The following is a 72089-nucleotide window of genomic DNA, read 5'->3' on the forward strand; positions in this document are numbered from 1 at the left end:
CCTTTAACCAGAATTATAGCTCTTTTTGAAGGTAACAATAGTTCTTCCATGAAATGGCCAAAAGATGACACCTAAATGGCTGTCCTGGGAGAACTAATTCCCACATCTGAATGCACATTGAGACTAATGGCCAGTTCCATCTTCCTGCTTAGTTCTGAATAGGCACACGACCTCAGAGGCTCTTCATGCCAAGAGAACAAATGTTTGCAAGTGTCCTTTCTGTTTCTGGGAAGTCTAAAACCTGCCCATAATTTGGCTAATTTGTCGTTGATCATGGGGAAGATAATGAGTAAGGAAAATTGAGGAAGCAGAGGACAGGGTTGCTAGGAGACAGACTTACTTCTCACATCCAGACAAATGAACCAGAGATGTGATGTTAATGAGTCCAGTTATCACCAATCTCCGTTCCCAGGAAGTACTGGTCCAGAAGTGGCATCATCATGAGGAGCAGCAGTTGACAGGGAGAGGGACGAGAGGGGAGGGGAGCTGCCTGGGGCTCTGGAGTGGCTCAGAACACAGTGAGCGCACAATGGCTTCACCTTCTGAGAACAGGTTGTTGATTAAATGAAGTTGCTGATAGAAACGCCATGACACAGTGTTGGCACAGAGAAGGCGGTGGGGAAGCGTTTGTCTCATTATTTTCTTTTCCTCTCTCTTTTCGTTTTGGAAATGAAGTTGGAATTTATTAAGACAAGGTCTTAAATGGACCATAAGTGGAAAGAGCAAAAGGACGGGAGAAGGGAAGGGAGAGGAGAGGAGAAACAGAAGTTCAAAAAGCACGGGCTGTCTACACACAAAAACACAAACACAACTGCCTTGGGGAGCAAAGGGGGCTGACAGACCCAGGAAGTCTAAGAAGTGGAGGGCAGATGGTGGGGGGCAAATACGTTCCACGTACAATGTATGCTTGTGAGAAAATGTCCTTATGTAACACAGTGCCATATGCAATCTAGAAACAATGAGAGAATGCATATGGTATTTATCCTTCCAAAAATGCCTTAATTCACTTTGTATGATTATATTTAGTTGCATCCATTTTACTAGAAGTGACATAACTTTATTCTTCTTTATGGCTAAAAATTTGACACAGAGGTTCCCGAGAGCCCATCACTGAGGGTAGACCCAAAATGAACTCAACATGGCTCAGCAAAATTCACAGAAGAGGGAGTGGAAAGATTATTAGAGCCACAAGTTGGGACTTTATGCATAGAGACATTGCCCCTTCCCCATAACTGATGGCCACCCCCACAATGCATGACCCACAATCCCCATAGGGATAACTGGCATCCCCAACAAGGAGGGTCCCTTCAGAGGGAGGGCAGGGATGAGGGTAAGGATGGTACCAACATGTGCTGTTTACACACTGAGTATATCCATAACTAATAAAAATTTTCATATCTATCTATCTATCTATCTATCTATCTATCTATCTATCTATTATCTATCTATCTATCTATCTATCTATCTATCTATCTATCTCACATTTTCATTATCTATTCCTCTGTGGGTGGATTTCTTGATTGGTTTCTTAGCTTGGCTATTGTGAATTGTGTGCTCCAGTAAACATTGATATGGCCAGTTGTGGTGGTTCACAACTTTAATCCTGGCATTCAAGAGGCTGAGGTAGGAGGGTTGCTGAATTTCAGCTCAGCCTGAGCTAGATCACGACCCTACCTCAAAACAACAAAATAATTAAAAATGATTAAAAATGATTAAACAAAATAAAATCTAATCAAAGAATAAATGTTGATATGTGAATCTAGCAGACAACTTGTGCCGTAGGGACATGTAGCCTCTACAGTGACCAACTGTTCTCCATTTGGAAACAAGCCTGCTTAGTGGGCAGGAACTCATATTTGGTCCTGGGAACCTACATACCTCCTGCCACAGACACTCACGTATACATTTATGCACATGCATTCAGAACAAGATTGGTTATGTGTTTCTCACATGAAAGGGGTGGGAAGCTGAGGGTGGAATGATAGGCAGAAGAGCGTTAGAGCTATGAAGAAACTCGGCATATTTGGAAAGTATTAGAGGTTCTGTGTGACTAGAGAGTAGTGGGAAGCAATTCTGCAGAGTCAGAAATTAAAAAAATAAAGCAGGATCATGCTGTGCTAAGGATGTGCTACATCCAAATATTTTGGTTCTGAGGTTCTGAGGTTCTGAGGCAAAAGCTTTCAAGTCGCAATTGAGTCACCATGAGCGACTCTTTCCAGTCCCTGACAGGATGGAAATAGTTGAAATCCCAGCTACCAGACCCTAGTCAAAGCAGAGCATTGCACGTAGGTCTTTCTAAGGTTCGCAGCCTCTGGTGCTACATTAGCTCACCGGTGCATGATATGAATGAAATCACACTATGTATTTTCTTTTAAGACTGTGTTCTCTTACTTTTCAGTGTGTATTTAAGGTTCATCTACCTATTGATGAGGTTTGATAATTTATTCCTTTTTAAAGCTAATTGTTTGAACATACCACAATTGGATTATACATTCTATTGAAGGACATCTTGAATTCTTTTGTGTTTTGGAGATTGTTAGAAAGTCTAATAAAAAAAATATGTACAAGTTTTACTGTGGACGTGACAGTTTAAAACAGGAGTATGACTGTGTTCTGGCTATCTTTAGCATTGTAAGAAACTGCCAAACTGTTTTCCAAAGCACCCATGCCTTTTCCACATTCACCATCAATGAACAGAGTCTTTATTACTTCTTACCCTTGCTAGCAATTTGTATTGAGGGGTGTTTTTAAATTTCCATTATTTTTAATTTGATTTAAAAAATTATCCATTCTAATAGGTGCACGGTGGTATCTGAGTGTTGTTTGACTTCTATTTCTTTAATGACACCTGATAGCAAACTCTTTTTTTTTTCCTTACCATTTTATATCTTCTTTGGTGAGGTATCTATTCACATGGTCTGTTATCTTTAAGTAGGCAGTTTAATGCTATGGCAGAGTTTTAACATTTCTCTCTCTATTTTGGATACCGGTCCATTATTTGTGCCTGTGTTCTCCTAGTTTGGAACTTGTCTTTTAATTGTTTCACGGTGTGTTTCATGGGGGCGATTTTAGTTTTGCCTTGCTTGCCAGCTGTCTTCTTTTGTGTACTGTGTTCATGGTGTTGAATCTACAGTCTGCTACAAAACCCAAGAAGACTTCCTGTGTTTTCTCCCATATTTTGTTCTGAAGTTTTATCATTTTTTTAAAAAATTTATTTATTTAAGAGCGACAGACACAGAGAGAAAGACAGATAGAGGGAGAGAGAGAGAATGGGCGCGCCAGGGCTTCCAGCCTCTGCAAACGAACTCCAGACGCGTGCGCCCCCTTGTGCATCTGGCTAATGTGGGACCTGGGGAACCGAGCCTTGAACTGGGGTCCTTAGGCTTCACAGGCAAGCGCTTAACCACGAAGCCATCTCTCCAGCCCTCATTTTGTTTTTTATCGAGCTAATTCCTACATAAGATGTAAGAGCTCCCTGTAGGTTGATGATGTAGATGCATGTTCAATTGCTCTAGGACAATTTGGTGAAAAGACTATGATTTCTCCATTGAATTGACTCTTGGTCTTTGCACACAATAGATTAGTGACAGTTTATCGCGCTGGTCAGGTTCTGGGTGCTCTGTTCCAATAGCCTGCGTTTCTTTTCTTTCATCGACATGACCTTATCTTCATTATTATAGTTTTGTGATTTCTTATAGTTGAGTAAAGTGAATCTTCAAACATCTTCCTTCTACTCCTCATCCTCTTCATCCTTCATTAATTTTTCTTTTGTATGTGTGGTATGGAAATTCAAATCCAGGGCCTTATAGACGTTAGGAAATTAATCAACTCTGAGCTATATTCCTGGTCTCTCTGTCCTTCTTTAATATCATGTCACCTGCTCAAGATCTGTTGCTTTTACACATAAGCCTTGCCATAAGTTTGTTAGTTCATCAAAAGAGGTTTCACCGAATTGTTTTCATTGCAGGGCTTCTCAGAACTGTCAGTATACTAATGTGACTTATGATTGTCTAAGAAGGAAGTATATCATACTACACGTTCCAAACTTATTTGACTGTAATATACTGTTTTGTTGCTTGAACCTATATTTGATGACCTCAGAAGTGTGGCCCTTTGTTTGTCTGAAGTAGACACAAATGGAGATCACAGGAACAGGTATCTTGCTATAGTAGCTAATTTGATTAGAAACAAGGTATAGATTAAAAACCTATTTCCTCCTTTTGTGACTGATTGCATTTTGGTCACATCTCCACATATATCTCAGATAATCTCACAATTAGTATGAAAGCTTATAGAAGTATAATATAGACATTATCTGGTTTAAAAGATTTTAGTATTTCATAATAGATGAATGGCTTTTTATCCAGCTTATTATTACTCATAATAGGCTGTGATTAATGGTGATTATATATACTATACACATAATATAATTTTCTTCACATTCTGATTATATAACATGACACAATTCAGTAGAAGGTTAATATCATAATTCTTGTGATCCCATGCCTCTTATGTCCATCAGCCCTCACTTGATAAACAGAAGAGTTGGGGCATACTTGTTGGAAACTCTTAAGACACAGTGAAATAAAAACTGATGCTCATCAACCTCACTGAGATTTTGTTACCTTTAGGATTCATGGTCCTGCCTCTTCATCCTCGTAAGGACAATGGGGCTGTGTTTCCCTTCCCCTATTCACTTGGCTAGAGTGCTGCTAATGAGTGATTATGAAATGCTGTTTCTAAGTAGGTTAAATTGATTCACCAACCTAATTGAATACTGCTTTCCTTTTGAAGCCCCGTCAACTAACTCAAACATTTCTAAAAGGTCATCACTACCCTTCCTCAGGTCCCCAAGCTTAGTAGTTCACAGAGATGCCCTTTAACACTCAGCTATCTGCTTGGTTTATGCCTGTTTGAAAAATGTTTCACTTATTTACATATGAGAGAGTGATAAAAAAAATAAGAGAGAGAACGGGACCCATAGCTGGAGCTGGGAAACAAGTCAGAACCATATCCAAACATAAGCCCGCACACCATTATCAAGCTACCAACAACTGTGGGGTATAAGAGGGCCTACACCTATTAAATTCTCTGTAAAAAAAGAAAAAAAATAAGCATTATCCCATTTGTCTGGTGCTAACTTTACTCTCCATTGGAGAATCGCCTTCTCTTTTTCAGATAGATGCAGATCCTAAGGAGAGAACCACCCCCATCATACCTCAAAAGGGCCCCAGCTGAAACTAAGAATAATTGGCGAAAGAAGCAAGGGTGCTGTTTCCTTGGTGAACTGGGTACCAGCACAAGGGTGAAGGAGATTGACACAGAGAACAATCAACTCCTCCTACCAAGTCAAATATCCAGAGACCCAAGGCCCCCAACATCCCATCACTGAACCAGACCAAAAATGAACCCAACAAGGCTCAGGGAAATTTTGCGGAAGAGGGGTGGAAAGAATGTCAGAGCCACACGTTGGGTCATGATACACAGAGACATTTTTCCTACCCATAACTGTGGGCTAACTCCACAATGCATGACCCATATACCTCAACAAGGATGGGCCGGGGGAGGGGATAGGACATGGATGAGCCTAACAATAATACCAACTTGACTGTATTCACTGAGTACAAAACTAATTAAGAAAAAAATGAATAAATTTAAAAAGAGAGAGAGAGAGAGAATGGGTGTACCAGGGCCTCCAGCCACTGCAAATGAACTCCAGATGTGTGTACCACCTTGTGTAACTGGCTTTGTATGGGTACTGGGGAATCGACCCCAGGTCCTCAGGCTTTTCGGGAAAGTGCCTTAACCTCTGAGCCATCTCTTCAGCCCTGGTTTATGCATTTTTAACTGAGTGGGGGAAAGGTGGTCATTCTACCAATGGTTGGTTCTGTGGATGGACTTCTCCCTTTATTTATATGACCAAACATATAGGCATCATACATACATTAATTTTTGCTTGCAATCAGTTAGATGTTTTCAGCACTTTGGAAAGAGACTTAAGATAACTTTGCTGGTACTGCTTCTCAGAGTCTGAATCTCAGATTTCAAATTCACAAGAAAATCTTGTGATTATTTCTGCATGTGTCTGTAGTATGGGTGGTAGTGGTAGTGGTGGTGTGGGTGTGTGTGTGGTGTGAGGAGCAAAGCCAGTACTTACCAATAAATCTTAGAAACAAACACCTATCAAGGCATTGAGCTTCCAGGACAGGTCTTAGGACATGATGCATAACTGGCCTCCCAGGTATTGGATACTCAAAGCAGAGCTCCCATTGTAAACATTTTAGCAAACTGTGTAGTATCTGAGAGAAAACAGGCAATACCTTGACGCATTTCTCAGAACCCAAGAAAGCTCAACAATCAGACTCATAGCTTATAAGAGAACTACCATGTAACCAACAAAGAAGGAGTGGACTCATTCTTCCTTTTTAATTACCTTAATTTTATGTATTAGGTAATTGATAGTATTATTTAGTGATTACAGATGGTTCTCTGTTTTCATCCAGGAATGAAAACAAGTTGACCCAGAAACACAGTGAGGTGGAAGGGGGAAATTTAGGGAGTGGTCCACTGGTAGGACTCAGCAGGAGCCCCAAGTTGTGACAGAAGGTCCCTGCAGTATTAATTTCTGAGGAGTGTATGTGCCTAGAATGCCCCTAACAAATGTTTAAGACATGACCAGAGCTTCTCTATGTTGATACTGCTACCATTTTTATAAAGATAATGCCTTTGGAGTCGGGGGCAGTGCTGGGATTGATCCCAAGGCTTTGTGCATGACAGGCAAGCTCTCTACCACTACAGTGGATTGTGTCTTCTCACACTACAAGCCAAAACAAACATTTCTTTTCTTAAGAGGCACTTGTCATGTATTTGTTCACAGCAATGAGAAAAGTAACAAATACAGAAAATTGGTCCTGAGAACTAGGCAATAAACTTGAGCATGTGATTCAGAGACCTTTAAAATTGTCTGGGGGAAGAATGTGGGAAAGTAGGGATAGGAAAGCTCCAGCATTCTGAAAACAGAGAATTCTGAAACTTTGTGGTGGGAGTTTGGAAGACGAGGATGCCATGAGAAATGCAGATGGTGTAGGTCTAACTTATGAGGTTTCAGAGGGGAACAAAGAATCTATTGGGAATTGAGTTAGGGGCCATTCATATTCTATTCTGGCCAGGAACCTGGCTGCATTCTCTTCATATCCTGATGTGGTTTGAGTATAAAATGTCCCACATAGCCTCAAGTGTTGTGATTAGGTTTCTTACTTAGTCCTCAGCTGGTGGAGTATCTGAGAAGTGGAAGCTTCCTGTAGGAGTTGTGTTGCTGAGGGTACATCTTGGGGTTGTTTAGTCCAGTCTTTGGGGTGTGGAGAGTCAGCTCAGTCTTTATGCTCTCTCTCTCTCTCTCTCTCTCTGTCTCTCTTCCTTCTTCTCTCTCCTGCAGATAAATGAGGTTGTGAGCAGACTTCCAAAACTTTACTCCACCATGATGAAGCTTCCCCTTGAAAGTGTAAGCCAAATATAAATCCTTGTCTCCCATAATATACCACCTGACCACAGTCAGGTGTTTTGTTCCAGCAAAGAAAATGTAACTGATGCTCCCAAGAACTGGAGTGAGGCTGAAATAAAAAGTAATTGGCTAATTTGTTTGGTAGAGGAAATCTCAAAACAGGATAGAATTCAGGGCTTGTCAAGGTTACTGCTCACTTCTCTTATTCCTGTCTGCAGTGAAAGAGAGTAACATGCAGAGCAAAATGATGCGAAGGATGTATAATTTTGTGAGGAAAAGAGGGAGCCTAATGTTACAGACAGGGCTGGTATTGAGAGAGCAGCTGCAACTGTGAAAGAGATAAGAACCCTTAAGGAAAAACCTTGGACAATAGGAAAATACCCTGAGACAAGACCCTCCTCCTGGTATCAAAGTCTGTTATTAGAGTTCTGTAGAGGAGCAGAACCTGGTAGAAGGAACATATATTAGAAACAGTTTTCACTTGATTGGCTTTATCGGATATAGGTTTGGTAATCCAACCATGGCTGTCTTCAAGCTGGAGAGTCTGAGAATGAGGCAGCTGCTCGGGACATGAAGCTGACTGCCTAGGAAGTCCCAGCCTGGTGCTGGAGGCCTTGAAGGTTTCTGAGAGCCACTGGCCTTCAGTCCATTTGGCAAGACCAAAGAAGCTGTTTCTAATGCCAGTATAGGATGGTGGCAGCTACAGACAGATGCTGTCATTCACCCATGAGGAGCAAAGGTGAAAAAGATGTACATCACTGCATTCCTTCAGCATCTTTTATTTTTATGTATTCATTTATTTGACAGAAAATGAGGAAGAGAGAGAGAAAGAGAGAGAATGGGCAGGTCAGGGCCTCTAGCCTCTGCAAATGAACTCCAGATGCATGGACCCCCTTGTGCATCTGGCTAATGTGGGTTCTGGGGGACTCAAACCTGGGTCCTTTGGTTTGCAGGCAAATGCCTTAACCACTAATCCATCCCTACAGCTTGTCAGCCTATTTGAGATGTGGACAGCCAGGGTGAATTCCTGCTGGGAATGCCCTCTCAGACCTGCCCAGAGGTGAGTCTCTTTGTTGGCTCTTGATTCAATCAAGTTGGCAATTGAAATTAGCTATCACAAATCACAATGCTCAGATAGAGAAAACTGTCTCCAGGTGAAAATAATAGGTGAGACTTGGTCAGGCTCAGTGTGTCCTCAGGGCCGCTGTGTGCAGATACATGTGAGTTGTGTACTGCAACATTGATATTTTTTTTCCATAAATTTGAAAGGTATTTGTGGAAACTTGTTTCAGAATTTGACAATACCTACAACCTAAGCCTTGGGCCTTCAGTGATGAACGTCTATTTAAGGAAATGTGAACAGCTTCTTTTGAAATGCTATCAAAATATCTGGTAATTTACATTTCAAAGAAAGAATTTTCCTGGGGTGCCCATGGTGTGTACTGATCTTCTAGACATAGAGTTATGCACCATTATGCCTGGCTCATCTGGATCTTTGAAAGAACCTCTCCAGTGGAATCCTTGAAGCAATTCTTCCCAGTTTACATATGACCATGTTCTTATTTGTCACTGGGGGAAGTGAAAGTTCAAACCATGTCATAGCACTTCAGATGGGCTGGCATGGCTGTTATAAAAAGCCAAGAAAATGTTGCTGAGAATGTGGGGATGTAAAATGGTATAATCAGTTAGTAAAACAGCCTGGAGGTTTCCTGAAATGTTAACCATGGAGTTAGTATATGATCCAGCATTCCTTGGTATCTACCACACCAGTATACATTGCCCAAGTGTTAGTGCTTATCCTCCATAGACCACTGAGGCTCTCCTTGTCCTGCTCACTGAGAAACATGGATCACGAAGCAGACGCATGTCTTACTAATGATCATTAGTTGTTTTTCTAGAGTGAAAGAAAAACTCGGGTTTATCTTGCATCAGCAATTAAGTGATTCACATCGCTGCAGTTAGAGGCTAGAATTAATCACAAGGTTCCCTCCAGTATAAAAACAATGGCATGTGATCCTGTGTGCACCTTGTAGATGGAGAATGGGAAAGGCTCAGCAAGTCATGGACAGCCTCCTCATGTAAGGTGGGCCCCCTTGCGGTTCCCTCACTTTGGTAGGGATGTCCTTCATGTATGTGCAGAACTGATCGCCTGTCATCCTTTTAGATTCTAGGACTCCCCTGAGAGAACATCTGCACCATGCGTGTCCCAGGCAGGGGTCCTACCCCTCCCCAGCCGCATGCTCCAGCATGACCTTATAACCTTGATTTCATGATCTGAGCTTGGTACGTTTCTTTGCCTATTCTCTTACTACATAAATTCCAACTTGAAGGTAGACTTTGAGAGAGTATAATTTGTGTTCTTTGTCTTAATTGTATCTGAATTTAGCATTTAACACGAGGCCTACCGGGCTCATTGTGGAAAATCCAATAAGTATTCATGAAATGAATGAATGAGCATGTTTCCTTACCTCACTCACATTTTTCATGCTGCTCCTTCTTTTACACAAAATACTTTACATCCTCTGGTGTCATATGCTCTGTAAATCCTTCCCCTCATTGAAGGTAATTTCTCATCCGATCATGCTTTCATAACATTTTACTTGGTCCCTTTTCATAGCAGATAATTTGTCTCACATATACCTTGGTCATTACATGTGTCCTCTTTACTGTTTCCTTTCTCACACTTTGGGTTAAATTTGTGGAGCCTTAATGCCTTGTAAACGTACTCAACTTATTCAATAGGATTGAGCAAACATCTAAAGTCCAGAAACTATTTTAGGAAACATGGACACAAAAGTGAATATCTCCCGTGGAGTTTATTTTCCACTGGGGAAGATAGAACAATAAACACAGGAACACATAATCCTGAGGAGGTGATGAACTCCACAGAGAGTTAGAGCAGGGTCAAGGAGGACAGGCAACCAAGGGTCAGCTGGAGTAAACATAACTGAGATATTCGCATGGATGGCTGTGTGGTCTGAAGATATAAGCTGTCCAGGCAGCTGGCTGGCATCTTGAATAAACAAGCACACAGGCCACAAGTGGGAATGGGTTGGGCAAGGATCTGGTGCAGCCTGTGCCAGGTGGGAGGAGGGAAGAGGCCAAAGTGAGGTGGGTAGAAGTGGAGGTGGGAAAATTATGGGGGTTCTGCTTTATAGTGAGCCATGGCAGACCAATTAGAGGGTTTTTAAACATGTTTTATTATTTATTTGAGAGAGAGAAAGAGGCAGATAGAGACAATGGGAGCTACCATTCCTCCAACCAATGCAAATGAACTCAAGATGCATGCACCATCATGTGCATCTGTCTTATGTGGGTCCTGGGGAATCAAAACTGGGTCCTTAGGTTTCACAGGTTAAGTGTCTTAACCACTAAGACACCTCTCCAGCCTTGAACCCAGCTTCTGGTTCATGCTAGGCAAGTATTCTACCACTGAGTTAAATTCCTAGGAGGCTTTTATTACTGATAAAAATTATTATTTGTTAAGTTTTTAGTTGTTTTTTATATTCTCTTGGTTCATTTTGACACATTGTGTATATCTACAAATTTAGCCTTTATCCTATAGTTTCCATTTTATTGGACTCTAAATTTTCCAAACAGTTCTAAACAACCTTGTGTGTTTCAGAGTTATTTTTGTAATGTTCCCTCTGTCTCATTCATTTCAGACCTGACCTCTATCATTTGTTTTCAGTAGCTTTGGAGTTTGACTTAGTATTGCTTCTCTTAGACCTTAAATTGCATCATTAGGTTATTTGTTTGTGTTCTCTATGATGTCTAATAGACTCCGCACAATTGTAAACTCACTCTTTAGACCTACTTATCTTGAATCCCACAGATTCTGATATATGGTGTTTCCATTTTTCATTTGCTTCTAGGAATTTATTTTAATTTCCCACATGACCTCTTTAATCACTACATAACCATTCAAACGTTCATCTTCGACATTTAGACATTTGCATACTTTCTGTGGATTCTCTTCTTGTTGAATTCTATGCTCATTCTGATCAGATAATATATAAGAGATACTTCAGAATCTTGTATTTGTTAGCAACTCTGTCTTTTTTCAGAGCTTTTCACACAGGTACTACAAGCCCAACCTTCATTCACTCTGTGTTACTTTTATAGAATTCCATGATATCTGTGAAGTTATCATTTTGAGTTCTTTACCTGGCATTTCATTCACTTCAGTGTCTTTTGAATCAGTTGTTACAGAACTATGTGCTATTAGAGGCATCACGATGCCTTTTTCATTTTACTTTTATTTCTATGTTGAGACTTTCATATCTGTGGCAATGGATATCTCTCATACTTTTAAGGGAACAAACTTTTCTTAATGATACATTCTGGGGTATTGGATTGCTTTGGAAATATGTAATTTATCTCCAAATGGCTTTGTAGCACGGTTTCTATGTTATTTCTTGGGTGGTGTTTATTGTGTTCTGACACAGTATATAATTTGTCAGAGCCTGAAGTCTTTTTTTTTTTTTTTTGCATGTATATAGAATGTGGCACTTCTTGTAGATCAAGCAGATGATTTACAGAGAGCAGAGAATATGGGGCACACCCTCTGTAATTATCACTACAGTTTTATTAACAAGGTATGATTTGATAGTATGGAAATGCCTGTGCTATGTCTCTTCATAGGTACAGCGTCCACAGAGGCTTAGGCTCGGTGTTGCCTCTTCCTCATGTTGCTGTAGGTATGGATGTCCAGGAACAGGTATTCAAGTCTGCCCAGCTATAACTATTCAAATCTTGGTCCTTGATTGGGGTGCCTTCTCTCATGTTTGTGCAGCAAACACTTTATCCACTGAACCATCTCCCCAGCATCTCCATATTTAAAATTCACTAACAAAATTTAAAGTAGTGGGTATGAGAACTGGATGTGGCAGATTGTACTGGTAACCTGGCACTTGTGAGACTGAGAAAGACAGTGAACTCAAAGCTCGTCCTGGATACAGAGTGAAATGCTACCGAGAAAGAATGTCTGGAGCACCTTTAAGTGGTGTCACCTAGTTCGTGTAGCGTTGTATAAGGCAGATGAAGACTGGGAGAATGGCTTCAATGGCTTAAATGTCTGAAGAAGCAGCTGTCCTTCATAACCACTGTGTAAGCAAGAGACAGCTCATGAGGGGTCTTCGCATGCCACCAGTTCTAGGGGCTGTAACTTTTTAAGGTCCTACATTTTAAAGTCCCAGGCAGCTCCCAGATCCCAAGTGTAATGTATTATTATTACATACGATTTATTTTCGGATGACGATAGCAGTTTTACATTTTCTTTCCATAAAAATAACTTGTGTGTCCACTTGGGGGTAGCAAAGTGTTTTTTTTTTTTTTCAGTACCTCTAGGGAGTCATTATTTCTTCTCCATGCACATTAGATGTGAGTAAAAGTAATGCCAGCCAGGTTGCTGTTTCCTCATGTTGTGACAGGCTTTTCAAGTGCATGGCTAACCATGGTAGAAATCATGCGTATCCAGAGTTCATTTCCTCCTTCCTCTCACTGCTATGCCAGGAGAGTTAAAATCATATGAAATGGTTTCATCAGCAGAAAATACCCCCAGATAAGGGCCAGGCTGAATGACAGCTAAGTTAATTCTACAAAGATGGTCCAATTATATAAAATTAAATTTAATCAGATGGTCTAGAAGTTTCTACATGATAAAGATATGCTAATGCCTATGTTATTCTACTTTCCCAAACTATTTCAAAATTATGACACTTTTATACTAACAGTAGTTATTTAATGAGTTATATCAATACATAGAGGCTGAAAACACCTCTGTATTATTTCAATTTCTCTTTTTCAATATTGTGTGTGTACAGATTATAATTAATCAAACACACAAAGGATGATTACTTTTTCTATGAAGTATTGGTTTTTCTACCAAGGGAAAAATTCATAAATCAATACACACATGTTAATAACTTACAAGTATAGATGGTCTCAATTTTTCAACTTTCCAGTGGTCCAAAGCTGGTACCTATTTAGTAGGCACAATGCTATGATGTGGATAGTTTCTCAGGCTAGCCAGCCTGTGGTGTAGTGCTCCTTCAGCAGTGAACTCAACTCCCTGTCAGCCACAGGACCACAGGACCAGCTCCCCGTACAGCGCAGGGTCCTGTGTTGCTAGACTGTGATGCAGAGTAGTGTAGCTTAGTAAGTGCACATTCTACTTACAATGTGTTTCATGGGATGGAGCCCCAGTATAAGATAAGGAGTGCCTATAGCTTTAATTTTTCAGAGTTATCTTTTGAGACAGAAGGTCAAGGCTTAGATATCGAAAGGTAATCCCATGACTTTTCCGGGACCCCTTTCATACTAAGAATGAATTATGCTGATTACATAGAAAAAAAGAACACGAAAATTTTAGAGAAGACAATTCCAACAGCCACAGATGTAATCATGTTAGAGTATACACACATCTTGTGATGCTATTTTTTTTTTTTTTTGTGTGTGTTAGTTTGACTGGGTCAGAGAGTACCCAGGCATTTCACCAAGTGACATTTTGGGTGTCTGAGTGGGTGTCCTAACTCTGATTAGTGATTAGAGTCAGTTCAATCTGAAGACTGAATGGCACAGACCACCTTGACTGTGTGAATGCACTGCTTCTAACCCGAAGATGGCTAGTGAGAGGGAGCCACACCTCCTGGCCACATGAGGGAGGGTGATGGTCTTGCTGTTTCCTATAATGAAAACTCATGCCATCAGCTTGGCTGGTCCTTGGACCTTCAGGGTCAGATTAGAACTATGCATCAACATTCCCAGGTCTCCATGTAATGGACTACAGATTCTGCGGTGTCTCAGCCTCTATGAGCATGTATGACAATGCCTAATGAAAGGTTTCTATCTGCTATCTATGTAACATTTATCGTCTATTTATATATCTACCTTTATTTATCTACCCATCTATCTTCTGTTAATGTATCATCTATTAATCTATAAATGTCATCTGTCTTCTGCCTGTCATTCTATGATCTACTCCTTAGCCATCCATTCATCTGTCCATCTGCTGGTTCTGTTTCTCCAGAGAGCTCTGCCTAGTACTAATCCTTAGGGAATTTATATGAAGGATTATGGTCAACTTTCAGGAGAAATGAGGAGAGTGGAGAGAATCATCTCAGATAAGCCACAACTTTTCCCAGGACCTTATTTTAGGACCTGTTACTTTTTATATTGGGAAGTTTCTGTCTGTCACAGGTCCAACCTGGATCCTTTTTAACTCCTGCATTGGCCACTGGCAGGGAATTCATTCTGTTACAAACCTCAGTCAATCATCTTGGAGCCTTAGCTTCCACTTGGCTATTAACCTCATCTTTGGCCCACCGAGCCTGGTTTCAGTAAGGAATCCTGCTGAGGCAGTTTACAGAGACTCCATCCAATCCCTGGCATCCATACTCCTTTCTCACAAGTCTTTGTCTAATCAAGTCCCTCCCTTCTGAAGTACCACATTCCACTTAGTAGAGTTTGGACTTCTCCCTTCCACTGCCCCCTGGTGAGGAACCCTCTCCTGACTGAGGCATAGTTGGAGTTCTGTGAAGTTTCCTTTCTCTACTGTAGTCAAATCTCCCCGTTACCACAATCACAGCGATTAAAACCATGCTTGATGCCATTCTTTTTTTTTTTTTCTTTTAGTTTTTGAAGCATGGTCTCACTCATGCCCAGGCTGTCCTGGAATTCACTCTGTTGTCTCAGGCTGGCATTGAACTCATGATGATTTTGAGGCAGGGTCTCACTCTAATCCCAACTTGCGTGGACCTCATGATGATCTTCCTACCTCTGCCTGAATACTGGGACTAAAGGCTTCCACCACCAAACCCAGTTTGTTTGATGCTATTTCTAACATGTGTCCCCAGTGAAATTTATTTGTTATACCATTATGAAACAATAGCTCCAGCAGGCAAAAATTACAGGGAACAGATTAAGACTAAATCCTAAGACTTTCATTCAGTTCGAGTCAAAGCCTGTTTTTAGGGTGTGTCCTTCTTTCTGTTGTCAAGACCTGGTGTGTGTGCAGGGGATACAAATGAGTTTTGAAGGTAATTGAATTAGAATGGAGACATTAAAAAAATTCTCTTTAATCGTAGGGCTTATGCTATTTGATTATGCTTAATTTTCTGAATTATTCAGCCTACTGGTGCCCTTCATTCACTTAAAGGCAATAAGCTGTGAGAGGAGCCATGGCCTCATGCCGAAGAAATCAACCCTGGTATCCACCTGCAACTCCCTGTCAATGCTGGACAAGCCGCTGTGCTTCTCTGTACTGTGGGCAGGATAGAGCCGGGCTAAAATTCGGAGCTCTTGGTCTGAATCCCTTATTCCATATGTACTAGGTGTTGACCTTGAGAGAAAAATCACTTAACCCGTCTATTTCTACGTATTTTCTCCTAAGTGATGGAAGCAGAAATAAACCTATGTCTTACGGTTGTTGTGAAGGTCGAGTTATGTTATGTGTGCCAAACTTGCAGCACAGGCATTGGAAAGCGCGCGTAAACATGACTGACAGACGACCATGAAAGAGATCTGGGGAAGCAGATAAGTCTGAAAGCGCCTACGTGCACTAAATTGGCACACATATACATTTCATACTTTTTACAGGAGTTTAAGAAAAGCAGGGTGCCTTGATTGACTCAGGACCAGAGTTGAGTAGAAAAGCCAAAGTAAGCTCCAGAGCGCCTCTGAGAATCCAGCCCAGTGGCTCTCGTCTCCAGCTCCTGTTTATGGTGAGCAAAGAACTAGAAAACGCGGGCAAGGAGAAAGGGGTACTGTGAAAGGTTCATTTATTTTTATATCTTTATGAGAGAGAGAGAGACATAGAGAGAGAGAAATGGGTGCACAGCACCTCTTGCCACCGCAAATGAACTTCAGAGGCATGTGTCATTTTGTGCATCTGGCTTTATGTGAGTACTGGGTTATCAAACCCAGGCCAGTAGACTTTGCAAGCAAGTGCCTTGAACTGTTGAACCATCTCACCAGCCTGTGAAAGGTTTATTTTAAGAGAGGGTTACACAGAGGGATGAAAGGCCACTAATCCCCTAAACTGAGTAGCTTGGAGGGAGGGCTGAGTGGTAGCCTGGACTGGGTTTGTTCATATCCTTAGAGATGTAAGTCAGGCGCCTCATTGGGATGAAACTTATTGCCAAGTTAAAATATATATGCAGGACCCTGACTGATGGTTGGGCCCAGAAAAAGAGCACAGGCTTAGAAAGGGTCCCCCAAGGTGGGGGGTGGGAATGGAAACACAGATTTGGAGAGTGACCACCAAACTTTTCAGGAGGAAGGACAAGAAGGTAGCTCCAGATTGGAGTTTTCTTCTAGTCCGGTCAGGACAAGTTGACATTAGGTTCTTATTGTGCCTGCATCCCCAGCTGACTACTTAAAAAAGCTGTCTTTGGGCTGGACAGATGACTTAGCAGTTAAGACATTTGCCTGCAAAAACAAAAGACCTAGATTCGATTCAGTAGGTCCTACATTAGCCAGATGCACAAGAGGATGCATGTGTCTGGAGTTCACTTGCAGTGGCTTGAGGCCCTGGTATGCTCATTCTCTCTTTCTTTCTCTCCCTTTTTCTCTGTCAAATATATAAATAAACAATAAAATATATTTTTTTGAAAAGCTTCCTTCCTCCTGTTGTCTATTAACCCTAGTGTTCAGGAGGCAGAGAAAGGTAAATCCGTCTAGCCCACTTCCCAAGCTCCAAGCCAGTGAGAAAAGTTGTGTCAAAAAAGAAAAAGAAAGACAATTTTCCTGGGAGATGACACTTGAGGTTGTTATCTGACCTACACACACACACACACACACACACACACACACACACACACAGACCAGACACCCACACCCACACACTGGCATTGTCTGGTCCTCTCACTCCCTGAACATATGGTGGGTCAGTTCATCTCTTTCAGCTTTCAGTATCTCCGCTGTAAAATGGGGATTGTTGTGAAGGTTACATGACCTTGTATTTACCTCAGAGTAAGTTTTCAGTAAACAGTGATATGCAAACTATATATTTTACATTGACATTTAGAGACATGATGCAATGTAGCTAACACCCATTTTTACATGTACTAAAATCAGACACACACACACACACACACACACTCACACCACTATCTCCTTGTTATTCATCTCCAAACTTGATATCCATGCAAGAATGACCACGTGATTCGGGTCCTTATCCTTTTCTCTGATGCTGAAAGCCAAGCCTCAGACACTTAATTTCCCAGATGGCACAGACCAAAGACCTTCAGAAACAATTAATATGCTTAGCTCTTCTTAGCAGCCTGGGCTCTTGGTTTTGTTGACTGCCCTATCCTAATATTGATTGATCTTTCATGTAACAGAGAAGCAATCTTTAATACATACTTGTGCCTTTATTATTAATGAAGTCCTAGTGGTTAGAATCTTAGAAAGCTTGTTTATTTGGTAGAAGTGAATAATAAGAACAAAAGCTTGACAAATTTCCTAAGGCAAAGCTCACTAGATTTTGCCTTTGAAGCTGCTCAAAAGAGTAACAGTCGCTGAAAACTACAAACAGAGCAAAATGCTATCAAGTATGTTTCTTCCCAAGTAATGAGTGCCTATTTCTAGTCATTGTTTCTCTGTGAACACTTCTAGAACATCTTGTCAGGTACCGTCCTCATGTAACGGTCCTGGCAGGAAGGAAGGTATTCTGGGCACAATTATGCCTCTCCCTTTGCCCATCAGAAGACTGAAACAATGCAGCCCACTTCCCACCAAACTGGAATTTCTCTAGGAACCCTTCCCACCCCATGCTGATACAAGGAAAAGACTGAATCCCAGGAAGAAACTTTGCACAGTTCTGACGACTCGTCAGACCACCTTGAAGGAGAGACTGGAGCTAAGGCAATGGTGGGTGAGTGACGGGCAAGGCTACCACCTGACCAGCACTGCTTACCGAGGTATGCTTTTGCTCTCTACTTAAACAAATCCATACACTAGATGGCAAGAGTTAGAGAGACTCCATTAGATTTTATAATTTTATGTAAAGAGAAGAAAGTATAGGGAGCTCCTGCCTTGTGGGAGGCAGGAGAGGGTAGAGAGCCCACATGAGAGCAGGGATCCCAGCTGAGACAGCGGCGGGGGCGGGGTGGCTTACAAGAGCAGGAACCTGGAGGTTCAGGAGAGTTGAATAACCAAGAGAAGAGCCTTGCCCACCTGCTAAGAGTCTGTTTATAATCCTGTTGTGCTGGGCTTCATTATCAGACTCAGGTGAGTCTGAGAGAGAGCTGATTGGTCTGGCCTCAGGAAGGGGTCACTACACCTGGGTGGGAGTGAGATAGCTAGCTAGTTAGCTGGAGAGAGAGAGAGAGAGAGACAGAGAGAGAGAGAGAGAGAGAAAGAGAGAGAGAGAGAGAGAGAGAGAGAGAAAGAGAGAGAAAGAGAGAGGATGTGCCAGGACCTTTGGCTGCTAAAAACTCCAGAGCCATGCGTCACTTTGTGTGTCTGGCTTTACATAGGTGCTTGGGAATTGAACCCAGGGTAGTAGGCTTTGCAAGCAAGTGTCTTTGCTCACAGAGCCATCTCTTCAGTCCTTAGACTTCCCTCACTGTTTTTTTGTTATTCATTTCTACATACTAGGAAAAAAAGATGTCTCCAGTCAAGTAGAGAAGAATGTATAAAATTTGCATCTTTTTACAACTCCTGTGGGCTATGTCAATACAGATGTGTGAGGAGGAAAGCAAGAGACTCTGTGGCTATTTTCTGCACTAATATTAATGGGAAGCATCCAAGAATAATTCTTACCCTCAAGGTTAATTATAAAATGCTGATGCAGTTTCATGACATAATTAGCATACTTTAGCCCATTTTATCTAATAACTCTAGGTCAGAAATCTGCTCTGTAGACTGTTTTTATTTTTCTTTTTCAATGAGTTGCCACAACTTTAAGTGGTCTATAATTACAATGCGACTTTGCGTTTATTCTAAAAGCAAATCTCATGCGTTATAGCAAGGTGGCAGAGCGCCAGCTTATTACGAGCTAGCCGTGCGCTCACAGGCCAGCTCTCCAGAGGATAAAATAAGAACCCTGATTTGGAGTGCTTGCTAATTTCTGTGGTGTAAATATTTCCCCTATGACTGATTCCAGAACATCACTCACTTGACAACAAACTTGCAAAATTCCCAAACATTTTAGGATTAAGCTTCTGCAAGCCAGTCTGAGCCAACCACAAGCACACCCACTAAATAGCTGAGCCTCATATAGACTGGATTTAAAGGTTGGATCATGGTGCTGTTCAGTTATCCTGTGGTGACTTCACTCAATGGAAACCCATCCAGGGCTGGGGAGATGGCTCTGGGGTGAGAAGCACTTGCTTTGCAAGCAGAGTCTGATACCCAGGCACCATGCGAAGTCCGCAGTGCAAACAGCTACGACCCCAGCATGCCTGCCGTATGGGAGGCAGTCAAGGGAATCCCATGGCTGGCTTGCTTGGTGTTCACACTGTCAAAAACAAGAGACACCCTGTTGGAAACAAGGTGGATGTTGAGGGCTCATTCACAGCCCAAGGTATGAATCTGTCCTCCATAGGCACACTGTGGCATGCGTGTAAACCTGAACACACACGCGCACACACGCACACATGTCCTCACACACACAACAAACTCAACCCTTAAGAGAATAAGACGTAAGGGCAGTTTACAATAGTGGTTATAATAATGAGTTACATGTAATGTTTGGGAATGAACTTTCTCTCAAAGGGGAAGAAAACCACACAGTGAGAACTATGATTATAATGTCAGTGAATTTTTGGACCTGCTGACTCTTGTTGCTGGGTCACAGATTAAGGGTCGATCCTGCTCTTTTCCAGTGAAAGTAGCTAATTTGGCAGGTGACATTCCAATGTCATGAGTTTGATTCACCAAGCTTGTGGCTAAGTTAGGAGCTCCAAAGTCACTACCCCCTCACAGAAAATAGTTTTGTTAACCATATGTCATTACTAATGTGTTATTGATCATGCTCACCATTTTACCTCTTCTATCATGTAACATTCATCACTCACAGAGAATTCATAGAAATGTCATGAAGTCACCCATCAATATCATTAAATTTAGTCTTATCTTTTACTTGGTTCTAATATTATATAGCATATAATTATATTAATTATATAATCATAAAATTATATAAATGCAACGACATTAAGTAATTTAAAATTAATTCTATTTTTACAACGTATTTCCTATAAGTAGACATGTACATGTATGTGTATATGGACAAAAAAATCAACACTCCTATACTTTTGAACTTTACTGTCTCATGACTAGATCAAACCTGTTCCGGAATAGTCTTAAGTAAATGTTATTACCTCTAGAATAGATCACACATCTTTGCTGCTTAGTCCATAATACTAGCATTTATAGTTTGTAACATATATTAAAAGCAGATTAAACAGCTTAGTTGTGATTTTTCTCTTGTGCATGTATACTTTCAGGGCCAGTAAGTTCATGACCTGATATGATACATAATACTTCGTGGTCCCTAAATGAAGGTTTGTTGAATGAAAGGACTAATGGGTGAGTGGTAATTTTCCAATAGTTTTTTTTTTTTTTCAGAGAAAAGGGAAAATGATGAGAAAACAAAAGCAAACCGAAGTTTTAGTCAAGCAACCTGCTTCAGTTTGAGAGTGTCTCTTCTGTCCATCCTCTGACTTCACTAAGATATTTTTACTGGTCATTGATGGAGTTGACATGCAGAATAATGACCCTATTAGATGCTCTCTCAAAATGTATCCATGGTAAAAGGCACAATGGCAGCTCATTTTTTTTTCTCCATTTCTGAGATATTTTTCTAAATATTTTCAACTTAATTTTAAATTTTGTTTATCACTGTAAAGTGTTACTGGAGAATTCTGACTCAATAAAGTTGGGTTGGTTGCAATTATCAAAGGTTGTTGTTCTTTAAAAAAATTAATTATTTATTTGCTAGTTGGGGAGAGAATGGGCACACCAGGGCCTCTAGCTGCTGCACAAGAACTCAAACTCCAGACGTACGAGTCACTTTGTGTATCCGGCTTTATGAGGGCACTGGGGAATTGAACCCAGGTCATTAGGCTTTGCAGGTGAGTGCCTTAACTGCTGAACCATATCGCTAGTCCCTCAAAGGTTATTCTTACAAGACATAAATCACTTTGAATATGACTAAGTTATTCAATGTGATGTTGCAGTACAACATCATGACCTACTGATGAGATTGAGATGCTTCATTCAATTTGGGAGAAGTTCCTAGGCGATATGCCGGAATGCTCATGTTTCAGCATCAGTAACCCCATTCACATGCCAAAGACGTGGTCAGGGACATCTTCAGAGCCACACTTGATTAACTGAGCAACTGAAAGTCGGGTATTCCTAAAGAAACATAATCATCGTCTCTTGCCCCTTAGCATGATTCCAGTTTCAACTGCTGCTTGGCTCAACAGACCGGAGTTTGGAGCCGGTACAATTCATCATATCTTTATTATCGCTCTACCATTGAGATAGATACATCATCAGGGTTTTAGGAACAGAAAGGGATGAACACACAATACTTCATGTCTTTCACAAATATAGGTTGTGATAAATCATTACTATAAACCACTGAAATACAAGGCAGAGTGTAGAAAACGCTTAGGAGAGAAGTCAGATGCTGTATCTATTCGAGTAAATCAAGCGAGGCTCCATGGAAGATGTGCCACGTTAATGTGAATATCACAGAGGGTGAGAGGGACAAACACATAGGCGTCAGTCACAACGACTGCATTCTACGTGCTTCAGTGGAGGAATGCTGTGGGCGCTATTTTCATAGTCGTAAATAATCAGTTGGGGGGTGTGGTAACGCACCCCTATAATCCTAGCACTTGGGAGAGTAAGACAGTAGGATTGTAAGTTCAATGTCGGCCTGGGCTATATAGTGAAATTCTGTCTCAACCCCCAACCTCTCTGCTTCCCAAACAGAACAGACAAGTAATAGCATTTGAATGGAGCATGCATTGCGTGTAATGGAAAATGAGTGTAGGAAGTACATTATGCCCATAATGGATATTGCAGAACATTTGACGAGTGGCGAAGGAGTGACATTTAATGTGTCCTTCTCCCAAGCCAGCAAGCCATACATCTGTCTGCATGTGAAATAAGATATTAGAAATCCAAGTCTGGGCCAAATTATGAAAAGTCATTCTTGCTTAGTGTAGTTGATATCTCTTTTAACCTGCCTCTACAGCTTCCTTTCTTTCACCATTCATTCCTGAGTTAAACTTCCATCTAATCCCATTTCCAGTGAAGAGTGACTGATAATGACACGGGGACTGGTGGAGGAGGCAGCAGTTTTAGGCAGCATGCCCACAATGTCTGGGAAACACTGAAGTGAAATGCTTTAGGACTCTAAAGAATTATGTGTGTTGGTCGGTGTGATGGTTATTTTTCATCGTCCCTAGGAAACACACTGTGGGTGTGCCTGTGTGTGAGGGTGCTTCCAGGGAAGATTAAATGAAGTGGAAAAGCCCACCCTGAATGTGGGTAACACAATCCCATGGGGTTGGGGTCAAGACTGAATAAAACAGAGAGAGCCAAGCTGAGCACCCACATTTCTCTCTGTCTGCTTTCTGTCTGTGGATGAACTATGACCAGCTGCCTTATGCTGCCTCACATCCTTCCCAACATTATGAACTGGACCTTTATATCATGATTCAAAATAAACCCTTCCTTCCTTAAGGTGCCAATGTGGCTCATGGTGGCCATTGTTTCTAAGTGACATCCTGAGTCAGAGTGTTGAGGTCTCAGGACAATCCATTCCCTGCAATGGAAATTTCTCACCACAGAGGTGCCATGCCCAGCACTTATGCTGTCTTCATGAATGAATGGAGGGGCATGAGGCAGGATAGTGGAAATATTCTGTAACTAGACCTCAGGGAGTTCTTCATTGCAGAAAGAGAACTCCATCTGACTTTTCACATTTGTTTACAAACTAATAAGAAGAAATAGGTACGTGAATATTTAGAGGGATTTTATCACATTAAAATCACACAAAGAGGCATAGATGACATCCTCCCTAAAATGCTGAGGCTTAGAAGAATGCCAATTCACAGACTGTAGGCCTCCTACAGGTGGCCCTCTGGTAGTCCTTTTCATGACTCCTATCCAGTGCAGGGGCCAGTGGACAGGTGTGGGTTGCAGATGGATGACTGGCAAGGGAACTGTGGACCTGCATCCTCGGTGAGCTCCACGAGGTGGCATTCTGTCAGGAAGATGTTCCGTTGGGCAGGTGGCCTCCGTGGGTGGTCCTTGGAGTGCCACCATCGGCAGGAAGGGGAGACCACATTCCAGAAGGCTGCCCGGAAGCGCCGAGACAGTAGGTTATAGATAATGGGGTTGACAGCTGAGCTCAGATAGAAAAATACACCTGGAAACAGAAGATCAAAAAGACATGCTGAGTGGAAATGGAGGCACAGTCTTGGTAACAAAGACCTGGGATCCCCATGATTGCCTCTTGTGAAAGAGATGGTATGTACATGGCACTAATCGAGAATACAAAACGCTCTGAAGAGATTGGCCACCTGTGTGTCCAGGAATCAAAAGCAGGAAGATTAAAGGGCTTGGGAAAATTCAGGCTGACATGGATCTCTGAGATGTTTAGTAACTTTCTTTCATCCCAAGTTGTTTAATTAAAGAGAATGGTCCCATAGCACTAACAAGAGATGCATAACTACCAGAGAAAAAAGATTTTTTTTTTTCTGACTGGATTTTTACTTAAATCTATAATTTGAAACCACAAGCAATGGAGGAACAGTAAATCAGTCAGGACTTGGTCCTTACTGAGAATCCTTATAAAATTAAAAAGTTCCTCACAGAAATATCCCCCAAATTTCCTTGCCTTACCAGCCCTCCTTTTCCTTAAAAGCTCTTCTACTTAACCAAGTAACTATCTTTTAGCATTTATTTTGTCCACCCAATGGTTTTTGCATTGTCTTTCCCTGTTGGTTATATACCCACTCTTATTTTATTACTACACACTATTTTATTTCTCTAAGGTCTCCAGGAAGGATAAGGTTAGAGTCCTGGCCGTCTGCTGTTCTGGGACTTTAGACAAGCATGACCACCTCAACTTGTTCCTCTGTAAAAAAAAAAAAAAAATTGGAGAATGGCTATTCTAGCCAAGCCCATGTCCCTAGGTGACTATGATTTTAGCAGTGAGGCACCTTCCCCACAGGGCATGGGCATGGCCCAGAGCATGAGACAACTCACAGGGCTCATGTTGTTTTCACTGATATGGCTCAGGACAGAACCAGTGCCACACAGTCTGTGTGCAGAATGGGCAGGGAGAAATATGAAAAAAAAAAAAGGGGGCATTACTCTGTACTACCAGTTCAATTACTGATCAAATGCTTACTACCAGGAACGTCAAAGCACACTGGAAGGCAATGAATTTAGACTGTGTTCTCCAAGTTCCTGGAATAACATTTCAGAGTCCGTCAAGATCTATGGCAAAGTGGTGTGGTTACCTTCAGGTCACCTGAACAAACCACCCAACCAGAAAGGGCTGACGGGAGGCAAGTGTTAACTCTGACTTATGGTCTCAGAGAGAAGCTCCATGATGGCAGGGGAAAGATGGTAGACAGAGGCTGGGCATGACACCCCAGGCCTGTCCCAAGCAATACACTTTCTCTAGCAAGAGGCCACCTCCCAAATTGGCATCAGGTGGGGACCAAGCATTAAAAATAAATGAGTTTACAGGGGACACCTCATTCAAACCACCTCACTAAGCTAACAACTCAGTCCCAAATAAATGATGTAATATTGGCAGCCATTCTAGAGCAGTTGTTCTGTTATCAAAGTCACAGTGGCATAAACAGATTGTGATGGTGATGAGTAAGCAGGCGGGATTGACTGACACCAGCCAGACTTGAAATGGGTAGGAGGAGGCAGGCAATGAAGAGAGGAAGAGGACACTGTGGGCAGAAGACACAATGGGCTATAAGGGTTCAGGACAGCTAAGACTACACTGTACAGGCGAGTCCAAAGAACTTTCTCTTGACTACTTACTTGGATGAGTGAAGAGTCCATGAGAAATGTTATCACATGGGGAGAGTAAAGGTACAGAAAAGGCCTTTTCTAAATGGCTTAAGAGGCTTGTACCTCACATAGTTTACAAAGTAGGGGAGGGGAGGTGGTGCCCTCATAAGATAATATTCGCAGAGCTGCAGTGTGGTGAACCTTAAGGTGGTGACCTTGGAGAACTTTGAGACGTGCAATTAACCAGCTGAGTCTCACGTGGTCTTGGAGTATTTGATAATTTATTCGATTGCACTCCATTGTCTCCTATGAGCAGGAAGGATAAGCTAAGAGCTGTAAATATTTCTGAGATGTGGACCCAGATGCTAAATAGTTTCACACAAACGTACTCATGTCCAGTTCTGACCATACAAAAGCAGCTTGTTGCATACAAACAGGGGCGGGGGCAGGAAGAGGGTCACATACACAGAGTTCAGCATGCATCATGCTGTTGTCTTTGCTCTGTCTGGAGGTTAGGTTGCCTAGGTTCATCTTATCCTTTCTCTTGGGTGATGTTTTTGATTGTGTAGAGTCCATAGATAGTGAAGAGCAGGAGGGGGACAGAGGTGCCCTCCGTCTAAAGCCACTGGTCACACTGACTGCAAAGCAAGGTCTTGGGTGAAGAGTTTCTGCTCCATTGCACTAGAGAGACCCGGAACTAGAAATTCACTGATGTGGGCTTGACCTTGTTTTAACCATTTTACCTTTGGGCATTTTTTTTTTTTTTGAAGTATATTCTTGTTGGAGCCCAGAGTAACCTGGGACTCACTCTGTAATCCCAGGCGGGCCTGGAACTCATGGTGACCCTCCTACCTCTGCCACCCAAGTGCTGGGATTAAAGGTGCGCACAACCACACCTGGCTTGAATCATTTATTTTTAATGAAACTGTTACTTTGGCCATAAAATATTGACGATGACAATGAGAGTAAGTACTTACTTATCAACTTCTTGTGATGCTTCTAGAATGCTGTGCTATCTGACAACTTGGATCTCTTTACCACTTAATGTCTTATTTCTTCTTAGCCATCAGCACATGATGTGTCTGCAGCAGGTTTCATTACCATCTTATAGCTGAGTGTTCTAGAAACTACAGTTCACTTGGAATATTAATGAGGGGAATGAGGTACAATCTGAGGTGCTCTGTGGCCTCACCAGTTGTCAGTGCATTCTAGGTTGCCCTTGACGACAAGAAGGAAAGTAACATGAAAGAGACCTGTGTGGCCCCTTGAGGACCCCTTGTTTGCCCTTCACCCTACTGTGAGTGTTTACGGGAATGATGTTCACTGAGTTAAGGACTAACTCTATGGCATTGCCACTGGAAAGAAAACTGAAGGAATTACCTCCTGTCTACTGTCCTGTGATGATTACAAAGGGAGCTCAGGTTTTCCATACAGTAGCCTCTAAAACAGGCCACTGCTTCCCTTGGACCAGTGACATAGCTACTCTTCGAATCAAATTAAAATCCACTGCTTTCCTTACGGCAAGGATGATAGATCCCCATAAGGCCCTGGCAGAATGAAGACAGAGCGGCGGTTACCTGGACACTTACGAAAGCAAACCTGCTGAGCTTTTACCTGACACCACGTGGGTGAGGTTGAACACAGTGGCCAGGGGCTCCGTCCATTCCTCCACAAAGCTGAAGAAGAGCCGCTCAACATGGAAGGGAGTCCAGCAGACAGCAAACACGAGGACCAGCACAACTGCGAAAGGACGGAAAGTGGGAGAGTACACAGCATTTCGTTTCTCCTATCAGTTTCTCCTGCAGCCTACTGCAGACAGGCTAGATCTCAGAGACGTAGGCTATTCAAACAACAGAATTGATTGCTTAGGCTGGGCATGGTGGTGCACGCCTTTAATCCCAGCGCTTGGGAGGCTGAGGTAGGAGGATAGCTGTGAATTCAGGTCCCTCTGAGACTACATAGTGAATTCCAAGGTCGGCCGAGGCTAGAGCAAGACCCTACCTCAAAAAAGGGGGGGCTGGAGAGATAGCTTAGCAGTTAAGTGCCTGCCTGTGAAGCTTAAGGACCCTGGTTCGAGACTCGATTCTCCAAGACCCACGTTATCCAGTTGCAAAAGGGGGCACACGCATCTGGAGTTTGTTTGCAGTGGCTGGAAGCCCTGTGCGGCCATTCTCTTTTTCTCTCTCTCCCTCTCTCTCTCCCTCTCTCTCTCTCTTCCTCTTTCTCTCTGTCAGTCACTCTCAAGTCAATAAATAAAAATAAACAAAAAAAATTTAAAAAAAGAATTGGTTGTATAGGATCTATGATTGGTCATATGACTGTACAATAATTTTTATATGTGTCTTATTTCAAATATTTAAGAGAGTGCCAAATATATTTCAAAATTCCGAAAACATTTTATTGTGGAAAATGAGATATGTTCCCAGTAGTAAACTATTAGAACCAAAGAAACTGAGTGGATCTGTAAATGGTTGGGTTAGAGAAGTTGGAACTGCTAAATGTATGGATTTGTCCTATTGTTGGGTTTGGGCCTTAATTTCTCCCAAATACTCATGTAATGAAGGCTTAATGAGTTGATGGAAGCTCTAGAGTCTTAGGTAAAAGAAGCAGGCATGGGGGTATGCTTTTGAATGGGAAATTGGGATCTGATCCCCTCTTTTCCTCCCTCTGCCCTCTTTCTTTCTATTTTCTAGGCATGAGGTAAGCTATTTTGCTTATTCTGCTTACAGGCACCCAGTTATGCTCACTCAGCTCACCTCAGCCCCAGAGCCATGGGCCAGCCAACCATTGATTGAAGCTTCTGAAACAATGAGACCAAATGACACTTCTCTCCTTCTAAGTTGTCCATTAATTCATGGTGATAAATCTTAGAGATTTGTCAACATGACTTAATATAAGCTGCTGAGGTCAAGGTCGCTGTCTGTCTCTTTTTGCATCTTGGCCATCATGTGGCCATCCCTCCTCCCCAACTACATACTCCTGCTGCCTTGATGGTTCTGTCTCACAACAGGTGTGCAGACAACTCGATCCCAAGATGGACTGAAACCTCTGAAGTGATGACCAAAAATAAAAGTATTCCAGGTTACTGTTTCTCAGGGATGTCATCACAGCAATGGTCATAATTAGAAGTTTCTCAGAATTTGATCATTTGAAATTCTGTGATGGGTGAGGGAGAAGAGAGGAAGATAGAATACAATATTGCTTTATAGGTATCATTTTGAGTGGGAAAGGATATGGCTGTTATAAATTGTTTATTACTCATTTCTCATTTTCTGCCTCAAGATAGGTGTTCCATTGGTTTCTCGTTGGGGCATTGAAGCCCCACAAAGACAATAGGTTATTCTTTTTGTTTTTCTTGTATGAAGTTTTTACATGCTTTCTTGGCTGGTAAGGGGCTTACAATTTACATCAAGGACACTTAATAGGCACTAGGGGAGAGATACAGGTGTAAAAATAAGGGTATAAATGCAAGAAGATTACCTATGAAGTGATAAATTTGAACTGAGTGTTGGGCACATGGTTATGATTTTATACCTGGATAAGTGAACACAGTTGGAGTTTTCATAGCAAGCAGTCAGTACCTTTATTTCATATTTCCAATTAAAATCACTGAGAGTAAGCTGTCTGCCTGTCTGGGGAGGTTCCAGGAGTATCTAGAAAATCCTTACCTTTATCACACAAGAAAAACTTCTCTACCTGCTCAGTTATGCATATAATTCCTGATAAAATGGAACCCCATCTTAGGGAAAATGTTTTGTATTTAATTATTGGACCATTTAAATTATCTTTTCCTTTTGTGTGATACAGCGGATTGAATGTAGGGTCACACATATTCTTGGCAGGTGTGCTACCACCAAGCTTTTGGTGTTGAGACTTTAATATAAAGAACATTGAGAGTTTAATGACTAGATTATGATCAAAGAGAGAAGGAGGGAAGTAATGAAGATATGATGTTTCTTCACAAGAGCCAAGTGCCAAGAAGGGCTGAAATATCTCCAAGAAAATTATTATTAGTCAAAAAGCTTTATGTTTCATGTGCATATCAGCCTTAGGGGTTCCTTTCCTTCACACCTTAAGTTTTGATTTGGGGTGTGTATGATAAATCTAATTTTCTGCATCAACAACTCTTCTAGGTTTACTTATTATTAATAGCATTCTTTGAGGAGAGGATTGATCAGAACCTGGATTCTTGAAACATTTTTTTTTTTCAAAAAGCATGATATTGATTTTTTTTTTTGTTGTTGTTGCTGCTGTTTTGAAGGGTTGTGAGGATAGCTGGCAGATAGCCTGCTCTCTTCTAGTTATTGTTGTGACCAGTATAGGCGAGCTGTGCTGTCTTGATACATTACTTAATATCATAGGCGGAATGACGGCTAAGAGATACTCTTGGCCAACTATTCTTAGTCTGGAATTGAGCAATCCCAGGGCAACTGTGTGGGCACATATTCATGAAGTGGTTGTGTGTTGTGGTGTGTGTGTATTTGTCGGTGGAGAGCCCACAGCTTGTACCATGTATTTAAAGAAACTCATGTCACAACAAGTTAAGAAACCACCTGCTGGGCTGGAGAGATGGCGTAGTGGTTAAGCGCTTGCCTGTGAAGCCTAAGGACCCCGGTTCGAGGCTCGGTTCCCCAGGTCCCACGTTAGCCAGATGCACAAGGGGGCACACGCGTCTGGAGTTCGTTTGCAGAAGCTGGAGGCCCTGGCGCGCCCATTCCCTCTCTCCTTCTATCTGTCTTTCTCTCTGTGTCTGTCGCTCTCAAATAAATAAATTAATTTAAAGAAAAGAAGCCACCTGCTTACAGTGTGTAAATGCTCAGATATGATTTATCATTTACCACTTGGAATATGTTCCAACATATGTAACTTACCACATTTTGAATGTTTAAAACACAAAATAAACAAAGCAGGAAAGTCCTAGAAGCTTGTCGGAAATAGGAAGAACAGATTAGGATATTACATTTCAGAGAAATTTTAGCTTGACCATAGCACCATGGTGCCAGTAATGAACACAACTCTTTTACTCTTAGACAATAGACAAAACTAAATGTGGAAATAAAATGAGGGCTTACACAGCATCCTTGTGACCGATTTTCTGGAAGGTCTGTGGATATTTGTTACCACTTCATCTGCCTCGAGGGCTTCATCTTTCTTCAGCTGAAAGAGAAGCAGAAAAAGAGAAAAGAGGGAAAGCATAGGGCTGGAGGGGTTAGGAGCACTTCCTGTGTAAGCGCAGGACCTCAGGGGACCTAAGACTGCTGGACTTCAAATATCCAGATCCTACTGAGAACAAATAGCCATGGCCATGCATGCCTGTGACCCCAGTCCTGCAGGGAAACAGAGACAAAAAAAAAAATCTTTAGAGCCCCACAAGCTCAGGAATCAAAGGGACTGCTCAAAAACAAGACCAGAGGCTGGAGAGATGGCTCAGTGATTAAGGGTGCATGCTTCCAATGCCTCATGGCCCAGGTTCGATTCCCCAGCACCCATGTGAGCCAGATGCACCAAGTGGCACATGCATCTGGAGTTTGTTTGCAGTAGCAAGATACCCATATGGGTGTGCCCATACCCTCTCTCTGATTCTCATTCTCTTACACTTTCTCCACACTTGACTCTGTTGGCAAATAAATAAAATATTAAAGAAAACATGACCAGGAGGAAGAGTGATGGAGTGGGACATCTGATGTTACTCGCCAGCCACCACAGGCAGGTGACCTCTGTGCACTAGAGCACACGGGGTACTCCAAGAGAGCACCCGTGTATGCATATTCCACCCACATCACATCACACACACACACGCATACACACAAGCAAAAGTTCATTTTAAAATAAATGAACGCAGCAGAAAAGGAAAGGATACTTCCCTCCCCTTATATTCTGAGATATTCTGGACACAAAAAGCCAGCACTTAAAGAAATGTAAGAATTGTTAAATTCAGCTGGGCGTGGTGGTGGCACATGCCTTTAATCCCCGCACTTGGGAAGCAAAGGTAGGAGGATCGCTGTGGGTTTGAGGCCACCCTGAAACCACATAGTGAATTCCAAGTCAGCCTGGGCTAGAGCGAGACCCTACTGCAAAAAAAAAAACAAAAAAAAAAACATTCTGCTGGATGTGGTGTCTCATCTAGCTGACCTAACTCAACTAGAAAGGAGATTGTATGCAGGGCACATTCTGTAGAACCCTGGGTCTGTCATATATTAATAAATATTTCATGAAAAAGTACTGAATTCTGAAATTTTAAAACAATTCCTTACTTTTCCATACATTTATTCACTAATGTACTTATTATGAGGTATCTATATAGTCGAGTCCCTGAATTAGAAAACAAATATAGACACTATTGTCGCATGAAGGTGACAGTCTTCCTTAAGGGACTGCTCAGGCTCCAATGTATTCAGGAAGCCACACATAGCTTCAAGGAACATAATGTATCGCTGTCCCCACTTTCCACATCCATGTCGCCTAGCCCTATGTCAGTGAAAGGGGAGTGGTGCATGTCTTTGGCCAAATGATGCTCTCCCAAATTCTTTTCCTCTGATTACCACATATCATATCATATCATATCATATCATATCATCATATCATATCATATCATATCATATCATATCATATCATACAATAAGCATAATTTGGGGTACATTGTTTGCCTAGTATCACTGATAAAACTGTCTCTTTAAATATAAACATTAAGATTTCTTTATCCTAATTAACATATGTAGCATTTCTTGACTCACCATTTGAAAGTTTGTAGTGCCAACATGACCTGCACATTTAATCTTTCCTACCCTGTTTGAGCCCAACATGTTCCTGAAGATCTTGGCACACCCTTATTCCATTGTTCTCTTGTTCTGAACTCATAGCACTAAAGAGAAGTATTATCCACCTCGTTGCATCAATTTTTCTTGTCTTAATTTAATTTTTTGTTTGTAGGAATGTTGAGCCAGATGAAGGAAGCTTTAGGGGCCTCTGACAAGCTCCCCTCACATGTCTGGAAGTGCGTGCAGAATGCATCCACCTGCTACTTCTCCAGCATTTACCCCTCCCTCGCCTGCCGACTGTACCCTAATTCTCTCTTAGGCAGTTTACTCCTTCCCACACTTTGCCATTAGTTTGGCTTGTGTATTAGTTCCTTCACTTATTACTGTGACAAAATGCCTGACAGGAAGCAACTCAAGGAAGGCGGGTTTATTTGGGGTCACAGTATGGCCCACCGTGGCAAGGAAGGGTTAAGGGCAGCTCTCACTGTGGGGCCTGAAATAGCAGTCACACTGCATCCACCATCGGGAAGGAGAGGTGGTGCCAGCGTTCAGCACCTTGTGCAATCCGGGGACCCAGCTCATGGGGTGGTGCAGCCCACATTTATGGTGAGCCTTCCCCCTTCAGTGAAACCTCTCTGCAAATACCCTCACTGGTACGCCTCGAGTTGGGTTTCCATGGTGATTTTAAATCCTGTCAGGATGACAATGAAGTTAAACATTACAGCTGGGGATGACCCTGACTCCAGTCTATGGTATTGTCCCTAAATAACCTGTCTTATCAGATTACCCTGTCTTGCAGCCACAGTGATTAGATAATTGGAGTCAATGAGATTTCAAACTTCAGATATTTGCCGGTGCTTTACTTCTGGGAATGGAAATTTCATTTGTTATTGGCATGGCCAAAGGGAGCCTTCTTCACTGCATAGGACGTCTGGAATTACAAAAGCTACCTTTTGCCACCATGAAAGAAAGGGCTTGTTGCCACAAGTGGGCTGCTGTGAGGTGTTCAAGAGCCACAGGAAGCAGAACAAAGGGCAGGGAGCCAGCTCAGGAGTTAATGACCTTAGGCGCATTGTTGCATTAACCGCACCCACAGCTACATCCCTCCTGCACTTCAGGTCTATGCCCTCCTTCATATTTTGTCGCATTGCATTGAGAGCCCTTCCTCAGAGGTGTCAAAAGTCCTGACTGGTGGATGGAAGCCATCAAGTGGAAGAAAAACTAACATTATTCTATGAAGCCTCATGGCTCTATTTGGGTCAGACCACTGAGTTGGAAGAAATAGATGCAAATTCATGGTGAGTAAGAAGTGGGTGCAATGGTGAGCCACACTGGAATACGCTGGTAAAGGAACAAAGAGCTTCTGAGGATGCATGGAATTATGAAGGAATATTTCACAAAATGTCTTCAAGATTAGATGACAGAAGAATGGATCATTAAACCTAACTCCGAAGTTTAAAAAAATCCATATTCTATCTCAAATAAATGTATACACTCCCTTAACACACCAACACTATATAAGCATATATGTATATTCCTTATAGTCGGCACCACATGGGTCCTAAGCACCCACTTGAATGATGAGTAAGTCCAGCCATCTGTCTCCTAAAGACATTGGTACTCTTTGTGTAAACCCTATGTTCTCATAAAGCAAGGAAGTAAAAGTCCCATGTGGGCTGGAGAGATGGCTTAGCGGATAAGGCACTTGCCTGTGAAGTCTAAAGACCCAGGTTCGATTCCCCACATAAGGTAGATGCACAAGGTGACAATGCATCTGGAGTTCGTTTGCAGTAGCTAGAGGCCTTGGTGTATCCACTCTCATTCTTTGTAATAAATGAAACTTTACTTTAAAAATTCCTATTTGGAGCCGGGCGTGGTGGCGCACGCCTTTAATCCCAGCACTCGGGAGGCAGAGGTAGGAGGATCGCTGTGAGTTCAAGGCCACCCTGAGACTACAGAGTTAATTCCAGGTCAGCCTGGACCAGAGTGAGACCCTACCTCACAAAACCAAAAAAAAAAAAAAAAAAAAAAAAAAATTCCAGTTTGGTTTGACCCACTAGAGTCACTCAGAACCTGAATGAGATGAGAGAATTCCACAGTCATGTAAGAATCGACGGAAGGAAGCTCAAAGTGGTAAAATCTAACGCTGGCAGAGTGCTTGTCTTGGTACCTGGCATGTGATTAAGTGAGTGATAAATTATTGTTGTTATTGTGATTCTGATTATTGTCCTGAGTCCTTTCAAAAGAAATGCCAACTAACTTTTCAGGGAACAATTATTTATCTATTTATTTGCATTTGTGTCATGCTTATGTGGGTTTCTAAGTCCTTTCAAGAAAAAACAAAACAAAACAAAGCAAAACACTCTTGCACAAGGGGACACATGCATGTGGAGTTCGTTTGCAGTGGCTGGAGGCCCTGGTGCGCCCATTCTCTTTCCCTCTCTATCTGCCTCTTTCTTTGTCTGTCACTTTCAAATAAATAAATAAAAATAAACAAAAAATAAAAATAAAAAACACTCTTTGGCTAACTTGGCTGCACTTGACAAATGCAAAGGAGCAGTCTAATATATGTTCAAAATCAGAGCCATCATCGGCTTGTCAGCATCCACACCATCAGCATCAGCATCAGCATCAGCATCACCAACATCAGCATCACCAACATCGTCAGCACCAACATCGTCAGCATCAGCATCACCAACATTGTCAGCATCATCACAAACATTGGCATCACCAACATCATCAGCATAAGCACATCTTAGAAGTCCATCTTCGGTTCAATCAGCCAAGGCTTTTAACTTTTCCACATTCTGAAGAATTATAGTTACTGTATGATGCAGTTATTCCATTATTTGATTTCAGTCTATAGTTAAGAATAATAAAATAATGGGATAGTAGCTGCTTCTTGACTGGGTTTGATAATTCTGAATGTTCAGGTCTATACCCCCAAGGAATAATTTGCTTAAATCAAGCATTAAGCAGTCATTTCATATCCTTCTTTCCATGAGCCGCTGCCTCTCAAGTGCAGTTTGTACCAGAAGAAAACCACTTGTCAAACGTTACTTACTTGGAAACATCTTCGAATTATAATGACCCAACTAATTAGAGGAAGAGTGAACATGAAATGTTGTACGCACACTGTACAATGTTGCACCAGGATTCAATGTGACGGACACACAGGCTGGAATCGAAACCATTTGCCTAGTTAATATTAAATGCAGTTTTCATATTAAATAGTTTCATTTCCTTACAAGTGCTGGCCAAGTGTTCAGCTCTCAGGATGCACATGGCTTCTTTCCTGCTTCTCTAGCCCTGTTCTTTATCAACACCAGCCTTGATGGCTGTGGAAGGCAGAGGTGCCCAGAGTCAGGCACCTCTTCAGACGTTCCGAGACAGTCAATGATGCACATGCCATTAGGATTGCTTGGACATCTTCAAATTATGTAGATCAAAAGGATCCTTTGACACCGCCTTTCTAAGCCATCTGTTTTAAAGGCAGAAAGGCTGAAGTCTAGTAATGAGGCAAGTTATTTACCCCTCTCCCTACACTCTCCTGAGCTCAGTCTAGTTGTGGAAAAATAAATTAACTGACGAATCTACAGCATTGAATTATAAATTGTAGGGGAGGAAAATCACTGGGAGTCCTGGGTGCCTACAACAGAGATAGGAGCAGTGAGTGAGTCTGGAGAGTGCTCCGACTGTCTGTGATGTGAGTAATGTGCAGCATACACAAGAGCAGGCTAGGGAAAGGGAGGAACACAGATGTGGGCTGCAAGAATGCTGCCAACCCAAAGGTACAAAGCCCTTGAGGCAGTGGCACAATGGGTAGCCTACTCTGGACTTCCAGGGTAGAGATACTTCAGTCCTCCTAGGAGGGGCTGTCAAAGCATGTAGTTCCTCTGGCATACAGGGCACTGCCTCATCCTCTCAGGCACGAGATGCCGTTCGTTGCAAAACACACACACACACACACACACACACACACACACACACACACCTTCTCACTTCTTGTCTGAGCTGCTGACAGACCCTGATGCAGTCTCTGTGGATTTATGACAAAATGAAACCCAGAGTAACAGGTTGGATGGATGCATACATCCCACTCAGCTTTGAGTGTTTTCCCCAAATCACTCAACATGTCTGATTATTTGACGTTGAATGGTATGACACTGATTGATTCCTGGTACGGGGAGACCTCATAGGTTTTGTGATGTTTGACAATATGTTGAAGGCTTTTCCTTGTGACGAGATGCACAGGACATTCTAAGGATATAGCACTGAGCAGGTCTTGGGTGACATATTTCTCTGGAAGCATGGAGGCTGGTGCCTAGGAGGAAACTGCCATACCTGCGCCTCCGTGTCTGCGGTACCTAAATTGTGTTCTTTCTATTCAGGCCTGCATGTTCATTGCAGGGACAGCAAGCAATCAAAAGACCAAATCACCTTTCTCAGAACTGCACTGGCACCGGACACTGTGTCAGGACTCACATAATAGATGGTTCCAGAGCCACCAGGAAGGCTGAGGGTGGGTTTATTTTATTTCTTCTTTCATTTACAACTCAATTTGTTCCCATGCAGAGTCCCTCTCCCTTTTTTTTTTTTTTAAAAGAAATCACTGGCTGTTAGAGTCTGAAGAAGCCTTAGATACAATCCGACGTGACCTTTCATTTTATAAATGAGAAAAGTAATTTTAGGAGAATCCTGTGGCTTGCCTGAAGGCATATTTTATGGCAACCAAGGCCCCGGGAGTCTAATGGTTCCATGACTGTTCTCTACGTGAACCACCTCTTTAAACAAATGTAAAACTAGAGTCATAAGGATTTACATGCATGAACTTGGGTGCAGAACATAGTAGGGATTATATACTCACTCCCACTGTTGTGAAAAGTAGATTGCGTCAGCAAATTTAGACCCAGAGAAAAGTAAAAACAAAGCAAACAAACAAATAAAAAAACCTAAAAGACAGGCTAGAGAGATGGCCCAATGGTTAAGGGCACTTTCTTACAAACAACAAAGCACGCCACTTTACCACAGTACTCATGGGCAAGGAAGCTGTCATTATAAGATGCATTCAAACTAAGTGATAATTTCCCCTTGAACTTAGTAGTCCCTTACACTTTCTTTTGCTCCAATTTAGGAGTTCTATTTTTATTGTCATTTCTCAATCTATACCTTGGGTCTCTCTCTCTCTCTCTCTCTCTCTCTCTCTCTCTCTCTCTCTCTCTCACACACACACACACACACACACACATAATGTTTAATTGTACAATTCAACCTGATATTTCAACCAAAGATCAAAGCAATGACAAGGAAGTGTTTGGCTTTAAAACTGTATATTTGGGGCTTGGAATGTGGGTCAGTTGGTAATGGACTTGCCTAGCATGCGAGAATCCCTGAGTTCAATTCCCAGAACCTCATAAGCTAGGCATAGTGGCACATGCCTATAATCCCAACATTGGGGACATGGAGGCAGGAGGATCAGAAGTTTGAGAATATCCTCAGCTACATACTGAGTTGGGGGCAAGGCTAGGACACATGAAACCTTGTCTAAAATAAAATTAAATTAAAACTTGGACTATAAAACATGTAGGATTAGCACATGTTATATTCAGCTCCAGCTGGTACAGAGGAATCTTTCAACACAGGCAGTAGATTGGGGGAGCCGGAAGAAACTGCCGAGAAGGGCCCCTCAAAGTGTGGCTGCCTAACCAGAGTACCTACTCTACCGCAGACCTGAATCCGATTTTCCCACGAGCTCTGGTCTCCCTATGACGTTTCCTACTTCACAGAAACACTGGAATAAGTGAGCAAAGATGACAGGAAGAAGCATGGAGAATGAGCTAAGAGAAGTTGATGTGTAGCTGTGTTTCCAATCTGTTTGAGGCAGTCCCCATCTGCTCAAGAGGAAACCAAGCTGAATTTCACTCAGATGTATGCACATGAATGTATGACATCTGCATATACATTTTGTGAACTCTACATATATATGTATATGCATATCTATATGTATATATACAGCGGGAGGAGATGGGGTGAGTTCAAAGGGTGATTCACCCCGAGTTTCTCTTGTGCTATGTCATTCTCTGAGCCCAGCGTCCCTGAGGGAGAGGAGAGGCGCTGCCGCAAGCCAGGGCCCTTGGTTACTCACCCGCAGCCCCATGAGGCAGTAGAGGGCGCTGATAAGGGCCATGGGGAGGATGTAGAAGATGAAGGACGTGGCCTGAATGATGAAATTGTAAACCCACATGGGCTTGGTGACCGTACAGGTGGCAGAGCCCGGAACCATGGATCCGTTGGGAAAGTGCTGGAACTTGATGCCATGCGTGCTGGTGTTGGGCAGAGAGAAGACCACCGAGAAGGCCCAGACGAGGCCGAGGATCCTGAGGGCCCGGCGGCGGGTGCTGTCCAGCTTGGCCCTGAACGGGTGTACGATGGCCACGTAGCGCTCCACGCTGACCGTGGTGACGCTGAGGATGGAGGCGAAGCACACGGTCTCGAACAGTGCCGTCTTGAAATAGCAGCCCACGGGCCCGAGCAGGAAGGGGTAATTGTGCCACATCTCGTAGACCTCCAAGGGCATGCCCAGGAGCAGGACCAGCAGGTCGGAGACGGCCAGGCTGAAGAGGTAGTAGTTGGTGGGGCTCTTGAGGGACTGCTGCCGCACGATCACCAGGCACACCAGGAGGTTGCCCGCGACCCCCACCACGAAGATCAGCGCATAGGCCACGGACACGGGGACGGAGAGGGGGCTGCGCCGGGGCCCGCACAGGTAGGCCAGGTAGTCCTCGGTGCTGTTGAGGTGCCGCACCCGGGGGTCCTCCGCTCCATGCTGCTGCAGCAGGGAGGCATTCTCAAGTCTTTCCATCACTGACATGGAACTCCCAGACCTCCGAGCACCCCAGGCTCAGCCAGGAAGGACAGGAAGCAGAGACTGAGGGAGCCAGGCCACGGAGACGGCCCGAGTTCCAGCCTCCGGGTCATGCTGTTTGGAGTGCGGGCTGGTTTTTTAAAGAACCCTCCCCCGACGCGGAAGCCCCGCCCCCCAGGCGCTGTGGGCCAATGAGCGCGCGTCAGGCTGCACCGTGGGAGAAAACAGCATCTCGCTGGCTGTCTGTCCGCGGGTGAGAAGAGACCCTGGAGCACTGGGCCTGCCCGTGAATTGCAAGGCGTGGTGAGATCAGCTCACACCCACGAGTGCCCGGGGAGTAGGTCTGCCCAGCAGGGACTCCAGGGGGTGTCATGGATGGTGCAGGGTCGCGAGCAGAGTCCCTTTCCCGGTGCAGCATGTCACAGAGGAGAGCTCCAAGAAGTCTCCGGTTATCTTGTTTCTTTAGGAATCAGGGGCTCTCCTCGAGAGAAAGCACGGTCAAGGTAACTCCTGGGTTCTGATGAACTTGGAAGGCTGCAAGCGCACCATCTAGCCTCGCCTAGTAAATGGTATCTTTTTCATCTCTCTGCTGCTCAAAAAAGCAAGCGTGTTTCAGGACCGGCTGTGGAGGATAGAAACTAAGGCAGAGAGTGGAAGTGACTCAAACTCCCCAAGTCAGTCTGTTTCTCTCTCGGTTTCTGTCTTTGCCTCCCTGTCTGGCTCTCTCTGTATTGTTCATTTTATTCTGTTCAACAGCTACTTCTTGGGATTCGCTGTGTGCCTAGTGATGTCCTGTGTCCTGCGGAGACAAAGAACTGCTCTTCTTGTCGCTGTGACATAAAGGAAGGAATTATTTTGGCTCATGGTTCAAAAAGGATATGTTGCAGTTACCTTGAGGTTCTGGAACAAAACACCAGATGGAGAGCAGTTGATGGGAAGAGAGCTTTATTTTGGCTTACAGTCTCAAGGGGAAGCTTCGCCAGGGCAGGGGAAAGCATGGCATGAGCCGAGGATGGGCATCACCTGTGACACAACAGGTGGAAAAGAGCAGCTAAATGTGAGCTAAGCTCTGGCAAAGAGAAGCTGGCTATAACTCCAAAGGCCACTGCCACAAAATCCATCTCCTCCAGTAAGGTTCCACCTCCCAAACTGCCATCTGCTGGGCACCGATCATCCAGGTCACATGAGGTTTTGAGGTACAACCCATCATGATGGGAGAGCACGGTGGCAGACGGGGAGGTGAGGCAGCTCCTCACATGGTGTCCACAGTCAGGAAGCAGAGAGAGAGGAACGCTGGCGCTCAGCTCACTTCCACCTTTGTATTCAGTCTGGAATGTTAGTTCACTGGATGGTGCTGCCCCATCCGGGAGGGCTTTCCTCCTCAGTTATCCCTGTCTGAAAACTCCATCTCTGACTCTGCTGTTCTCCTAGGCAATTCCAGATCTGGCAAGGAAGACCAACCACCACAATCAGTGAACATAAAGCGGGGGTCTGTTCTCCCTGAGCTTTTCTTACAATGAGGATTGCCGAAATTGCACAAGAAAAGTAACTAATGATAGAAATTGATAGTTCATGAAAAATCCCAAAGACAAGTTAATTTCGTTCTGAGTCATGTGGGCTGAGGTATGAGCTACTAAGCAAAGTATGTCCCCAGAAGCTATCAAGCTACCAAGTCAAGGGACCTGAGGCAGACACAAATGGTACTTCAGAAATGTTGTGACGACCAGCGTGACTGGAGCTTCATGAGTGGCCAGAAGAGTACAAGTAATTAGGCGGAAGTAAATGTAGGGGCCGTGGTAAAATGAAGAAACCTTATCATACAACCAACTTAAGAAACTTTGGATCTGATCCAGGGGGAATTCTTTCATGGGTGTTTTGGAGGGAGATTCTAGGAAAAGACAGCATTGGCTTAAGTAATTCTGATAGCAGTGAAGTTTGAAAGGACTTAGAGATTCGTGTGTGTGTGTGTGTGTGTGTGTGTGTATTAGACTACCTGTGGTATGGAATATGCTGTGTGGCACATGCAGATGTATGTGTTGTGAACACATGTAGTGCACTGATGTGCATGTGGATGCCGGAGGAGAGTTTTGGGCGCCCTTCTTTATAGACCATCTCTGTGTTTCCTTGAGAAGGGTCTCTCCCTCAGATCAAAGCTGTTTCTTCGGGGGAGAGGCCATGGTGCCCCAGCAATTCTCCAGTCTTCCCTCCCACCGTGGACTGGTATTACAGACATGCATAGGCAGACCCAGATGTTTATGTGCACTCTGGGGAGTTGAACTCAAGCTGTCCCAGGCCCTACTAATCTTATACCTCAGAGAAGCTTGCTAAGGCTTATTTCTTCTTTCCCATTTATTTGCTGAATCTCATGGTGAAGCCAAAAGACCCAAGATGTAAAATGACTTGTCTAAGAACACAGTGCAGGACAGAATCATCTATGCTGCTGTAACAAATGGCCACTGTGCCTCCATGATCTAGAATAGTGAGGATTATTTCTCGCTCTGTTGGTGTATCACGCACCAATGGAGGCCTGCCCTGGTCCGTCCTCATGCGGAGACCCAGGATGATGGAGCAGCTCCTGCCTGGAATCTTGGCCGAGGGAAGGACAGCTCTCACAGGAAGGTTAGTGTCACATGCCACTTCTGCTCACAGCTCATTGAGCAGGGCCAGTTGGCCACCTCTTTACCGCAGGCTGCCCTACCCTGTGCATCGAACACAGGGGGTGGAGGGACAAGGATATTTGGTGAAGAGCACTCAGTGACTGCAGACATAGGAGAGGCAGAAGCCGGAGCTTTGATGGCATGCTTTGATGTTGAAATCACTACTAACGAACGCTGATGTATGTTTCCAAGGAGACAGAAGTTTAACTGCAAGATGAGAAACCTCGCTGAGTTATAGAGATCTGTAAAACTGTAAGGGTAGAAGGTACAGATGCTAAACGTGGCGCTGGGGAAAGTGCTTCTTCCTAGCTAGAGGGCCGTATTAAGGATAAAAAAGCATCTCTATATTGTGACAGGGTGGTTCTCATGAGACAGGTGGTGCTTAGTGCAGAAGCAGCCACAGCTCAGTGCAAAAAGATGGGTTGGGGGCTGGAGAGATGGCTTAGCGGTTAAGCGCTTGCCTGTGAAGCCTAAGGACCCCGGTTCAAGGCTCGGTTCCCCAGGTCCCACGTTAGCCAGATGCACAAGGGGGCACACGCATCTGGAGTTTGTTTGCAGAGGCTGGGGGCCCTGGTGCGCCCATTCTCTCTCTCTCCCTCCATCTGTCTTTCTCTCTGTGTCTGTAGCTCTCAAACAAATAAAAAAATTAAAAAAAAAAAAAAGATGGGTTGGGAAGAAGGGAGGGACTACAGGTGCCTAATGCAGGTGTGGGCTTTCAATCCTGCTTGTACCTCTTACTGCTTGTTATCCACAAGAAACGTCACTTTGGCTTTGTGAATCTTAGTTATACCCTCAGAAAAATGAATAAAATAGCAATTGTGCCTTCTAGGATTGCAAACAAGAGTTTAGTATTTTCTAATAAAATGTCCAACATAGGACTGGTGTGTGTGGTTCAGGGGCAGGGCACCTCCCTAGCATGTATGATGTCCTGGGTTTGGCCTATCATACTGCAAAAAGTTTGATATCAATTATTGAAAATAAAGCCAGCTGCTTGTAGTGACATACTCTTCTCATCCCAGCACTCAAGACACCAAGGTAGGAGTTCAAGGTCAGCCTACAATTCTAGGTCAGGATGGACTAAAGTGAGACCCTGCCTCAAAACTAAAATGTAGTATTTTAAGACAGGTATTTAACAATAAGGTATGTAATAGGATTACAATAATCAGAATTGAATAATCAGAATAAGTTTAGTTGTACTGAGGTTTAAAAAGGCTATATCTGGGGCTGGAGAGATAGCTGAATGGTTAAGGTGCTTGCCTGCGAAGCCTAAGGACTAGGATTTGATACCCTAGGGCCCACATAAACCAGATGCACAAGGTGGCACATGTGTCTGGAGTTTGTTTGCAGTGGCTAGAGGCCCTGGCATGCCAATTGTCCCTCTCTCTATCTTTCTCTGTCTCTCAAATAAATAAACAAATAAAATATTTTTAGAAAAGGCTGTATTTCAGGCCAGTCTGGTATACCTACTTAGTGCAAGGCTAGTCTAGCCTACAAAGTCAAACTTTATCTTAAGACAAACAAACAACTACTGTTAGAAGCTTTAAAAACGGGGAGCATACTTGGAGCTGTTAATGTGCACAGGACTTCTGGGTTTTCATTGACATTGTGCTAGAAGGAAAGTCTGTTTGCTGCTAGAGAAGTGTGTGGCCATCTGTCCCAGGATCCCCGGAGTGTGGAGCTGCATTTCCCAGCTTCGTGGGGATGGAGGGAGAAATAAGGCGCTCAGTATCCTGTTGGGACTGTTGGTTGTGAGTGGAAACGTTTTGCTTGATGAAAACTCAGGAGTAAGCCACACTCCGGTTTTAGATTATGCTTGGATGATGTCCAAGATTGGAAAGAACTTGTGTGCAAAAAACCTCAGGAGCAAGGCAGGAACCAGATCCCAGTCACTGCAAATCGACGTTCCCTGTACGCCGCCCATCTCGCTAGGTTATGGGTCTGAGCAACACCGCCCACGCAGTAGTAGAGGGAAGAACAGCTGCTCCTTCCACGCGTGCTTCAAGGGCTCCCAGCAGTCTTTCTGCACATCATTCTCACACCAGATGTGGGCATCGCTGGGTGTCTTCATGTTTCCTAGAGCACCACACCTACAGGAGACTCTGACATTTTCTGCTTGGGAATGACAGACATCACTCCATTCACATTAAAGAGAATGAGAGGAACCATCTCACATGTCCGCCACAAGAAAATAAAAATGATTTGCTCAAACACAATTAATGACCGTACATTCTGCCCCATGGATATACAATATTTTTCTTGTTTTTTTTTTTTCCCCTCTTTTCCTTTAAGTAAAATATCTTTCTTCCTGTACTGTGACATTCCCAGACAGTTATGGCTTCAACTTAAATACCATGGCATTCTTTAGAACCGAAATGAGGGCAGAATTCTCCCTCACCACATCTTCCTGGGTGTCCCTTGTCTCAGAGATCTGGAAGCTCAAAGAGTTAAGTCATTTGTTGCCACATATAGGATCCAAGCCATTCATCACAGCCTGTCTCACTGTCAATATTTGGCCCCTGTACAAATGCCACATGGGTGCTTCTCTTCCATATTGAGTTGACATCAGTAAATTGGACTCGATTTTGCTGGTCACTCCAAACTCTCAGTGACTTCAAACTTAAAGGCTTATTTCCTTTTCTGTCACTATGTGTGTTGCTTATGGCTGGAAGGGTTAGGTTTGTATTATACTATGTTCCATATTATCCTGCCCTCCTTTAGAAGTTATGAAAACACTACTTGATGCCTGCATCCAATGTGAGAATTATATGGATAAAAACAATCTGCAGGTAAGGCTTGCTGGACACAGAGGAGGAGCAACCAGGAAAGCCTTGCTGAGTCTGACCTAGTGGGATTTGAGCACGGTAGTGACAAAGCATTACCCAGATGAGTGGGACACCCAGCACCAAGAAGCCACGCATAGGTTTGTGTCTCCCTCTTTCTATATTTGCAGGGGTAGGGAAAGAGAAAACAAAGCAGTAAAACTTCTGGAAAGTCAGGATGGGAACACTGTCTTCTTGGGCTCCACCTTTGTGGAGAATTTCTCCACATCCATTAACACCCTGGATTGAGGCCACAAGGACTTAGTCAGTTAATGGAGTGCAAATGGAGAGGCACTGGGACAGGTGGATAGGCTGGAAGGCAGTCCCACCTGTTCAGTGCTTTTTTTAAATTTTTTTTTAATTTATTTATTTGAGAGCGACAGACACAGAGAGAAAGACAGATAGAGGGAGAGAGAGAGAATGGGCGCGCCAGGGCTTCCAGCCACTGCAAACGAACTCCAGACGCGTGCGCCCCCTTGTGCATCTGGCTAACGTGGGTCCTGGGAAACCGAGCCTCGAACCAGGGTCCTTAGGCTTCACAGGCAAGCGCTTAACCTCTAAGCCATCTCTCCAGACCCAGTGCTTATTTTATAGATACCAACCTGTGACCCCACCTCATGAGAACCTTGGGAATACAAGCTTCTTAGACTGGGGGTTGCTACCTCATGTGGTCTCGTGTAACTAAATGCAGGTGTGGCAAAAACATTGGCAACAGTAGAAGATTCTGAACAGGCAATGACCAAACGTTAATCAGAAATCTTCACAGCTGCCATGGTTTGGACACACGTGGACTCTTGCACATGTCACCCCACATGACACTGACAATGCTGACCCAAACACCTTGAATCAGATTTCAGATCATCGCATGCAATGGCCCGGGATCAATTCCCCAGTACCTACATAAAGGCAGATGCACAAAGTAGTACATGCATCTGGAGTTTATTTGCAGTGGCAGGAGGTACTGGCATGCGTATTCTGTCTGTCTGCTTGCAAATTGTTGCAGTCAGGTTTGCATTGTTGGCAGAAATCACCTGACCAAGAGCAACTTGTGGGGAAAACAGATTTATTTTGGCTTAAAGATTCAAAGGGAAGCTCCATGATGGCAGGGAAAAACGATGACATGAGCAAAGGATGGACATCACCCCATGGCCAACATAAGGTGGACAATGGCAACAGGAGAGTGTGTCAAACACTGGCATGGGGAAACTGGCTATAACACCCATGAGTCCGCCCCAACAATACACTTCCCCCAGGAGGCTTTAATTCCCAAATCTCCATTGGCTGGGAACATAACATTCAAAACACCGAAGTTTAAAGGGGACACCTGAATCAAACTACCACACCAATGAATAATTTTTTAAAAAGAAATCTCCTTTAGTGTTGAGCTCTTAGCACTCTCTGATTTTCTGCTGTGATGAGATTCGAGTCTCCTTTGAGTCTATCACCATCTCCCTGGAGAAGGTTCTTGTGCCAGCGCAGACAGCAGCGATCATTTGACCTACCACTTCCTTGGTCATGTTTCCTGGGTGCTGGTGGATGTGATAGAAATGAATCATCTTGTGCTATTTTTTTCTTTTTTATTGATTATGTTGAGGATCAGACAGAGGCATTTCAATTTTGTTGTGCACCAGTTTTCTCTGTCTTGGACATGATCACTGTGGTCATGACTCATGGCAGCTGTGACCACTGGCAGGAGAGCCTTGGGATGGTGTCTGGTCTATTAAATATCCCCCTGTGGGAGGAGGGCCAAGGCCCATGGGGCTTGTGAGGCTCAGGAGCCTTCCTGAGATCTTCATGTGTCACTTGCCTGTCCCCAGGTTATGTATGAGGTAAGCAATTGACTCAGAAGTACGCTCTTCGGTAATGTAGCTATCCATCATTGTCCAGTGGCATAACTTTTCCTGAGCAATGCATGGTGTCAGTGAGACAGTGAGCTGCCCAGCATACTTCCTGGTGCTATAGAGGCCTTGAGTCACCCATATTTCTGTAAGTAACCCCAATAAACTCATTGGTCCACCAAGCTAGACGTGGATGGAATCCGTTCTTTAATCTGCTCATGCCCTCTCTACTGGGATGAGCAGATGTTTGGTGATGTCTCCCCAGGAAAAGTTAGCTGGAAAATTTGCACACAGTTCTTAACACACGAACCAAAAATGTACACAGCCCTGGACTGTGATGGTTTACTAAAGTTATTCCAGTGACTTTTCCAGCTTCAAATTTGGAGGCAGAGCTGGAGCGATGGCTCAGCGGTTACGATGCTTGCTTGTGAAGCCTGAGGGTCCGTGTTTGACTCCCCAGGTCCCATGTAAGTCAGATGCACAACGTGATACAAGCACAAGGTCACACATGAACACAAGATGTAGCATGCATCTGGAGTCTGAGTGCAGTGCCTAGAGGCCCTGGCATGCCACTCCTCTCCCCTCCCCTCTCTCTTACTCTCTCAGAAAAAAAAAGTGGAGGCAAATTTCTTTCAGACTGTATCAATTCTAGTAACTTCAAATGTTGACGCACTGACAACTGAACTTCCTAATTTACAATATATTTATTACATATTCACTACACATTCGAATTTTCAATCTTTCATAATACATTAACAAAATTCCTCGGAAAACTGGGCTGCCATGACCACAGATGTTACACAGGGCACAGATCTCACAGCATAACGAGCAAAGGAAGGATTCTTTTAGGAAGTCTTTCTACTAAAAGCAATGTGGAGGGACTGAGAAAATCGCTCAGTGATTGCAGTCACTTGTTTGCAAAGCCTGCCAGCCTAGAAACCAATTCCCCTGCGTGTACATAAAGCCAGATACAAAGAGTGGCACAAAATTGGCACAAATATCTAGTGCTTGCAGTGGCAAGAGACCCTGGCGGCCCCTAAACACGTGCTTGCAAATAAATAAACAAAAACGATTAAAACTAAAACTTAAAAAGCACCCGCGAGGAACTAGAAATAGTCTAAATATTCAAGGTAATGAATTTACAACTATGACTCCCAATCGCCTATTGAAGACTTTGGTTTTGCAGGAGTCTAGAAATACTTATAAAAATAGAATATCTCACCTCATCCTGTTTTTTTTAAATGCAATTTTTTAAAGATGTGATATTTAATAATTTGTGAGTATTTTTTTGCAACTAAAATTATTATAGGATATTGGGTCTAAGGAAACTTTCACCATCTTGGATGTCAACTTTACATTTCATAGGTGTGTATGCATGTGTATACAGTTTTTAACTAAAATTTTTTGTTAGTATTCTATTTTTATTGATTTATTTGAGAGAGAGAGAGAGAGAGAGAGAGAGAGAGAGAGAGAGAGAGAGAGAGAGAGAGAGAGGGAGACAGAGAGAGAAAGGAGACAAATAGAGGAAGAGGGGGCTTACCAGGTCCTCTAGCCACTCCTAACGAACTCCAGACACATGCTCCACCTTGCGAATAAGGCTTTATGTAGGCCCTGAGGAATTCAATCTGGGTCCTTTGGCTTTGCAAGCAAGCACCTTAACCACAAAGTAATCTCTCTAGCCCAAGGACACATTTTTAGTGGAAGAAAAATTTCATTTATTCTAACTCACATCAAGGCAGAACTAACAACACATGGTGGTTGAAAGGAGAGAGGTCTCTAAGTATTTGGGGTAGAATAATTTGGCATGGTTCACTGTGCCCCTGGAGGCTGGGTGGCCATTTATTTGTGGCATGTCACCAGTTGTGTGACTTGACTAACGTTACCTTTCCATTTTTGCTAGCAAGATTTTTCTTGCAAAAATCCTATTGTCTAGTCTATTAAACATCTTCTCTCAGTTCTGCCTCATTTAGTAGACTGTTAGCTATAGATGTGATGTATAAGCCTTTATTATCTCAAGGTATCTGCTCCTAAATTCTTCAAGACTTTTGTCACGATTGCATGTTTAACTTTGTCAAATGGCTTTTCTGCATCTATCAAGATGATTACGCAATTTTATCCTTAAGTTTATTTATATGGTGCATACTATTTATTGATTTACACATTTTAAGTTAATCTTGCATTCCTGGGAGAAACCTTTGGTCATAGAATATACACTCTTCCTCTTCTTCTTCTTCTCCTCCTCCTCCTTCTTCCTTTTCCTCTTCTTTTTTCAAAGTAGGGTTTCACTTTAGCCCAGGCTGGCTTGGAATTTACTCAGTGACCTCGAACTCCCTGTGATCTTCTTACCTCTGCCTCCCAAATGCTGGGATCAAAGGCGTGCACCGCCACGCTTGGCTAAGACTCTTCTTAATATACTCTTGAACTTAGCTCATGAGCATTTTGCTGGTGTCTTGCAACTATGTTCATCTGAGAGGTTTTTTGTTGTCTTTGCCTGGATCGGGGGTCAGCACACTTTTAGCCTCATAGAATGAATTTGGTATTTCTCTTTCAATCTTGTGAAACTGAGAAGCCGTTGACATTCATTCACCTTAAAATTCATAGAGTTCAGCAGTAATGCTAGTTGGTCCTAGGCTTTTATTTATGGGGAGACTTAATTCCTGCATCCATCTCATTACTTGTGTGTGTTTAAGCCATTCGTATGCATTGACTGTAATTCAGGTAGGCTGTATGCCAAGGAAATTTATCTCCTAGATGTTCCAGCTTTGGGTGATATAAGTTTTTAGAAGTGTTTCCCAATGATTCTCTGGATTTCTTTTGTTTAAAGGCTGAATAAATTCCACTGTATGTATATAGCGCACTTTCATTATCATTTGTCTGATATAGTAATTTTATTATAAACACTATGAGGTGGAAGTTTCAATACATCTTCAGAATCATGATTTTGTTCTTTCATGGATACACTCACAAGTGGAGTTGACAAATCATGTTTTATTTTTGATTTTTTGGGGGGGGGTTCGAGGTAGGGTCTCACTCTAGCCTGGACTGACCTGGATTTCACCTCAGGCTCATCTTGAACTCACAGTGATCCTCCTACCTCTGCCTCCCAAGTGCTGGGATTGAAGGTGTGTGCCACCACTCCTGGCTTTTTTTTTTTTTTAAATTTTTGTGGAATGTTCAGGCTAGTTGCTGTCAAAGTAGTCCAGTTTACATTTTTACCAATAGCATACATGTTATACCAGTACATGTTATCTCTGTTTTGGTGACAGTCATCTTAATGAAGGTGAGGAAATACCTCCCTGTGGTTTCTGTTTTTCTTTCCTTGATGGTCTGAGGCATTGGGCATTTCTGTCAGTCATTTGCAGATTCTATACAATCCAATCCTTTGATCATTTTTAAAAACAAATTTCCTCATAAGTAATAGATGAGAATTGCTTATGGAGGACAAGGTTCCTTAGATATCGATAGAATTAAGGACATTTGGCTGATCATGGTAACCCTCCTATGCCCCCACCTAGCCCTGATGATCAGTCTTGTGCTTTGTTCTTTGTTAATATACCTGGTGGGCCTGCACTCTGCAGGGCTTCTGGGGAAGAAAGCAGAAGACTCCCGCTCTATTTGGAGACCGCTCTCTCACTGTAACCCAGGCTGACCTCAAACTGATGGTAATCATCCTACCTCAGCCACTCAAGTTCTGGGATTTCAAGTGTTTGCTGCTACATCTGGAATTAAATCCAAATTCCTGAAGGCAAGACACCAGTTTTAATAGTTTTATTTGCTTTTGATTTGGGAGAGAATTGGGAAACAATCTTCAGGCTGTGTACATCCTAGGCAAGCACTCTACCACTGAGTTACATCAGTGGCCCCAGGACCCCAGACTCAGAATGATTTTCAAAGATATATGCCCGGATTCACAAGACCAATGGGAGTTTATGTGACAAGAAGTGTCACATGTCCAGGACGAGAGCATAGGGTGGATATTGGTTTCTTTCTGAACCGTGACGGAAATCCAGTTCGTTTCAGCTTGTCTCCAAGTTTGTTCTTTGTTGGGAAGGGGGATGACTAAGTGTGCGGAAGAAGCAGCCAACAGAGGCTCTAGCGATCACACCCGCGTGGCTGAGGACTCTGCGCGGCATTCAGAATGGCTTTCTCTGCAGATCCGAAAGGTGCTCAATGAAGCCATCATCTGTTGTGTGGAGTGACTTAAGATGAGACAAAGGTCCTCACTGCTTAGCTTCCTCCCTGGTGGTGCTTGGATTTTCCAAGCCTCCCATTTCTCTGCGGGAAAACCGTCTCTATGCTTAGCAGCAGCACCAGCTCCAGCACCAGCAACACAGCTTCCCTGATAGAGACAGAGGTCCATCCATGTGTCCTGCACTGAGCAGGGATCTTTGTCTGAATTCTCGAAACCTAGCAACAATGTAACAAAGGAATATTTTTATTGCCCCCATTTTGTAGAGGAGAAAATCCAGGGTTGAGGGAGACTAACTGCTTCATGATTTCATATAGCTCCTTATCATCGGTGCCAGGCCCCGAGCCAGCCCTAACTCTGCACTGCCTGGGGGCGAGGCTCCTTTGTTTTCATATGAATTACTGAGCTACTCCTCCCTATCGGGGACCTCGGTCTTGAGACAGAATATTCCTGCAGACACAATATACTCACTGAGTCAGGACATAGCTGACTATCATCAGTTCTGGGTGCCACATCTTTGAGACTTCTATGCTTAGATTTTTTTTTTTTTTTTTTAAAGAGCAAGAGTACTGCTTCCATGGCGAGCCTGACAGTCAGCACCAGGGTGAAGGAGAGGGTACTGAACACATACCAAAGCAGAGACCCAGAAGCTGCGGGGAGCTCATCACCGAAGCAGACTGAAAATACACCCGCCATGGCTCAGGAAGAGGGGGGTAGAAAGATTGTAAGAGCCACAGGTTGGGACGGCATAGTCAGAGGGATCCCCCACCCCATGACTGACTGCTGCTCTCACAACTCATCACCCCCAGCCCCGTGGGGAACAGCAGCAACTCCACTGAGGAGGGCCGTCAGAGGGACGAAGGAGGAGGGCAAAGATGATACCAATATATGATGTACCCGTACAAATTATATTCTTAATAAAAAATATGAGGGCTGGAGGGGTTGCTTAGTAGTTAAGGCACTTGCTTGTGAAGCCTAAAGACCCAGATTTCATTCCCTAGGTCCCATGTAAGCCAGATGTAAAGGTGGAGCATACATCTGGAGTTCTTTTGTAGTGGCTAGAAACCCTGGCATGCTCATTCTCCCCTTTCTTTCTTTCTTTCTTTCTTTCTTTCTTTCTTTCTTTCTTTCTTTCTTTCTTTCTTTCTTTCTTTCTTTCCCTATCTCTAATAAATAAATACAAACAAAAAGTGTGTAATCTTAAAAAAATGAAAACAAAAACATGAAATGTTATGCATCCAAATTAATAGTATTTATCAAAGCACTTTTTCACAAAAGCATACCCAGAGTGCTCTTGTATAAATTAGTCCACAGAAATAAGGTAAGGGGCAATTTGCTGTTAGGTCACAGATTGGGTAAGTGGCAGTTTTTCCTGCTAGTATTATTTGTATAATTAGATTTCCTATAGATGCCCATCACTGTGCCAGACACTGGGAAAGAGATTTTGAATGAGAGGATGTTCGCATCCAAGTTGGAGAGTCAAAGCAGGCAGCTCACCACACGAGCGCTAGATAATGTGAAGATGCAGCAGAGGTAACGGGAGAGGTCCTTTGCTGTCGAGAGTCTTAGTCCATTTGCTGTTACTGTAACTGAATGCCAGACTGAAACAGGGTTTTAGGAGTTCAGAAAGTGTCCTTAAACTCCAAACTCTGTGTTCCTGTCTGTTTCACCAAATAATTGGGATAAAACAAGACTGAGAAATATAAATTTAATTTTTTTTTCAAGATAGGGTTTCACTCTAGCCCAGGCTGACCTGGAACTCACTATGAAGTCTGCAGGTGGCTTCAAACTCACATGGTCCTCCTACCTCTGCCTCCCAAGAGCTGCAATTAAAGACGTGTGCCACCACGCCTGGTCTGGAAAATAAGTTTTAAATCATGACATTTTTATTCAGAAATATCAGTTACAGGAGGGAGAAGGAGGGCTTGAGAACCGAGGAAGGGGGGAGATGGATATACCCACGTGGTCTGAGAGCCCATGAGGGAGTCTAACAAATATGGGCCCTGGAAACAAAAATACAAAAAGAGATTTTTCTAAAAACACATATGCTTTCAAAGAAATCAAAAGGCCATAAAAAATAGTAACAAAGACATATATCTTTCCCACTCTGGCAGCCAGAGTGAGAAAGGACATAGTCTTACCACAGGGGACCAGGCGTGGAGCTGTGAACAGCCACAGTGCCGGGAAGGGAAATTGTCCCTGCCAGCCGAAGTGAGGCTGTTTCTCTGGAGCCAGGGGATTGTCTCTGGAAGAGGTTGGCCCACCCGTGTAAGGTACGGAAGCCAGTTGGCCTGGACTCAGAGAAGGGGTCCACCCTGGAGAAAGAGATCTGATTGGGTGAGCAGAGCAGATGCTAAGTTCCAGTTCTGCCACCTTCTGTGACATAAGAAAGAGTTCCCTTTTGGGGGCCTTTTTCCCGAGCTGGCTGCCTGTGCACCAACACTTCTGAATAGACCCTGTCAGGGAGCGTTTGGAAGAAGAGCAGTGGAAGAAGGCTTACAGAATAGGCTTAAGTCTGGGACTCGGGAGCCAGGAACTTGAAGGCAACGCGAGGGCTTTGGTTTTGTGTTAGTTTGCTGTTCGTGAAGACAATGGAGACTTATTATTATTATTATTATTTTCAAGGTAGAGTCTCACTCTAGCTCAGGCTGGCCTGGAACTACCAATCCTTCTTCCTCGGCTGTCTGGTTGTTAAGATTACAGACAGCTTGTACCACTACACTCGGATGAGCTGTTGGTTCTTATTTGTTGAAGAAATTCGTGAATCATTTGATGTACACCTTTATTTCATACAGTGGAACATTAGAGAGAAACATTTGACTTGTCCCAAGTTAAAATAAAAATCAAGTAAAAATAATCAAGGGTCTCACTATGTAGTTTATTAACTCATTATGTAGCTGAGGCTGGTCTTGAACTTCTGATTTTCCCTCCTCCACCGTATGAGTGCTGAGAGAACAAGTGTCAGTCACCACACCCAGTTTATATGTCGTACTAGGGATCTGGACTCAGGTCCTCATGGTTTACCTATTAAGCCATATCCACAGCCCTTTTTAAATGTTTTTTTTTGGGGGGGGGTTGCTTTTGCTTCACTTTTGAATATAAGGCCTTACTGTGTAGCCCAGGATAGCCCAGAACTCATTGTTTTTTTTTTTTATGCAGGCTGTTCTGGAACTCAGAGTCCCCTCACTTAGCTTCCCACATGCTGGCATTATAGGCATGTGCCGCCATCCCAACTCAGTGCTTCATGCATTGATTCGTTTATTAACAGTTAAGGTATCTTTCTGAAATGATGCTCAGTACAGTTCTGTCAGTATGGAAGTTAGGATCTAGGTGGGGAGTCGTTTAAATTAAATCTGTTTAACTGAAGTTTGAGATTAGACTAGCTGTGATGGAGCAGACACACAGAAAGTCTTAAAAGGATGCACAGCCAGAAGCCTGGCCTGGGGAGAGGGAAAACGACAGAGGCTGTGTGGAGGGAGCTCGCTGAAGGGTTTGGAGAGCAGAACGAAGCTACCCTGGGCCGTCTCAGCCATTTTGAGAGCTGTGGAATCGAACCTAGGAGCCATGCGAACCCAAGTTCATGGTTTATTTAAAAAAATTTTTTTTTGTTTATTTGAGACAGACAGAGAGAGAAAGAGGCAGAGAGAGAGATAGGGGAGTGGGTGCACCAGGGCTTCCAGCCACTGCAAACGAACTCCAGATGTGTGTGCCCCCTTGTGCATCTGGCTAATGTGGGTCCTGGGGAATTGAGCCTTGAACTGGGGTCCTTAGGCTTCACAGGCAAGCTCTTAACTGCTAAGCCACCTCTCCAGCCCCAAGTTCATGGTTTTAAACAATATCCCCAGCTGCAGTACAGACATGGTTGAAGGGTGGTGTGCGTATGTCAGAGACAACTGCAGGGAATCTAAGAGCCAGACACATTGTGCAATATGTGAAGTGGACAGATGTGGGACATATTTGAAGAAGTGAAATAGACACCCAGGTGTGGTGGAGGGGCTAGGGTGCAGAAAAGAGTGGCAGCTAGGACCGTCAGATGTACACTGGCGGGCTTGGACAGACCGTGCATCAGCTCATAGACAAGAGCAGTAGACAAGGTCTGAGGTCAATCTGAAAGAGCAAGAGGCAAATTTTGGACTGCTGATTTTGAGATTCTTTCATAATCCCTCTGGGTGTGGTATAGGTGAGAGCGTTATTGTTAACTGTGTTTTATTTTACCCTTCTAAAATTGTCAGTCATTACTTTGCACTCTGTTTCTTATTTATTTTTTTTAGACATTCCCATTGCTGCCATTTCATTTTTCAAATTATGACAGTGGTACTTAGATGGTTTGTCACTTAAGGCTACTGAGCCAGCAGCTGGCAGAACTGAAATGGGTCTTTTAGGAATTTTTGAAAATTCAGTGTTTTGTTGTTGTTGTCTTTAAATTTAGAAGCAGTGGTTTTTGAATTGTCTTAACTTCATGTGGACATTTGGGGAGTCCAAAATAAACATTCCTAGCCTGGTCATCTAGAAGGAGAGGTCCCTGATAAGGAAGAGTGGAAGAGATGGGTGTTCTTCCTGCTCCCCCACGTCTCCTGTCTCCTGTCTAGCAGTTCCCAAGTGCAGCCTCTGAGATGAACTCACTCATGAGAGAGAAACGGAGACGGTGCATTCTCCCCAAGCAAGGGATGCTAAAGTGATGGAGGGAAATGGGGTGGGTGCAGGTCCTCATGGGGCTGACAGAGTGTGGTCTAATGAACTTGCTTTTTTCGTGAGCATGCACATGAAGATCCCAAGGTACAAAGTTCACAGCCAAGCTTCTTAAGAGCCGTCTGTCTTGTTCGCTTCTTCTGTTGTCATCATGGGTCCTTTGTCTGGGTTCCCACATGCACACCCCTCCTCTCCTCACAGAGAGAGTTAAGAGGCAAGTGGGCGGCTTCCTGAAATGCCTTAACCTCCTCCATATATACCCGGATTCATGAGCTACAGAGTGTAGTTAGCTTGGATGTTTCCAAGCTAAATTATGATCTATCAGAAAAAATTGAAGCTTCTCCCTTTGAACAGAGGAACGGAGGCTGAAAGCTGGGAGGGGTGCACTAATGGTTCAGCCCCAGGAGGCCGTGGCTTGAGCTATACTGAGAATTCATCCCTTATGTCCCTTAGACTGACATTCTCTTCCACTGACTTTGGACTTCTGCCCCCCACCCCCATTCTTGTACTGAGTATTGAACCTAGGGTCTCACTCATGCTTGGCAAATGTTACACCACTAAGGTACATTTCCAGCTCTCATTTTTTTTAAAAAATGTTTTGTGTGGGTTTGTGCAGGTGCATATGCATGCGCATGAGCTTGTGAAGGTCAGAGATCAACCCTGGGTGTGTTACTCAGTCGCTCTCTGCCTTGAGATAGGGTTCTCCTGCTGAACCTAGAGCTCATCGATTTAGCCTGACTACCTAACTAGTGTGTCCTGGGGACCGCCCATCTCTGCCTCCCCAGAACTGACACTGGAGGCATGCACCACCATGTCCAGCTTCTAAGTGGGCCGTGGGGATCTGAACTCAGAGCCTCATGGTTGTGTGGCAAACACTTTACCACATTGAGCCACCTCCCAGACCCTCTTTTTACTTTTTCTCTTGAGACAGGGTCTTCCTCAGAGCTTCAGTAAGGCGTTGAGCCCACTCTGTAGCTCAGCCAGGCCTTACACTTGCCTCCCAAGGTAACTGGGCCAACAACCCCATGCCAGTCTGTGTAGCTAAATTCACCCTTCAGCAAAGACCCCGAGAGATCCAGTCTTCCATGAGAAAGATATTTATGGAATTGCAAATACATCTGGACACTGGTTGCATTTCAAATATGAAACTTTCTTTAGACACTGAGAGCCACTGGTCAGAGAGCCTCGTCCTGTAGCCTGGCTCTCCTTGAGTCGTCATTGCTGGGCATGAAGCCTTGGGCAGATGAGCCTTGTCACTGCACAGGATTGGGACCCCAGCAAAGCTAAACTTTTACCTTGTTCCATTCCTTTACCGTTAGTCCCAGTAGCATGAGACATCGTTTGGTATGATCTGTCTTTTCCTTCTAGAGCTCAAGTGCTGTTTCCAGTGAGTCCTGGTGACTCTACATACACAGGATGATGACAGAGTGTCGCCATGACGCTGAACTCACTGTAACTAGTGGCCACACACATTTCCTGTAGGCAGTAGTGAATCTGGATAGATGTGTATGATGCTTCTCTGTAGAGGCCAGAAGAAGACCTTGGATGTTATACTCAGGAACACCATCCGCCTTTTTGGAGAGTAGGTCTCTCATTACCTTGGTGTTCACTCACTAAGCTAACGTGGCTGACCAGTGAGCCCAGAGATACGCTTGTCTTCATTTCCCCAGGGATGGGAGTACCAGCACCTGGAACTGTCACGGGGGTTCTGAGGAGTGAGCTCAGGTCCTCAGCACGTCAGTGACTGAGCCGTCTCCCACCCTGGAAATTCCTATCGTTTCTTTCCTCAATGAAAGCACCATGTGGGTTTGCTTTTTATCATCACAAAGGCTCAAGACTTTGTTTCCTGCTTGGGAAGAGACTCAAAGTTTTAATTACAAGTTGAAATAGACCAAGATTTTCAAGAACAAATGTTGACTCTCTGTTGGTAGAGAAACCACTGGATGCTTTCTTAGCCTCAGTTTTCTGATATGAAAAACGTATCTTTTTTTTTGAATGGTTGTGTGGGAGACATGGATAATGCAAGAAAGCTAAGTAAGGCACTCTACCTTCTCCAGCCTTAAGCCAGGACCCGTGTGTGCCAGACAGTCAGAAGATCCCCAGTGCATGCTGCTTCCTCATCCTTGTTGTGATGCAGCTCCGACCACTTCTGCAAAGGAGTCTTACACTCGCCAGCTCACCTGCCATCCTCACTGATGGTGCACGGTGAACACGGGAGAGAAACCTGGCTCCGTGAAGATCTCTGTGCATGGAATCAGGATATTGGTGGTTCAGTGCTGTCTGTTTGACATTTAAGAACTGAATATTTGGGGTCGCAGAGATGGCTTGGCAGTTAAAGATGCTTGCTTACAAAGCCTATGGTCTGGGTTTGGTTCCCCAGTACCCACGTAAAGCCAGATGCACAGAGTGGCGCATGTGTCCTAGTTCATTTGAAGGGGCAGGAGGCCCTGACAGGTCTATTCTCTCTCTCCTGTCTTTAATACTAATTAATTTTAAAAAAGAAGTAAGATTTTTAATAACAAAAATAACCAAGAAATTTCCAAATCGAAAGTGCTCCCTGACCTTCTCATGCTATTAGGATCAGTTCCAGCATCCTCATTGTGTCCTGCGAGGCCATGGTGAATGTCCCACCTGTGCAGCGGAGCGTGTCTCTCCTAGTCCAGGCATCTCAGCCAAGGAAGACTCCATGCACGTCCTCCATCCTTCCATGCTTCCTGGCCTGCCTTGGGCCATTGGTATTGGTAGAGTCTTCACTCCTTGATGTTCTCTTCCCTGGGAGTTGGCAAAATTCCCTATTCTTCATGTTTCAGTTCTCAGTCAATTCCCCTGAGTACATTCCCTAAGTCAAGCGCTATAGCAGATAGCTTCAGGTTCACTGAGATGAACTTCGAGACCAGGCACAGTTATGGAGGAAGAGATTTACTGAAGCTTACAGATCCAGGGGAATTTCTTTCTCTTTCTCTCTCTCAAATAAATAAATAATACTTTAAAAAAAAGAAAAGAAAATGGCAATGACTGCTAGGACCCACATCTATATACATTCATTAAAAATAGAAGTTGTGGGGCTGGAGAAATGGCTTAGCAGTTAAGGCGCTTGCCTGCAAGGCCTGAGGAGTCATGTTCAACTCTCCAGGTCCCATGTAAGCCAGATGCACAATGGGATGTAAGTGTGCAAAGTCACACATGTGTACAAAGTGGGGCAAGCGTCTGGAGTTTGATTGCAGTGGTTGGAGGCCCTGGTGTGCCAATTTTCTTCCCTAACCCCTCATAAAAAAGGCCAGTCTGTTGGGCTTGCCTAAAAAATTTGAAGTTGTGGGCTGGAGAGATGGTTCAGTGGTTAAGGCGCTTGCCTGCAAAGCCTAATGGCATGGTTCTATTTCCCCAATACCCATGTAAAGCCAGATGCACATGCATCAGAACTTCATATGTAGTGGCTAGAGGTCTTGACACACCCATTCTCTCTGTCTATCTCTCTTCTATCTCTTTCTGCTTGCAAATATTTTTTTTAAAAAACATGTAAAAATAGAACTTGAATTTATTAATTTATCTTCTTGTTTCACAATTTACAGTCCCTGAAGGGAAATCAAGCTTTCGACATGTCTGGCTGATGAGCAAATATTCTATGCCCCTGCTGTGAGCTGGATGCTTCCTGGAGAAGCCTGGCAGCCAGGGGTTCTGCTGAAGGCAGAAGAGAACAGAATTACATTCTCGTGTTGTTCTCCATCTGCTAGTCTTTCCAAGCCTGCCAGAATTTTCTCAGCTTGAATCCTGCGAATTTCTCGTTCCATTCCAGATGACGTACAGCCCAGCCCTGGCAGAAAGGTCTGCATCTGCTGCCCGTTTTGGAGATAGTGGAAGTGTTTGCTACCTACTGAGGTGAGGCAGTTGGACATAGGGACATGTGACTAAGAGGTTACACTGAGGATTCAGAAACTTGCCTTTGCAACCGCTGTGGTTTGGGATAATGGTGTAGCTTTTCTCTGAGGACTCCTCTCATCTAGGAGATTAGCATCATAGTAACATATACGTAGTCGTTGGCAGGGTGATATGAAGTAAGCACGTAAAGACGTAGCATGCCTTCTGCCAGTGCGTTCTTTCCTCCCTTGTGCTATTTGGGGGTAATTTGCAAAGTTCCAATCTAGACCAAGAGGCTCCGGCTCGCATTAGCTCTGTGGGACTCAGTCATCTTCCGCGTCACAGTGCGGAGAGCAGATGTTTGGGCTGTGATCTGTAAGATTCCTTCCCTCTCTGAGATGCCAATGTGAATAGAAACGGGTGTGCCTGGCATTCTAAGAGGAAAAGTCATGGATTGCTTTGTTTTGATAAATTGTCTAAAAGCCCTTGAGCACTCATGATAGCACGCCACCTAAGATAGTGACGGCTTGCTCAGATACCACAGAAAATGAGCGTGAAGCAGGCGGCACTGGGACGGCCTCATTCTTGCATTGCCCCTCTCCTCTGACAGCCTCCTGCGCTTGACCTTTCCCACACCTCATCCTTCCCAGTCTCAGAATCTCTGATTTACTCTTTTCCCTATGTCTCTGTGTCTCTGAGTTACACTGTTCCCTATATCTCAGCATCTCTAACTTAATCCGTTCTCTCTAACTGCAGAATGTAGGCTTCCATTTTCTGTTAACTCTCATGCTCTGAGCAGCATGAATGAAGCTGATTATAGCCAAACTCTACGGCTGTGCCCCGCTTTCAGGACCCCGATGATAAGCCATACTGATGGTCACTAGTGTCCCTCATCATTGGCAGTCTAGTGAATTATGAGGCCTGTTTCCTACCAATTATGTGCCCAGATTTTAAATTTTCACCAGTTCTGGCCTCAGCCAATGAACAACAATACATTCCATCTGCAAGGATCCTCACTTCCTCTCTCATCAGCATGCTCATTTCCACCTCTAAGAAGTTTTGTCTTTTTACTGGCTGAGAAGCAGGCCCTGGGAGAGAATGTGACTTCCTTCCTACCCTACAGCCAGTAAATGACACCGCTTTCTGCCAAAGCTGACGGAGCATTGTCCCTGGATGCCTACCTCAGAGCTTCAGTATTTTGTGCTTGTTTGCTTTTGTTATTTTTCAATAAGAGCCTATTATTAAATTTGCATTTCTCTGGGATAAGGAGCATGCTAAATCGGTAGCCATGAATACCTTCTTCAGGATTAGGTAAGAATTGTTGTTAATGAAGTTAGAACAAGACCCAGACAATTCCTAGGGAAACAAGAACTAGAAAGGAAGTGAGGAAGGTAGAGGGCGCAGACTGGAGTAGAGAACTAACGCTCCATTTGGAAAGATGGAATTTTCCTGTGACCTGGATAATAGTAACTTCCATGTGGTGGTGAGGGAAAAAAATCACCCAAAATGAATTAAAAATTGAATCTTAAGATGTGTAGCAAAGGGGTTTTGGGATGTGTGTGTGTTTTGGGGAACAGAAGTGAAACAGCTGGAGAGAGACAGGAGGTCAATAGTAGGATTAGAAAAAACAGGTTTAAAAAACTTGCCATGTTTGTGTGTGATCTAGTATTTAGGGGAATGTGATGAGCAGAAGGAAATGCTGATTATAGGAGCTCAGACGGGGGTTGGTAAGAAGTGCTGTGACCCAGGGCATAAATTGAGGGGCTTGTTTTTTCAATAATAATATAATGATGATGATGATGATGATGATGATGATAAAGCTTGATGGGCAGGAAGGTTGATGTGTTTGGTGGTAGAAAGACACAATAGCTCTCTTTGGATGGCTGTGATTTCTTAGTAAAATAGTGAGTTATTACTGGGGAGACTCAGATCTCATCAAAGTGCTGAGAATGACTGATGAGCGCTCAGTGCTAAAGGAGACATCTATATCACCCCTTCCAGGACTCAGGAAACACTGTGGAAGAGAAAGTGGAAAGAATGTAAGAGCAGAGGATGAGGAGGAGGGCTCTTGGAACACTGTCTTCCAGATGTGAAGTGGCTGTTGCTCTGTGACCTCCCAATGCTGTCATTACCCATTCAAGACCTTCCACATATTGGGCCCATAAAGATGGAGGGTTCTGCAGTCAGGTTCATACTGCTGGCATAAATCACCCGACCAAGAGCAGCTTGTTTGGAAAAAAGGATTTATTTTGGCTAACAGACTCAAGGGGAAACTCCATGGTGGCAGGGGAAAATGATGGCATGAGCGGAGGGTGGACATCACCTCCTGGCTAACAACCGATGAACCACAGCAACAGGAAAGTGTGCCAGACACTGGTAAGGAGAAACTGGCTATGATACCCATAAGCCTGCCCCCCAAAATACACTGCCTCCAGGAAGTGTTATTTCTCAAATCTCCATCAGCTGAACAGAGCACCTAAGTTTACGGGGGACACCTGAATCAAGCAATCACAGAGGGGAAAAAAAGCCATCAGACTATAAAAAACGGACTAATTGGAAAGAAGAGGTTCAGGGGAAGGGAGTGGGAGACAGGGTGGGAGAGGGAGCAGGAGAGAAGGGAAGAAAAATGTTATTGATGGGGAATTATGGTCAAAATAGGCTATGTCCTTGGGGCTGGAGAGATGGCTTAGTGGTTAAGCGCTTGCTTGTGAAGCCTAAACACCCTGGTTCAAGGCCCAATTCCCCAAGACCCACTGCATCTGGCGATGCACAAGGGGGCACATACATCTCGACTTTGTTTGCAGTGGCTGGAGGCCCTAGCATGCCCATTCTACCCGCCCCTGTGCCTCTTTCTCTCTTTCAAATAAATAAATAAAAAATAAAAATTAAAAAATAGGTTATGTCCATGTATAAGAATGGTAGATAATAAAGCTAAAAAAAAAAAATCTTTAAGAATACGTAAAGCCTGTGGCTGGTAAGGTCATAGGAGGTAGTGAGGAAAGTACTACTGTTGTTTGGTGATCTGGACATGTTGTGTCCATCAAACATCCCTCTACATACCGCAGGTCCTGCTCAGAGCGTGGTGCTGCTCTCACTTTTGATCAGAGAAGTCCGTGCTCAGTAACTGCAGGGGAGACGCATCCTCATCAACGTCGGAGAAGAAAGGACAATTGCATACTCAGCTTTATGTGAGACATCTCTATCGTACCTGCCAAGCCTCGGGAACATTGCGGGAGAGGTCATAGAAACAATGTAAGAGCGAGGGCATGGGACTTGAACAGTGTGGGCCATCAACATGGTACCGTGGGTGATGAAGGAACGCAGAAAAACAGATATAAAGAGAAAATAGCAGAGGGACTGTTTGCAGGGTAGAAGGGAGGGGTTCAGTGGAAGAGGTATGATGGAGTGTAAGCAAGAGAGAGGGATGGGAGAGAATGATGATCAAAGTATATTTTGTTCCTCAAAATTGTCGAAAAGTACAAAAGTAAATTAACTAATGTTAAAAACTAAAAAAAAGAAGTGATGGCAAACATAGGTAAATCTCAAATAGTGTTTAAAAATGTGAGTTGAGTAAGCAGAGGGAGAGAGTATTAGAGATTTGAAACAAATTTAAAAATATAGTGACCATGTACAAAATACATTTTTACCCGAATCCCCTTCCAATCCTTTGTCCTCTTTCCCCACTCCCCTTCCACCGAGCCCCGTATTCTTTCCCTGCAGTCCCTCCTTGATTCAACATCGTGTGTGGGTGAGATGCCCCCGGGGAGCCCCTGGCGCTTGCCTGTAGAGGCTGGAACACAGTGTTGGGTGTCCCCTCCATACCTCTCCCATCTGCCGGTCCTTATTTGAGCTGGAGTTTCTTACTGGTTGCACAGCTTGCTGGGTTATGTCTTGTTTTGCTTTGTCTTGTTTGTTTTTGCAAACCCAGTGACTCTTGGGTCTCTCCTTCCCTGTGGAGCCTGGATGACGGATTCACGTGTCCGTGGTCAGCTGTCTGAGGAGCCCTGGAAATGGAACCGCAGTGGTCACTCAGGTCTTGTCAGGTCTGCTCCGTTTCCCATGCTTGCACAGGAACTGCTCTTAACCGCTGAGCCATCTCTCTAGCTTACATCATTTCTGGTATCCTCTTTCATCACCCATGACATGTGATGTGGGGAGCAACAGCAGCTGTGAGGTCATGCGTGCAATAGCTGCTTTGTTTCAGGAAAAAAACAAAACAAAACAGAACAGCTTTCAAAAACATTCCTGCCCGAGCTTTGATTCTTAGATTCTTTCCTCCGCCTCCTTATCAGCGTTCCCTGAGCCTTGGGCAGTGTGATTCAGCGTCTCCTGTAGTAGTGAGCACTCACTTGTCACTTCTCAGCCCTTGGGTGAGGTCTTGAGTCTCCCTAGTGGCCACCACCATCCAGAGCAGATATTTGAAGAGGCATGTCAGTTACTAGTCACAGTGAATTGCAGTGAATGGCTACGGTGGGGGTGACTGGTGTGGGTAAAGGAAGGGATGGGGCTGAGTTAGTTAAAGGCGGAGAAACCCAGAGTCAGAGGGGGTCCCTATTGAGAGCAGAGGACGCAGGGAGTGGTGGCTGAGGTGAGGGGTGAGTGGAGGTGACGACAGTTTCTTCAGCTACTGAGGAAGCCCACGAGAGTGGCAGGTGACTGCAACAGGGAAGGCTGACGGGGGACACGGATTGTAGCACAGGCTTCAATCAAAGGCTGCCATTTTGACATGAGAAGGAAGAAAATGAAGAAATGGTGTGTACAAATGCATGTGAGGAATAGAGAGCTCACAGCCTCACCTCTTCGTCTGTGGGATGTGGTTGATGAAATAGCCTTCATGAGAGAGGCAGGCAGGTACGTTGTTTCCACAGGAAAGGATTGAATGCACACTGATAGAGACACTAAATAGACATCTGAAAAAATAAGAGTTCTTGTAGGAAATAAGAAAAAAAGTTCTACAATGCCTCAAGGAGGAGTTTGGTGGGTGTGTCTGCTAATGCCTGCATCAGGACATGGGAGGACACACCACACTCATGTCTATGATGGGCACTCTAGAGCGTGGATCTTCACACTTTAAGGCACATGTGACTCCCTTTGGGGTGTGGTGCACACTCCTGGCATGTTTTCTGTGGGGTTTATAGGGCCTGGAATCAAGGTGAGGCTGAGGATGAGCATTGAAGATTTGTGTCATGTACAATGAGGATCAGAGTTTTCTTAGCTTAGACTTTGTACTATGATCAGAGTCAGGGCCAGCAACTGAGGCACTGTTGTAGTCAGCTTCACGTTGCTGGGAAGAACATCCAAACTAGACACGGTTTATGGGAGGAAGGGATTTATTCCAAGCTTACAGATCCAGGGGAAGTCCCATCTATGGCAGAAGAAGCTGGTTTCCATTTATAAATCCAAGCAGAGAGTCACCATCAAATGGCCAGCACCACAAGTAAGCACACTAGAGCTCAAAACCTCTGTGCACACCTTTAGCCTGGTCAGACATGCCTCCAGTGACAGGTCTCCCTGTAGTAGGAGGCAGGCTCTAGGGGCTGAAGCTGTAAACTCATTCTTAATAAGACACTTGAGTCTATGGAGGCATTCATACAAAGTACCACAGATACCAAAGGCACACTTGATCAAGAACATTCTAGAACCTCCTTCATTCCAAAGACAGTTCTTAGTAGTCAGTTTTTGGAAGATCATTTTTTACATTTCACTCCTCATATTTGCTCCAATAAGTGTATTACCTTTGTCTCAGGAGTGTGCACACAGTATTCCAATAATGTCTTTTGCTCCCTAGAGCCAGAGACTGTGGGGAATTGTCAGCCATTATTGGATCGTGAGTCATGAGACCTCATTTCAATTCCCATGTCTACTATTAGGCAGCAGTAGAAAGCAGTGGAAGAGACCATTTAACTTTCTGATCATTTTTTATGTGTGAAGTGGGGATAATTATGTGTAGCTGCCAGTGTTAGGAGACTCAAATGAGATTCTTGATACAAAAATGAAAAAACAATGTAATAATGAGACAGTAATTATGATAGGACTTGGTTTTCTCTGGACACCTATACTCAGGCACACTGAGTGAAAAATGTCAGTAATTTAAAGAAGAAATCTATGGAGTTCTTTCTAAGGTTGTTTTTGCTGGAGAGCACTGAGGTGTCCACTTTTGTTCTCACATAATGGATTTCCAAGTGACCTCACTGCCATTCCTTGCGTTAGTTCCCCATGAAGATTATACCCTCCGTGTTGATGCTGGCTGGTGGTTGATTCCCACCAGTGCACTTCTCCAAGGGAAGAGAGTGAGCCATAGTCGAGCCACGATTAACCTCACCCATCAATTTTGTTGTGGAACAGAACTCCCTGTTCCAAAGCATGTTACAGAGATGCAGGTCAGAACTTCAACAAAAACTTCTGAGAGGGGTTGCTATGTAAGGAAACGTATTTGTGAACACAGCATGTGCTCTGACAGAGAAAAAATAAAAAAAAAAATATATATATATCTTGGAGTGCTTGTGTTAGTGAGGATTGTTTTTTCCCAAGATTCTGGAATTGAGATTAAAAGATGCAAATTTTAGAGTTAATGTTCTGATTTCCCTCTTATTACCTGTGAACTCTTAATAAATGACTTCATCTGTGACATTTTCAGGTTTCTTATCTGTAGGATTGAGATAATTACAGCTATTTTCCTCAGAGGTGTGTGGCAAGACTGAAGTTAAGTATTAAGTCATACAACATTAAGTGCTTCATTGTTGGTGTTGCTATGTAAGAACTTGGATAAAGGACTTGTACCCAGAATTCATAACTAAGTTCTCTAACTTCAGCTGTTAAAGCAAACACACACACACACACACACACACACACACACACACACACACACACAATTAAACTTGGGCAAAGTTTCATAGTTTGGGGAGGCCTCATGAAGAATACAGGTGGAAAATAAGCATATGAGAACATGTTTGATGATGTAATTCATCAGAGCCAAGCAAATCAAAACTGCAGTCAGGGCGGCTACCACAGCCAGTGTGAGGATGAGCGGGCTCTGAGGCTCTCAGACGTAGCCGGTGGGGCTGAAAGTCATCCAAATGTACATAGTTGGAAAGCCTCTTTAACAGCATCTTAGAGCACTCCCACCTTGATTTAACCACACCCTACCAGGGGTTTACACAAGTTGACTTTTTCCTTCACAGTACTGCAAATCAAAAACAACCTCAAGTTTCCATCCCCAGTGGAGAAACAAGTGGGGATGGACCTATGGGGCCAACATTGCTCTGCAATAAGGCAATGAATTATTGATTCCCAGTCTTATGGATGCATCACAAAATAAGGGTTCTGGGTGAAAGAAACTGAACAGAATCCAAATGCTTGATCATATATAATCATATATATGATTGCATATAAATTAAATATTTATATATAATTCTAGCAGATGTGAGTAATAGTGACTGGAAGCAGACTTGGTGGGAGCCTGGGGATGATGTGGAAATGGACTAGAAAGTCCACGAGGGAGGCTTGCCAGGAGATGTGAAGGCATTTCCGGGGGGTTAGAAATGTTCATTGTCTTTACTGTGTCAGACAGAGCGATATTTCACAGTTGTACACATATGTCAGGGCATCAGATTGTAAGTTAAACATGTAGGCTTGCTGGATGTCAGTGACTCATCAGCAAAGCTATGGGGAGAAGACAAAGCATGCGGTGTGCCCGTGTCCCTGTTTCCGCTGCTCCCCTGGACCCGGGAGGCTCTTACTAGTCTGACCCTGTCTTAGTGCCTTACCTGTCACTGCGCCTTCCATTTCTCTGGACTCATTTCCTCTATTCCTTTTCCTGTACAATTGGATGTCTTTCCACCTCCCTGGTCATTCCTGTGGAAGACTACCCCTTTTAGCCTAAAAACTGATTCCTAGGGAACACCCAAAACATAAATTTATTCACACACTTATTGGGTGCCTATTTTTGGGGTTTGGAAGTTGGATACCTGCCCTTGGTCAACACTGCCCCAGTTCCTGCTCTCCTGGGGCCTACGATCTGATCAGAGACACAAACGAACCACCCGCTGTACGCATAGTCGCCATGCTTACCGTATGGACTCACTCAGCATCTCACCGCCTATTGTTGGGCTGCTGGTAGGAAGTGGGGAATGTTTCTCTCTGAAGATGCTTAATAAGGGCAGATAATCCTTTTCTGTCTGGGAAATGCGTGTGACCTGGAGTTACCAGTTAAATGCTCTAATGTTTGTAACTTTCGATAGAACGGGGACACAGGTATGATTATGTGGTGGTGATCATGGGGGTGGGGGGGGGGTGGCGGTTGGCATCTGCAGGCCGTGGGTCACGGTGGCTTTGACCATGCCTGATCATTGTTCTCTATTCCCTAAAGAGCTACCCAAGAGCCTTCTCATGAATCTCTTTTCTTTCCCAGTTTATTTAGCGGCATGTGTTCCTGTTGTTTGCAGCCTCCCCATTGTGTAGGAATGAACGTAGCACTGGGCGTGACAAAAGAACTAATTATCTAGAGGCACTGGTCCCTGTCTTAACTCTGACCTCCTCATTCTTTTCCATATTATCATTTATTTTAACTAGGAAAGAATGGTTAAAGGTTTTATAAGCTCATGATCTTTTCCATAAACTTGTTTGTTTATTGCTTGATTGATTGATGCAGGGTCTCTAATGCAGGCTGGTCTGGAACTCATTCTGTAGTCAGGGTGACAGAGAACTCATAGAGATCTTCTACCTCAGCTGCTAAAGTGATAGGCTTATAGTCATGTGCCACCACACCTGGTTCCATAAACTTCTGAATAAGATAGAGAGAATGGTTATCTTTCAATATGAACTACACACTTCTTGCCCTGCTCAACCTTCCTCTTTGCACATCCTTGAATAAACATGTTTTTGGGACTGGCAGATATTCATCTTTCCTTGCATGGTGATAACATTTGAGTCTAGTTTTGGTAGCACAGACAATAGTGGTGATAACGTACACAAATGAGACTCTTTTATGACTAAATGATCAGGAAAAGGGAAATACTGCATGTAGTAATAATCAGCTTGCTAGAATCAACTCAGTTTGAGACCAAAGCCACAAATAATAACAGTGGGGCATTCTTTTCAGTGGATGAACTGCCGTTATACCTCTTTCTCCCTCTGTATGTTTATATAGATTTACATATGATGTATCTCAAGAACATGAGATATCAAGCTATGATAAGAGGCACAATTTAATAACAGTCCAACTCTTCCTCGCATTTATGTTAGAAAATACAGTATATTGGGCTGGAGAAATGGTTTAGTGGTTGACACCTACCTGCAAAACCTAAGGACCCAGCTTTGATTCCCCAGGATCCATATAAGCCAGATGCACAAGGTGGTTCATGCTTCTAGATGTTGTTTGTAGTGACTGGAGGCCCTAGTGGGTCCATTCTCTCTCTCCCCCGTCTTTCTTTTTCTATTTCTCTTAAATAAATAAATAAAATAAGAAAATACATTCTATTCACAGATAAATTGAAATAACTCTAAGTTGGGTTGTGGCAATAACTTTTAGATGGGGAGCAAGGATATGAAATACATAAATGAGTTGGCCAGGTACCCTTGGTAGAGGACTAAGGGAAAGAATTGCTCCAGAAGTAGATACAAAAACCTAAAAGATGGTTTGTGTCCTGACATGGTGGTGAACAGTTCAGAAAAGTTTAGAAACTCAAGACTAACTAACACTCACTTGGGTCTCTTGCATTTAAAATTCAACATAATTTTTATCTTCCTCTACCATTGGAGATCTCTTTTTTTCTTAAATGGTTTCATTCTTAGTCTACTTTTAAAATACTTTTATTGGGAACCTTAATATATGAATGTATTTCAACTTGGTCATATTCCCATGGGGTTCTCTTTTCTTGTCCCCTCTCCCTTGCCCATGTGGATAATCTTAGTCTACCTTTGATAGATAGGGTGCCATCAAGCTCCATGTCTGAAGCTGGACTGCCTGGAGGTGGGTGTCTGGCTCACCCCACCAGTGGCTGGCCACAGTACTCCACTTCTCTTAGCTTTTGCTTGTGGACATTTCCATGTTCATCTCAGCGAGTGATTGGGATGACCCAACATATTTATGACTATTATTCATGCATATTGAAGGGGCTTGATACACATTTAAATACCTTCCAATCCTCATCGCAAACCAGCACAGATTAAAAAATGTGGAGAGGGCCTGGGTCACCAATGTCAGTGAATGTCCTGAAGTGAGTAGCAGAATAAAAGGCCCAAAGAGACAGAAATCTAGAAGGCCAAGCATCTCAGACCACAGTGTACAGCAGGCAGAACCTCAGGACAGGAAACAAAATGGAATTTGGTTAGAATTGAATCAGGTCCCAGGTTGCCAAAGCCACCTTAGGGAGAGCTTCCTTTTCTGGGTAACAGTCCACCTTTGCTGGGTCGTGGTTATACAGACTAGAAAATGAGACTCAAGAGCAAATGCTAAAGTGGCAATTTAATTCAGAGATCAGAATTTGCCTCTCACTGAGGAGAACCATATGTTCTTGCCTGAGTAGAAACAAATACGGAGAGACTCATGTGGGTACTGAGCAGATGTCTCCTATTGTTAAGAAAGGTGTCAGAGTTTTGGTAACTGCCAGCCAAGCACACACTGGAAGCAATGCGGCTTTGCAAGTTCATTGCTGTTTTGTCATTGCTGTTGTTAGCTCATTTGTACCTCGGAACTCAGGATCTGGTGGATCTTTTAATCTATAAATATGGGACTCAGGGAGGGCAAGTCGGGAAGTCATTTTATTTATTTATTTATGATAGAGAGAGGATGCAGAGAGAGAGAGAAGGAGAGACAGAGAGGAAGAGGGGGACATGATCATGCTCCAGCAACTACAACAAACTCCAAATGTATGTGCCACCTTGCGCATCTGGCTCACATTGGTCCTGAGGAATCAAACCTGGGTCCTTTGGCCTTGCAGGCAAGTGCCTTAATGACCAAGTCATCTCTTCAGGACAAAGTCGTTCTTTTTCGTGGTATGGCCAGTGTTAACTTGCCCAGTTCGGGTCAGTGGCCTCCCACATCGATGCTCATGTAGGCAACTCTAAACTCACTGGGTCACGGAACAATAATAGCAACAACAACAAAAACCACAATAGAGTAGACGAGGGACTAGATGTGGGGAGGAAGGCGTTTGATGGTAGTTGGATGGGGACAAGAGAATCAATGAAGGGTGGTGACTGAATAAAAATAAATCAGATGTATGTATGAAATGGTAAAAAATTAGCCCGGTGTGGTGGCGCATGCCTTTAATCCCAGCATTCGGGAGGCAGAGGTAGGAGGATAGCTGTGAGTTTTAGCCCACTCTGAGACGACATAGTGAATTCCAGGTCAGCCTGAGCTAGAGTGAGACCCTACCATGAAAAAACAAAAACAAACAACAAGAAGTATATATATATATTGAGAGAGAGAGAGAGAGAGAGAGAGAGAGAGGTGTGCGTGTGTGTGTGTATGTGTGTGTATAATTTAAAAATGTGACTGGAGCAGTAGTCCTAATTCTCCAGAAATCTAGTAACTTGATTGGTTATTTAAGGAAAATTAAACACGGAAAGGAGCCACAGAGAGGGACTTTGCCCATCAGGCAATAGTGTCACCTTTAAAGTCATCACATTGAATGTGTTTTAAAAACTGAAGAGTTTGGGGACGTCTCTGTTCCTCTCACAGGGCTGAGCGAGCCAGGAAGCTCCCTCTGTCATCACGTAAATCACCTCCTCTCCCGTGCACTCTTTCGCAGTGCTGCTCAGCCCGCCTGGGTGGTCGAGGGCAGAGTTCCGCCAGTGGCAGGAAAGTGAAGGAAGTGGCGTTGCTTTCTGAAGCAGGCTTTGGTGGTGACGATGACGGCTTTCACTATTGGCCAAACTCCTACGCGTGCCCCTGTATCCGAATCTCTCCACTCCAAGCTGCTGCCGGGATGCTGGGTTGCAGGCGACAGCAGGGAGGAGTAGCTGTAAACTGACCAGCAAGTGCCGGCAAAGATGACCATGGATGCTGAGGAGAGAGCCAGATCTAAATGCCATGTGACTGGCTGGGGTAGGACACTGCATCTTCCAGGATGCCCTGTAGCTCGTTGCTCCCACATGCATTCCCGAGCACATGTGAAGCCCAAGGTGGATGAGGCTCAGCTGCTGTCATGGAGGAGCGCTGGCCCAGTAGCCACAGCAGTAACGTCAGTGTCCAAAACGACCGTGAGCAAATCCTTCCACAGCCCATTGAAACCCCAGGTAGGGCCTCATGGAGTGCAATTTAGCCGTGAACTCATTATACAGTAGAGGATGACCTTGAACTTCTGGTCCTCCTGCCTCTACCTCATGCATGGAGTACTGGGATTACAGGAGTATCTCACCATGCCTGGTTCATGTGGTGCTGGGAATGAAACCCAAAACTCTGCATCTATGAGGCAAGCACTCTCCCAACTGAGCTACATCAGCAGCCCTAAACATTTTTTTTAAACATTTTTCTAACTCTGAATGTTAACTAGTTTTTATCAGGCATTCAAATAAGAACATTCTTTGATTCTCATGAAAATGGAATAGGTATATTCTACTGTGATTGTGGAAGAAATAGAATTTGAATTTTTATGGTCTGATCATCTGTAGCCAATGCTTTATATTATTGCTTTGTAGTTGGCCAGATAATTTTTACAGATGGCATACCTGGTGGGGAAAGAAATTCCATACATGCATAGATAGGTTCTGGTGTTATAATTGTGTATACAGAATTTATAGTTTGCCCAGTTTCTAACTGGGCATATGTGGGCAAATTATTGAACCCCTTTCTGCCTGTACATTAGTCTATCTGTGGGTCATTAATACATTTTGGATTAGAAAATATTGCCACAGTTTCACAGTTTCGCTTTCACAACTCTGCTTGCATCGATCCCTTTGGCCCATGGAACA

General features: G+C 43.6%; 1 protein-coding gene across 1 annotated transcript; it reads right to left on the reverse strand.

Moving 5' to 3' along the window:
• Window positions 1-22660: 22660 nt before the first annotated feature.
• On the reverse strand, window positions 22661-39220 carry Nmur2 (neuromedin U receptor 2). The gene is made up of 4 exons (XM_004666503.3): window positions 38408-39220; window positions 30577-30661; window positions 27119-27244; window positions 22661-23894 (listed from the first exon to the last, which is right to left on the reverse strand). The coding sequence occupies exons 1-4, from the start codon at window positions 39131-39133 to the stop codon at window positions 23629-23631; spliced, it is 1203 nt and encodes a 400-aa protein (XP_004666560.2). The 5' UTR covers window positions 39134-39220; the 3' UTR covers window positions 22661-23628.
• Between the last annotated feature and the right edge of the window lie 32869 nt (window positions 39221-72089).

Source organism: Jaculus jaculus, chromosome 6 (assembly GCF_020740685.1).
Source record: "Jaculus jaculus isolate mJacJac1 chromosome 6, mJacJac1.mat.Y.cur, whole genome shotgun sequence".
In the NCBI taxonomy this organism is placed as follows: Eukaryota; Metazoa; Chordata; class Mammalia; order Rodentia; family Dipodidae; genus Jaculus; species Jaculus jaculus.

Coding starts and splice junctions, on each gene's coding strand:
- Nmur2 (XM_004666503.3), bottom strand. CDS start 39,133: ATGTCAGTGATGGAAAGACTTGAGAATGCCTCCCTGCTGCAGCAGCAT. Junction 30,662..38,407: donor ACTGCCTCATGGGGCTGCGG/GTGAGTAACCAA, acceptor CTTCTCTTTCAG/CTGAAGAAAGATGAAGCCCT. Junction 23,895..27,118: donor CCTCACCCACGTGGTGTCAG/GTAAAAGCTCAG, acceptor TTCTGTTTCCAG/GTGTATTTTTCTATCTGAGC.